This window comes from Oncorhynchus gorbuscha, linkage group LG04 (assembly GCF_021184085.1).
Source record: "Oncorhynchus gorbuscha isolate QuinsamMale2020 ecotype Even-year linkage group LG04, OgorEven_v1.0, whole genome shotgun sequence".
Lineage (NCBI taxonomy): Eukaryota > Metazoa > Chordata > Actinopteri > Salmoniformes > Salmonidae > Oncorhynchus > Oncorhynchus gorbuscha.
The window spans coordinates 47,344,362-47,416,450 of record NC_060176.1 but is presented as its reverse complement, the minus strand read 5'-3'; the positions used below and the strand labels follow the sequence as shown (position 1 = coordinate 47,416,450).

Below are 72,089 nucleotides of genomic sequence, written 5' to 3'. Positions count from 1 at the left end.
TGCAGTTGTCCAGAACAAGGACCATCATCCAGCTCTCACTGTAACACCTGGCGTACAGCCCCAGAATGACACTGAGCTCTCTGGTGAGCTAGAACGCGCTAGTGTGTCCCTGCCACCAGCCCTGCATACTAATACTGTGTCCCAGGTCACACGGGGGGAGCCCCAGTCCTCTCCTCTAAAGCAGATTTGTACTCCCACCAAGGAGGAGCAGGAGCAAGTAAGAGGCCACCAGGCTTTATCTATACGCACACCAAATATGTGTCCCAACTGGCACCTTATTCCCTATATCCCTTATTCCCTATATAGAGTGTCATTTGGGACACAACCCAACACCCCAGCCTCCTCTCTTCTGTCTGTGAAGTCCTCACAGCTCTACAGAGCACACAACTGCTATTCTCACCCCATGTTCCTGCCTGGCTCTCAAAAATTCTGTTTGGTTCCCTCTCACTCAACAGGAATGCTCCTTTGAAGTCCACAGCTCCAACCAACCTCTGGTTGTGCATTCAGGACCAGACAGGACAACTCTGTCCCCTCTGTTTGCCATTCCATCTCTTCTGGAGATGAACCCCACAGGTAAATACGCTATATGCTGCTCCCCTGTCTGTGCTTTGAAGCTCAGTGCAAGCTTAGCATAGTACAGATAGGCCTGGCATGGCAATTATATAATTGTGTAACCTAGTGATGGAGGGGGCTTGATGCGGTTGCATTTCGGTATATTATTTTTGACGATATATCGTTTTGGCTATCGCTGTGCATGTATATATTTATTTGCCCTAGTTGGCTGTAGCTGCACCAACACTTCCTTCATAGCTTGTTCTCCATCTTTTTAAATAAAGAGCTAATTTGTTTTTCAGCACTTTTATTTCCATGACTGATCTAAACTAGTTCTCACGTTCTCTTGTCCCTCTGCAGCAGACATATGGTAAGCAATATGTTTGGAATATGGAATCGCAATAAAATCCCAGTGTAAAATCACAATACTTTGTGATATTCGCAATTCGTATCTTAACGGCACCTTCGTATCATGGTGATAATATATTGTGAGGTCCCTAGCAATTCCCAGCCTTAGCGTAACTGACGATTTATGGATGAATACAGTCATGATAATAAAATAACTTTATACAGTACCAATCAAAAGTTTGGACATTTATTCATTCAAGGGTTTTTTTTTATCTTTACTATTTTCTACATTGTAGAATAATAGTGAAGACAAACTATGAAATAACACATGGAATCATGTAGTAACCCAAAAATGTTCAACAAATCAAAATGTATTTTAGTTTCTTCAAAGTAGCCACCCTTTGCCTTGATGACAGCTTTGTACACTTGGCATTCTCTCAACCAGCTTAATGAGGTAATCACCTGGAATGCATTTACATTAACAGGTGTGTCTTAGTTGATTTGTGGAATGTCTTTGCTTATTAATGTGTTTCAGCCAATCAGTTGTGTTGTGACATGGTAGTGGTGGTATATTATGACATGGTAGGGGTGATAGCCCTATTTGGTGAAATACCAAGTCCATATTATGCAAAAACAACTCAAATAAGCATTTCGATGTGTTATTTCATAGTTTTGATGTCTTCACTATTCTACAATATAGTAAAAATAAATAAACTCTTGAATAAGTAGGTGTTTCCAAACTGTTGACTGGTATTTATTTTTTATATATATATATATTTTTTTAAACCTTTTTTATTTAACTAGGCAAGTCAACTAAGAACAAATGGGCCAATCGACGCTGGGCCAATTGTGCGCCGCCCTATGGGACTCCCAATCACGGCCGGTTGTGATACAGACTGGTGCTGTGTATAGACATGCATACATAAATGCAACATGTAAAGTGTTGGATTCATGAGCTGAGATAAAAGATCCCAGAAATATTGTGCACAAATTTGTTTACATTCATCTTAATGAGCAATTCTCATTCGCCAAGATAATTAATCCACCTTATCAAGAAGCTGATTAAACAGCATGATCATTACATAGTCACCTTGTGCTGGGGACAAAAAAAAGGCCACTCTAAAATGTGCAGTTTTGTCACAACACAATGCCACAGATGTCCCAAGTTTTCAAGGAGTCGACTGCATGAATGTCCATCAGAGCTGTTGCCAGAGAATTTGTACATTTTTTTCACCATAAGCTGCCTCAGCTGTTGTTTTTAGAGAATTTTGCGGTATGTTCAACCAGCCTCACAACCACATGTAACCATGCCAGCCCAGGACCTCCACATCTGGCTTCTTCACCTGCGTGATCATCTGAGACCAGTCACCCTGATGAAACTGGGTTTGCACAACCAAATAAACCTTCTCAGGGAAGCTCATCTACGTTCTCGTCGTCCTGACTGCAGTTTGTCGTCGTAACCGACATCATCAGTGGGCAAATGCTCTCCTTCGTTGGTCACTAGCACGGTGGCGATGTGTGCTGTTCAGGGATGAATCTCGGTTTCAATTTTACCAGGCAGATGGCAGACCGTGTTGTGTGGCGGAGTGGTTTGCTGATGTCAACATTCTGAACAGTGCCCCACGGTGGGGTTATGGTATGGGCATACATAAGCTATGGACAATGAACACGATTGCATTTTATCAATGGCAATTTGAATGCATAGAGATACCGTGATGAGATCCGCAGCTTCCACTACATGTCACTCATTGAGCATGTTTGGGATGCTCTGGATTGACGTATACGACAACGTGTTCCTGTTCCCGCCAATATCCAGCAACTTCACACAGCCATTGTCGAGTGGGACAACATTCCACAAGCCACAATCAACAGCCTCATCAACTCAATGTGAAGGAGATGTCACGCTGCATGAGGCAAATGGTGAGGCAGATACTGACTGGTTTTCTGATCCACACCCATACTTTTTCTTTAGGCATATCTGTGACCAATCGATGCATATCAGTATTCCCAGTCATATGAAATCCATAGATTAGGGCCTAATGAATTTATTTCAATTGACCGATTTCCTTTATATGAACTGAAATTATTTGGAAATTATTGCATTTATTTTTTGTTTCGTCTATAGACCGTGCCTTCAAAGTATTCACACCCCTTGACTTTCATTGGCCTACACACAATACTCCATAATGTCAAAGTGGAATTATGTTTTCCAAAATTTGTATAAATTAATTACAAATGAGAAGCTGAAATGTCTTGAGTCAATAAGTACTCAACCCCTTTTTGTTATGGCAAGCCTAAATAAATTCAGGAACAACTCTCCATAATAAGTTGCATGGACTCTGTCTGCAATAATAGTGTTTTGAATGACTGCCCCACCCACAATTATCTGTATGGTCTCTCAGTTGAGCAGTGAATTTCAAACACAGATTCAACCACACGGATCAGGGAGGTTTTCCAATGCCTTGCAAAGAAGGGCGCCTATTGGTAGATGGGTATAAAATAAATCAAGCAGCAGACATTGAATGTGCCTTTGAGCATGGTGAAGGAAGGAAACCGCTCAGGGATTTCACCATGAGGCCAATGGTGACTTTTAACACAGTCGCACAATTTAATGGCTGTGATAGAGAAAAACTGAGGATGGCTCAACAACATTCTAATTACTCCACAATACTAACATAATTGACAGAGTGAAAAGGAAGCCTGTACAGAATACAAATATTCCAAAACACACATCCTGTTTGCAACAAGGCGCTAAAGTAAAACTGCAACAAAAAAAATGGCAAATAAATGACCTTTTGTCATGATTACAAAGTGTTGTGTTGGGCAAATCCAATACAACAGATTACTGAGTACACTGCCGTTTCTTACCTAGAAGACAGTGAATGTTCCTGAGTGGCAAAGTATGTTTTTACTGTAATATGCTTGGAAATCTATGGTAAGACTTGAAAATTGTGCAAAACTCTTAAACTTACCCAGAACGCTGTGATCACTGCCAAATGTGATTCTAACATGTATTGACTCTGGGGTGTGTATATGTATGTAAATGAGAATTTTCTGTATTTCATTTTCAATGAATAAATCACTATCATTATGGGGTAGATGGGTGAGAATTATTAATTCAAATCCATCTTGAAATCTGTCCAACAGCGTGTAATAAGTCTCTAGGGGTATAAATACTTTCTTAAGGCACTGTCAAATGTTTTGGGGCACTGACTCTAAGTGACTGCTTATGCCTGGAGCTGGCCCTGCTTGAGCGTGTTTCCACCCCGGGCAAACAGGATTATCTTTCATTTTCATTGTAAAACCATATGCCATGGACTAGAGTATGGTTGATGGTTCAAAACCAAAGTGGTAGGCTTTTAGCAAACACTAAGAAGCATTCCACATTTCTTCCCAAATAGGAAGCATTGTCCTATTTTGCTCAGTTGGTAGAACATGGAGCTTGTAATGCCAGGATAGTGGCTTCAATTCCCGGGACCATCCATACATGAAATGTATGCACTCAGTTTCTTTGGATAAAAGCGTCTGCTAAATGGCATATTACACGACTTGGAGCTACACAAGCAGAGCAGAAAGTAGTTCACTTTTAGCAAACACCAAGACCCAAAGCTAGCAACGTCTAGGGGGATGAGTACTCTCTCCACAGACGCCTAAGTTGGAGCCGAATCCACTAGTCTTTGTGTGCTTGGAAGTTGTTTGACAAATTCACCTTCAGTCGAGCTGAATTGAGGAAGTGAATCCGAGCCCAGGTGTTAAAGCCAGGAAGGCGGCGCTTCCGAGGGTGTGCTCTGCATTTCATTGGTGTGTTTTTAGTTCAGGTGAATGTCATACCGAACGACCAACTAAAATGGAACCACATTTTTCTGTAAGAGAAGCAGTTGTTTGAATAGAGCTGTTTTGAGTAGGGTCAAGTGATGATAAATCTTTATTTTTCCTTTAGATGAAGCTGATTCCTCTGGTGGTAACGTTACCTCAACTGTGAAGAGGAAGAAGCAGGTGCGTTTCGGGATCCTGCTGCCCCCCGAGCTCTTTGACAAGAAGCTGCCCCCCAGCACCCCTCTACGGAAGGGGGGCACCCCGGGCAGGGTCCCAACATCTGCCGGGGTGTCCCAGCTGAGGTCGCTGCTGAAGACCCCCCAGAGGACCCCTTTAAACCTGGCCCAGCCAGACTTCAGCAGCCCCTCTCTGACTGGAGCATCCCCACCCCTGACTAGTGGGCCCTGCTGTGGGGAACAAAGCGCTGACACTCAGGGAAAGGTACAAGTCACTCACTAACACAGTGATTGACCTTTTGTAAAAATTATGAAGTAAGGGTTGTATTCATTAGGCACCAAACAGAAGAAAATGTAATGAAACAGGAAGGGACTACCTGATCGTCCAATAAGGAACTCTTGTTTTACGTTGCCAAAACATTTAGCTACAGTGTTCCTCATGAGAATGGACAATGATTGAATTGTTATTCTTGGTAATTCAGCATGTGGGTTAGTTTTTCACCATGGAAATAATGTAGTAATTCTCTGTCCTCAGATCACTTTCCCTTCAATGGAAGATGATGTTGACAGTTCCTTGGACAATGCAGGTTGGTTGTTGAACAGTGATCATGGCTGAGAGGATGCTATATTTCCAGTCAAGCTCTGTGTAAAACATAACATTGTTACTTGCTGTACACATTTACAGAGCTGGAGACTCAACCTCTGGATTTGAACTCTGCTTTCCAAAAGGAGGACTCCATTTGTGAGGCACTGCCAGGTGAGAGCGTGTCACTTCAGTTGACTCTCACTTCAGACGGATTATATTTCATCCACCCCCACCGCCCACACCCTCTCTCTCTCCTTAAGTAACGGCACATCTCCTCATCAGCCTCAAGTCATTGATTTTACAGTGGTGCCAAATGAGAGTCTGAAACTGAGGTGTTTGCTGTAGATGCTGCCCCAGTGCCTGACCCCGCCCCAGTGCCTGACCCCGCCCCAGTGCCTGATCCTGCCCTGGACCGTGAACCAGAATCAGACGCCACTGCCCGCTCTCGCAGCAGAAAGAGAAAGGTCAGTTAACACACCACTCATTCACAGAACAGGATATCCTCATTTCTTCCACTTACACACCAATGAGAAGATTATCTCTGGACTAATGTTACCATAGTTTTAATATTATATTCATCTGATGATTTAGGGTTAATCTCAATGGAAGATCTTGCGATTATAACGAAATAGATCCTATCCTAATGCAACCTGTCTCTCACTACCTATTTCTCCCTCTACCTCTATTTCTCTCTCTCTCTCCATATCCCTCACTTTTCTCTGCTCTTTCAGCAACCAGAGGAGGAAAGTAAGCCTGTGAAGAAGAGGTCGACGCGTACGGCTGCCAAGTCTGCCTGTGGGAGGATGAAGGTCAGTCTGGGCTCTGCTCATCACTTTACTTTCTCTAGCGACTTATGATATTACACGCTGAGGCTGTGGATAGTAGTGAGCTAAGCCTCGGGGAGGTATTACATACACCAAGCTACTTGCCTCGTTCTAACTTCCTTTTATTTAGCCACAGTCAATCTGCCTTCCTCGCACTCAAGGGATTTAGGTGATTCAAATTGAGCAAGAACCAAACTATATTTAGAAGGTGGTGTTTTGAGTACTTGTGGGATTTACTTTAGTTCTGAACATGAAAGGAATGAGTGTTTTCAAGGGACCAAAGAAGGAAGTCTACTGTGATTGATGTAATTACTGTATCCCTCAGAGGTGACAGTAAAACAAAATCAAAACATAAATCAGGAGAGGTGCACGGTTGTAAGGCTGGGGCAAACCAGCTTGGGTATTCAGTTTGTTTGTGTTTCTCTAGAACTTAGCAAAGCGTGGCTTTGGGAAGAAGGAGGTAAATCACTCTCTGTACGGGAAGAGAGTCTATGCATCCAAGAACCCCAACCTCAGCCCAATCACGGAGAACCTGTCCTCCCTCAGCTGCTCCCCCACCCCTCAACACCCCCACACCTCCAGACACACAGGTGAGCATGCTGCTGTTAGGCTGTCTTTTGAAGAAACATTCCTTCCTTGAACTAATCATTGATTAAATATGATTTAGATTGGTGAGAGCAAGGCTTCCACTCTGCTGATTTCACTGCATACCTACTAGAGGTCGACCGATTATGATTTTAACGCCGATACCGATTATTGGAGGACCGGAAAAAAGCCTATACCGATTAATCGGCAAATTTTTATTTATATATGTATCTATATTTTTTGTAATAATGACAATTACAACAATACTGAATGAACACTTATTTGATTTATAAAATCAATTTAGTCTCAAATAATGAAACCTGTTCAATTTGGTTTAAATAATGCGAAAACTCTGTTGGAGAAGTAAAAGTGCAATATGTGCCATGTAAAAAAAGCTAACGTTTCAGTTCCTTGCTCAGAACATGAGAACATATGAAAGCTGATGGTTCCTTTTAACATGAGTCTTCAATATTCCCAGGTAAGAGGTTTTAGGTTGAGGTTATTATAGGACTATTTCTTTCTATACCATTTGTATTTCATATACCTTTTGACTATTGGATGTTCTTGTAGGCACTATAGTATTGCCAGCCTAATCTCGGGAGTTGATAGGCTTGAAGTCATAAACAGCGCAGTGCTTGACGCATTGCGAAGAGCTGCTGGCAAACGCAGGAAAGTGCCTGCTGCTGCCTACCACCGCTCAGCTGCGCTATCAAATCATAGACTTAATTATAATGTAATAAACACACAGACATACGAGCCGTAGTTTCTGGATTTGACCATATTAATGACCTATCATTTCGAAATCAAAATATTTATTTCAGTGAAATACGGAACCGTTTCGTATTTTATCAAACGGGTTGCATCCATAAGTCTAAATATTGCTGTTACATTGCACAACCTTCAATGTTATGTCATAATTATGTAAAATTCTGGCAAATCAATTACGGTCTTTGTTAGGAAGAAATGGTCTTCACAAAGTTCGCAACTAGCCAGGCGGCCCAAACGGTTTCATATACCCTGACTCTGCTTGCAATGAACGCAAGAGAAGTGACACAATTTCCCTAGTTAATATTGCCTGCTAACATGAATTTCTTTTAACTAAATATGCATGTTTAAAAATATATACTTGTGTATTGATTTTAAGAAAGGCATTGATATGGTTAGATACGTTTGGTGCAACAACAGCGCTTTCTTTCGCGAATGCTCTTGTTAAATCACCCGTATGGCGAAGTAGGCTGTGATTCAATGATAAATTAACAGGCATCGCATTGATTATATGCAAGGCAGGGCACGCTAGTTAAACTAGTAATATCATCAACCATGTGTAGTTAACTAGTGTTTATGTTTGTTTTTTGTAAGATAAGTTTAATGCTAGCTAGCAACTTGGCTCCTTTCTGCACTCGTGTAGCAGGTGGTCAGCCTGCCACGCAGTGTCCTCGTCGAGTGCAATATAATCGGCGTCCAAAAATGTTGATTACCGATTGTTATGAGAACTTGAAATCGGCCCCAATTAATCAGTCGACCTCTAATGCCTATACCCACACTCACTCATGAAGACACTGAAGATGCACCGCTCAAGGCACTCCTCTATCACTGACTGACACTTGATACAGTACTAAGTACAGTCAATAATAGAATGCTGCTACTGTGTATTGTGTAAACATTCTCACATGGGCCATTCAGTCTGACTCGGAGCATGTCCAAGTACAGCCATTCAACTGTCTGTTGTAATAGTATCTGTAGTCTAGACAGTGTTATAAACTGGGTGGTTCAAGCCCTAAATGCTGATTGACTGAAAGCCGTGGTATAGCACACCGTGTACCATGGCAATGACAAAACATTTATTTGTACTGCTCTAATTACGTTGGTAACCAGTTTATAATGGCAATAAGGCCCCTCGGGGGTTTGTGATATATGGCCAATATACTGTGGCTAAGGGCTGTATCCAGGCACTCCACTTTGCGTCGTGCCGAAGAACAGCTCTTAGCCGTGGTATATTGGCCATATACCACACCCCTGGGCCTTATTGCTTAAGTCATCCATGCTGTGTGTCCTCCCTCCACAGCCAAAGGAGACTCCAGCCTATTGGAAGATGTCATTAACAGCGACCCAATCACTGGAGTGGTCATGGCTGCAGTCCTGTGGCAAAGCCGCCTGTGCCCCGCGGCCGGTGGGGTCTCACCAGGAGACACCATCCCAGCTGCAGAGCCATCTGTTGGTCCTTCAGAAGCCCCTGTAGGCTTTACCACAGGCTGCTCTGGGACTGGGAGGGCAGCACGGGCCGGGAGACGCTGGTCAGGTCCAACAAATAGCTTCAGAACCAAAGAGCAGAAAGAACAGAGTGTTATTAGAGGTAGAGGGAAAGGCAGGAAGGTGAGTGTTCCTGTTGATGACTGTCTCAGTGAAGAGCAGGTAGAGAACACTAATCAAGACCCAACAGAAACAAGCCAGGCAGAGGTTTCAGAGTCCAGTCCAGCCAAGCACACTGTACCTGGTGACCGAGAGGGTGAACCTAATGCTCAGTGTACCTCAGACCCTGTAGATACAGATCAATGCACTTGCACACTACCAGATGCAGGTAGGAGTGGGGAAAGTCCAGTTAGGGCAGACACTACATGCTGCCCTCATACACATGAGGTTAGCGCCACAGTGGCTTCATTAGAGCAGGAGGCAGTGAGCCATGTAGAACAGAGACCAAACAAAGGCAAGCAGAGCGGAGAAGCCCGGGGCCCAGGCCACTCCAGGGGTAGAAGGAGCTCTATATACGCCAGCTCAGTCGTAGAGGAGAGGAAGGAGGCGCAGGCACCTCAGTCAAACGGTCCAGAGGCAGTGGAGAGCGGGCAAGATGTGGAGAATGACATCCACAGGTCAGAGATTGAGCAGGGTAGCATTACAGAACAGGCCTTCTTCCGAGACTCCCTCCTTCCCCCCTGGGCACAGGAAGAGTTCAGTATCGACGATGTGCTGCGGCCTCTTCCCAGCAGGGGGCGTCGGTCTGTCCGCCGCAGTCTGAGGAACCAGAGCCAGAGCAGCACCCTTGAGGCCAGAGGCTCCGGCCTGGCCTGGCTGCCCCAAACCTCCCCAGACTCCATCAGGGCTATCCGCAGGAAGACCAGGGGCCGCCGCAGCTCAATCCAGGCTCTACTGCCCCCTCCCCTGGAGTAAGTGGACCGCGTGGACCGTTGCTCACGCTGCCCCTAGCCTGTCGGTGTCTGAAATGGCACCCTATTCACTATGTAGTACATATTATATTGAATAGGGTAGCATTTGATACACACCTGCCTTTTTGATACTTTTAGAGAAGCTAAATGGGTGTGGTTCTGAGCTAATTGTTTGTTGGGAGTTTTATGAAGATTTTTGTTTTTTAGTCGTTAACAAGATGTGTAAATAGAATAAGGTCTTCCGTTAATGTGATAGCGCTGTCTGGCAGTTATTTTTTTTTTTCATTTTTAAAATGTTTACTTCCTGTATCCATGAAATAAAATGGGTATCTTCCAAACCATTCATCGTCTGAACATTGTACAGGCCTCTCTTGAAGTACACATGCCTAAAGTTGAAAATATACAGTATGTCATAGGAATTTGTTGGCAACTTAATTGGGGAGGACAGGCTCATGGTAATGGCTGGATGTAATTGGTGGAATGGTATCAAACGTGGTTTTCATGAGTTTGATGCCGTTCCATTTGCGCCGTTACAGACATTTATGAGCTGCCCTCCCCTCAGCAGCCTCCTGTGACGACTATGTTCTCGTAAAAACAATGGTTATTTCGTACAATAGATCAGACTATACCGATCTGTAGCTGGTTTCATGAGCCAAGCTTGTCAATACACAGAGAGGAGCACAGTTATCTACTGGTAATCAGAGTGCATCTATGTCACCATTGTAGTAAGTCATACTGTTCTACATTTCCCCTTCGAGCAGGATGTCTCCTTGGCTCTTTTGACCATTACAGTCTGAGCTATTTTATAGACATGAAGTGGATGTTTTCGCTAATGGAAAGGAAAATAATGTGCTCTGCATATGGATACACGCTCTGGTAAATGCAGAAATAAATAAAATGGCAGGGGACTAAAGTATGCAATAAAAACAATCTGCAAGGATCATGTACTTTGATATGCCATTTCATTCTGGGTGCTGGTAGTTGACCAGTAGAGGTCACTGTCCCCTCTGAACTAAGGCCCAAAGACCGTACAGCAGCACAAAATGACACAACCAAGACGTAGACCAATATATATTATCAAACCTTTGGTGAAATCTATCTTTTCACTATATGGTAAGAGAATACAATTTAGTGGGTTGGAACTGACTATACCTAACGCATCCAATACAAGACAGTGTAAACTAAAGGTAAAGAAGTGATTTGTCTTATTTCAAGATCCCTCTTGTTTTTCCTCTAGAAGATGGATGGTTGAGCTGATAAACATACTGGCCAGGTGGGGACATGTAGGACAACACGCATATCAGGCCTAATCAACCACTTGATATTCAATCCCGTCATTGGCTATTGTGCCCTTGTACTATTATGTGGAGTCTGTTCTTTTAAAGACTTCAAGAAATACTACAACATGCATTCTGTTCACTTTTCTTGTAAGTTTTGTCTTTCTTACGTGAACTCGTTAATAGAATCTGATTCATTTACCAATTTGTCTTTGTTCCGTCCTTGTAGTTGGACTAATATATATGCCTTCATTCCTCCTCGCTGTCTATAAAGGTGATTTGTGTTGTAATTGCAGTGTTTGTCTGAACGTGCCGCCTCCTACTACTTAATGGGTTCATTGGGCCAGTGTGTGTCGGGGTGTGAAGCCCCTGTCCCTGAGCCTGGCAGACAGGCATAGAGAAGACTGCTTAACACAAGAACAATGGAGTCCTTTGACCAAAACGACGCCCCCAAGACGTGGCCTCCTGTCACCGTGGCAACCCCCCCCCCCTCATGGGATAGCGAACGGGCTGACAGCTGGAGAGGGAGAGTTACAAAAATGTAGTCTTGAACCTCTCTCAATCATCACTCTGTGCAGGAGGTCTATATGTTACACTGCACTTTCCAGCTGTTGCAATGAAAATGCATGTGGCTCCACTTTATGACCTATCTCCAGTTTTGATATACTGTGTAGGCCTGACTGCCCTACCTATAAATAAAGTGCGTGTGACGCCAAGTGATGAATCACGCAAATGTTACTTCCTGTTCGTGGAATAATGACATTTATTTACCGATGTGGGGTCATTGATACTTTGAGTGATTTACAAGATCTTACAGTAAATCAGTTTTTACACGTTCTGCAAAAAGCTACTCCAACAAAAGACAACCGTTCCTTAATAACAAGGTCACACTTAATTTATATAACGTTACATACATTATACACATCCCTACTCTTCGAAAGTCAATGGGGATGACAGTTTTGTTCCGACATGCTCCTCAGGACCTTCAGTGTTGTAGGATGATCTGAGCTCTCTATTATTCATGCTCTGTGGTGTCACTCTCCCTCCGCTCTGCATGGGTTTCCTATAGAGCTAAGGACAGCAGGAGGATGAGAGCAACAAAGAGTGGAATGGACTACTGCAGCTCCTAAGGGCCCCAGCCTTGTGTTTTTCTCCTGGTCTGTCCAGCTGCTGTGTCTGTAGCGGTGTTAGCTGGTTGCTACCTCTTTTCCTTTGACAGGAGACTTGTCCCAGGGCTCTAATATGAGTAGATAAATACGAGTCTAATTCGAATAGAAGCTTAAGTTGGATAGAGCTGTTCTGGTCACTTGATTGACAAGTGACTTGAGGTATGATAATTAGCCAACCAACATACAACATGTTCTGAGTGAGGGACAAACATCAAACTGAAGAACAGTATCGCAAGTAGCAGTAACACTCCTACAGTTGAAGTCGGAAGTTTACTTACGCTTCAGCCAAATACATTTAAACTCAGTTTTTCACAATTCCTGACATTTAATCCTAGTAAAAATTCCCTGTTTTAGGTCAGTTAGGATCACCACTTTATTTTAAGAATGTGAAATGTCAGAATACTAGTAGAGAGTGATATATTTGAGCTTTTATTTCTTTCATCACATTCTCAGTGGGTCAGAAGTGTACATGCACTCAATTAGTATTTGGTAGCATTGCTTTAAATTGTTTAATTTGGGTCAAATGTTTCAGGTAGCTTTCCACATGCTTCCCACAATAAGTTGGTTGAATTATGGCCCATTCCTCCTGACAGAGCTGGTGTAACTGAGTCAGGTTTGTAGGCCTCCTTGCTCGCACATGCTTTCTCAGTTCTGCCCACACATTTTCAAAAGGATTGAGGTCAGGGCTTTGTGATGGCCACTCCAATACCTTGACTTGTTGTCATTAAGCCATTTTGCCACAACTTTGGAAGTATGCTTGGGGTCATTGTCCATTTGGAAGACCCATTTGCGACCAAGCTTTAACTTCCTGATTGATGTCTTGAGATGTTGCTTCAATTTATCCACATAATTTTCCTTTCTCATGATGCCATGTACTTTGTGAAGTGTACCAGTCCCTCCTGCAGCAAAGCACCCCCACAACATGATGCTGCCACCCCCATGCTTCATGGTTGGGATGGTGTTCTTCGGCTTGCAAACCTCCCCCGTTTTCCTCCAAACATAACGATGGTCATTACGGCCAAACTGTTCTATTTTTGTTTCATCAGACCAGAGGACATTTCTCCAAAAAGTATGTTCTTTGTCCCCCATGTGCAGTTGCAAACCGAAGTCTGGCTTGTTTATGGCGGTTTTGGAGCAGCGGCTTCTTCCTTGCTGAGCAGCCTTTCAGGTTATGTCTATATAGGGCTTGTTTTACTGTGGATATAAATATTTTTGCACCTGTTTCATCCAGCATCTTCACATGGTCCTTTGCTGTTGTTCTGGGATTGAGTTGCACTTTTCACACCAAAGTACGTTCATCCCTAGGAGACAACACATCTCCTTCCTGAGCGGTATTATGGCTGCGTGGTTCCATGGTGTTTATACTTGCGTAGTATTGTTTGTACAGATGAACGTGCTAGCTTCAGGCATTTGTAAATTCGTCCCAAGGATGAACCAAACTTGTGGAGGTCTCCAATTTTTTTTTTTGAGGTCTTGGCTGATTTCGCTTGATTTTCCTATGATGTCAAGCAAAAAGGCACTGAGTTTAAAAGTAGGTCTTTAAATACATCCACAGGTATACCTCCAATTCTAAACCATGACATTTTCTGGAATTTTCCAAGCTGTTTAAAGGCATAGTCAACTTAGTGTATGTAAACTTCTGACCCACTGGAATTGTGATACAGTGAATTATAAGTGAAATAATCTGTCTGTAAACAAAATTACTTGTCCTAACCGACTTGCCAAAACTATAATTTGTTAACAAGAAATTTGTGGAGTGGTTGAAAAATGAGTTTTAATGACTCCAACCTAAGTGTATGTCAACTTCTGACTTCAACTGTATAAGGAAAGATAGTTTCTTCCTGGGCATGTCTGGACTAGATGAGACACAATCTGACAAGGTGTGTCTTTGGGATATGCTGAGGTACATAGTACCCCTGTGTGTGTCTGTGTTTCTGAGGGAAGCTCATTCCAGTCACCCTGAGAGAGACAATCTGCCCAGTGGAGCCATTAAAGCAGGGATTTGCATCTAGATTCAGCTGTGGGACAATTTTTGTTTGAATGTATTGTCCGGGGGCTGGAACATAGTTGTGGTCAATTTGCATTTTACAAATTAAGGCCAAAAAGAAAATAACAGTAATTTCATATGATTTACTGAATTCCTGGTGATTTGACCGTATTTAAAAACATTTTTTAATATGATTTATTTATCCTATTAAAAACTTTTGGTGCCCCTAAATAGCTTGCGGTCTGATTTTGTCCCGCGGGCGCCTGTTGCCGACCCCTGCTTTAAAGGATGTAGTTTTAGATGTGGAGAAACAAAAAGTGAACATAGTCATGGTTCAGAACCATATGACACTGGACAAGGCTCCATATCGGAGACGACTAGCCCACCACAGGGCTAACTAGGCACTGTGTGATCTTAGTAGAAGTAATAGTAGAAGTAGGCATATTAGGTTAATTTTAGGCTTAAGGATTTGGTTTGGTAAGAGTCCGTTTTAGATCTTGTTTTTTTTATAGGTCATGTCCAGACATCATTAGATACATGGGCTACATATAGAGGGGCTATGTTTCGCTCGCACGGATGCTTTCTCCGGTTTTATAGCTTCAGCAGAAAGGAAGAGGCGAAGCAAGAGGGCTAACTCAAATATGTCCAGTGTAAACCCAATGCGTTTCTATTGGAAGAATATGCAGACCTACGCTTGTCGCCTGCCTTCCCGCCTTTGGGACAAAAGACTCCCATTGTTAGGCCGGAGACATGAGCATCTCGTCATTATATTCAGATCTCTGGTTTTAGCCTCTTGCGAATTGGAAAGGAAAGTTGGCGAGTGCAGTTAGGATGCTGGATTAATATTTCGCCAAAATTATAAATGTCTCAATAAAATCATTCAAAATACTTCACCAGGAAGCATAACTTAGCCACATTTTTTTTTGTTGCTGTAGATTGTTTTAAATCACAAGTGTGTTTGGGAATCTCGCCATTTGGGTAGTGTGGGTGACAATATGTCTAACTAATTGAGTTGCGGCTGTCAGTGAAAAGCGTCTAAAATGTTTGTGAATATATGTATTCTTGAGTATAATTTCAAATATTGCAACAAGAAGAAGAAAATAAGGTGATGATTTGATCAAATGTTGAACTTCACTAGCAATAGTTCATGTCAAGAAAGATAGAAAGGGAGTCAGACAGGTGGAGAAGAGAGGTGAATGTGATTGAAAGTACAGAAAGTACCGGAATTTATCAGAATATTTTCTACTGTTTTTAGTTGTCGGCTTTAGGCCTATATATTTTACTTAGTTGATGATGGACGTTATAAGCGTACTGCTGCATTGGCCTACAGGCTATCTCTGAGCTGAACTCTCTCATTTATTTAGCCGCCAATGGATCACAGTGTATCAATGTGTCCATATGACAGTGGCTAGAGCTCTTGCCATAGGTGATTTTTTATCATTTTACTTTAGATTGATATGTTTAACAACGTGACAATAATTTTGAGAAACGAAAACGTTATTATTGAAATGAAACTGTTCCATGAAAATGTGCATATATAAATATTCATAAATGGCATGCAGATCGGTAGAAATGGTAGGATAAATTGTAATCTTCCCCAAACCTGAAACTCATGAGCTGCCTTTGGTTTTTACTATTACACCCATTTAAAAAAAAAACTGCTGCCTATGGAAATCAAATGCCCTCCAACTGATTCCTTCTGGCGCTGGGTCTGCCTCATAGCCTCTCCCCACTGGTCTTCTATGGCCGTCTGGCAGTGGACAGAGGGCCTGTAGATTAGCTGTGACATGCCAATTTCATGTCTATTTGTACAATTATACTATCTATGACATGATTGTAGTAGCATTATGGAAGACGTTAATGCATTTCATGGGAAAGCTACGCTATAAACGTCACAGGAGGCTGGTGGCACCTTAAATGGGGAGAACAGCTAGTGCTAATGTCTGGAGCGGTTATATGGAATGGTATCAAATACATCAAACACGGTTTCCATGTGTTTGATACCATTCCGTTTGCTCTGTTCCAGCCATTATATGAGCCGTCCTCCCCTCAGCAGCCTCCACAGCAAACATACTGTACTTCTCCCACATCTTTCTCGTTTCCCCTGGTCGGCACAGGGGGGAGACAAACATACATATCTTTACACAAACCTGATCTTAAATCTTAATTATGTGCCATCTTGAATGGATGACTGGATCACTGAATAATGAGGATCAGACAATACTTACCAAGGACTTACATTAGGTGTTTAATGCAATTTATGTCATAAGGAAGTGCATAAGACTTAAAATGGAACCCAGTAGACTGACTTATCGAAATATGTATCAATGACATGTATCAATGACATATTAACAGGGACTATTCAAGGACAAAGGCATATCCACAGAACACTTAAGATATTAAAGAACTCTCCACTACCTATATGTTAATTCAAAGACAAACTCACATGAATCCTGACTCATAATGAAGCTACTAAAGCAGAAGCAGTAACACTAGTTGAGAAGGAGATTATTGAGAAAGTAAATGTTGCGGGAATGAGAAAATGGGGGTATACTATGGGAGTCTGCAGAGACAGCGGGGGGGCAGTGCAGACAATGAGTGTTGAGCTCCAGAGGTTAAGTCCCCAGCCCGCCAATAGGGCCCACAGGAATGTGAAAGGCTCTTGGAGGGGGCATTGTTGTCTGAGGGGCATCCTGCTCTGTAAATATTAGACCACACATTACAACTCAAGGTCTATGGACTGACTGGTCTATGGAAATACTCACACTTGTTTTTTTTAGGAACAAGGCTACGGTAAAAGACATACACCACATGGTATCTTCACAATCTTTCAACTTCTATGTGTGTAATGTTTGGTTTGTCTTCTGAAATAATCTATATGGATATGTAAATGAGCACAGAAACACTGATCATCCAGGATATTGAATCATTCTTACAGATAAAGACAACTTGGGTCATTGATATCCCTTGACTGAGTCCTCTCAGACAGAGGGGCTTGTGATACCACTGTGTATCAGTGACTATAGCCCCAGGGGAGGGTCCTAGCCCTAACCAAGCTTGTGTCTGGGATAGACAAAGGGGTTCCCACAACACACTGAATAGACTGGGGGCTACTGACCCACCTAGGAAGATGTCTATGGCAGAAATGGATCTAAGCCAGAGTTAAACCATCAATTGAGTTTTAACACCAATAATGTTCCTCTCTTAACACGTCAAATCAGAGGCACTACGTTATGACATGCATCCTGCTGTAAGACTTGTCTGAGAATCGTGCTTTTGGAGGAATGGAAAACTGGCATTGGTTTGGAATGGTGCCTTGGCCAATGGATTCTCTCCAACAGGGTTTAGCTATGGTATCAGAAGGACCCAAATTGCCCGTATAGTAATTAGCAAATGGTATCTCAAAGTATTGCCTCGTATTATGACAGAGTAAAATTCATGTTTTGAACCAACAGGTTCCTTCATGGACCTACGGATTTGTTACAGTGTGTCAGTAGCTCCATTGCAGAGGAGGTACATTTCTGTCATTGTTAATGAATACATAACTCCTCCACTCAGGATTAATTATATTAGAGTCAAATTAGTTGTTCATGTTAATGACCTTGTCAGCGACACAGCTGTAAATGTACTCACGCTGAAAGGATTGCAAAGTACAGTCAGCAAGACAATTGATTTGTCAAACAGAGTTGTCCACACAACCTCCTCCTTTGTCTTTCAATTGGGCACTGTCTGACAGAGAAGTGTACTTCAAGGCACTTTAAAGGTACTTTAAGGTACTAGTGGAGGAGTTAGTGTTTTCAGGGGATTTCAGAAAAAGGAAAGCGTGGAAAGAGTTCTCCACCACTTTGTGAGTGAGCGAGAGGTGTCTGGCTTGACTTTAAGTTCCATCCTCAATTCCTGGAGTGTGTCCCCAGTCAGGGAGGGCCCTGCTCTGAGTTTCCAACACGATACACTTCACCTTCCAGCTGCTCTCTGTCCCCTTTGGATTGAGGGAGGGGAGGGAATAGGGGCCATGTGGGTGGGGATGCAGTGGGGCATGTTCTTGGGCGGACAGGCCTGGAAATTTCCGTTGTATGTTTCAGCAGCCCATTCCAGGATGGGAGGGGTGTGAGCAGTGGGGTTGGGGTTTTGAAACTTGGCTAGGAGCCAGCCACAGCAGGAAGCTTTCTAGTTAACACAGACAAAAGCAGTCCTGGCCGCTGCCTAGCTATCTGTGCAGGACTCAAAACAGGATCTCTGCACAGTGATATGAGTCTGGCTGCACCACTGCAAATATTGACTGCAGTCACTCACTCACAGCTACACCGACTCTTCAACACTCTAGTATATATGTAATATCAGCAATGTTTGTCTTCATTGTGGAAATGTTCATTTCAAGTCCCATTATGTTCCATTTATGTTTTCATTTGTTATCTTTCTCTACTGCTCAAAATCCAGTTGTTTGTATTTTAAAGGCCCGGTGCAGTAAAAAATGTGATTTGAATGTGTTTTATATATCTATTTCCACACTATAAGATTGGAATAATACTGTGAAAATGATGATAATGCCTCTCCTTCTGTCTGCACTCTGCCTGGTGGTAATATTGCCTATCAGGACCCCTCAATGGGCCAGTGTGTAAACAGCAGCAAGGACAAAAACAAAAAAGTAATCTGCTCCCACTGTTGATCAGAACGGATAGAAAACCAATCATCTGCTTTACCAAAATCCAGGGTGATATACAGTGCATCATTCAGACCCCTTCCCCCTTTTCACATTTTGTTACGTTGCAGCCTCAATCTACACACAATAATATGTAGAACAATGACAAAGCGAAAACAGATTTTTTGATTTTCTTTGCAAAATTATTAAAAATAAAAACAGAAATACCATATTTCAGACCCTTTGCTATGAGACTTACATTTGAGCTCAGGTGCATCCTGTTTCCATGGATCTTCCTTGAGATATTTCTACAACTTTATTGGGGTCCACCCTGTGGTAAATTCTATTGATTGGACATGATTTGGAAAGGCACACACCTGTCTATTTAAGGTCTCACAGTTGACCGTGCATGTCAGAGCAAAAACCAAGCCATGGGGTCGAAGGAAATGTCTGTAGAGCTGAGAGACAGGATTGTGTCGAGGCACAGATCTGGGGAAGGGTACCAAAACATTTATGGAGCATTGAAGTTCCCCAAGAACACAGTGGCCTCTAGCATTCTTAAATGGAAGAAGATTGGAACCACTAAGACTCTTCCTAGAACTGGCCTCCCGGTCAAACTGAGCAATCGGGGGCGAGAAGTGCCTTGGGTCAGGGATGTGACCAAGAGACCCCGATTGTCACTCAGGCAGAGCTCCAGAGTTCCTCTGTGGAGATGGGAGAACCTTTCAGAAGGACAACCATCTCTGCAGCACTCCACTAATCAGGCCTTTATGGCAGAGTGGCCAGACGTAAGCCACTCATCATCAAAAGGTACATGACAGCCCACTTGGAGTTTGCCAAAAGGCACCTAAAGGACTCTGACCATGAGAAATAAGATTCTCTCGTCTGATGAAATCAAGAAGTCTTTTGCCTGAATGCTAAGAGTTACGTCTGGAGGAAACCTGGCACCATCCCTATGGTGAAGCATTGTGGTGGCAGCATCATGTTGTAGGGATGTTTTTCAGTGGCAGGGACTGGGAGACTAATCAGGATCAAGGGAAAGATGAACAGAGCAAAGTACAGAGAGATCCTTGATGAAAACCTGCTCCAGAGAGCTCAGGACCTCAGATTGGGGTGAAGATTCACCTTTCAACAAGACAACGCTGGAGTGGCTTCGGGACAAGTCTCTGAATGTCCTTGTGTGGCCCAGTCAGAGCCCGGACTTGAACCCGATCGAACATCTCTGGAGAGACCTGAAAATAGCTGTGCAGCGATGCTCCCCTCCAACCCGACAGCGCTTGAGAGGATCTGCAGAGAAGAACGGAGAAACTTCCCAAATACAGGTGTGCCTCGCTTGCAGCGTCATACCCAAGAAGACTTGAGGCTGTAATCGCTGCCAAAGGTGTTTCAATAAAGTACTGAGTAAAGGGTCTGAATACTTGTGTAAATGTGATATCTTTAAAAATAAATACATTTTCAGAAATTTCAAAGACCAGCTATTGCTTTCTAATTCTGGGGTAGTGTGTGGCGATTGATGAGTGGAAAAAATACAATTTAATACATTTTAGAATAAGGCTGTAACGTTACAAAATGTTGAAAAAGTCAAGGTGTCCGAATACTTTCCGAATGCACTATATTCAGTGAGTACTCCCATACCCAGGAGGGTGTACCCACTCTTTTTGTTAAACCAGACTCAATTGATATAATCTCTGTAATAGATAGTACATGACATTATTAATTGATGTTGATTGCGATGGTAGATCTGAGTCAAGGGGGGATGCCATGAGCATTCCCCATCTTCTATCTGTGCTTTCTATTTCTTGCTCAGTTTAAATTTATGATCACTATAGCACTGAAATATTTGAAAGATGCCATTTTTAAATATTTTGAGATGTATGCTTGTGATGATGGTTTCATGTATGCTAAGAATATTTTTTTGCACACATATTTGATATTTCTCTTTTGTCAAAATCTGCTACAGGTAACACAGCCTGCATGTCTACCTGCCTGCCTACCTACCTACCTACCTACCTACCTACCTACCTACCTACCTACCTATGTACCTACCTTGCCTACAGGTAGCTACTTCAATGTGCATATGGGATGTATATGTTTTGTCTCATATGTTTTTTCTAAACAGGGAAAACCTCTTCTGATCTAATTGCTCCCTTTATAACTTGATAATCCCACTCCGAGGACTGCAGGGGGCTAATAATTTTAAACAAAGCTTCAGATAATTACATTTTGCATCCATGAATAGGGAGTTCTAATAAGGAGGGCTGGTCTTTGCCTGGTTGATAGACAGGCAGATATTGTTGTTTTCTATTCAGCAAAGAGGAAACTAAAGAATTAAGGACATTTTCAAATCCATGTGGTTGACAGATTTAAATGCATTATAGGCTATATTGTCGATAGTGTAATTTCTAACAGCCCAATTCTAATATTTTCACCAGTTGTTAGCAAAATATATGATCTGATCAGTCAAAAGATCAATTATTGGCAAAAGATCAGAATTGGGCTGCCTGTGTAAATGTAGCCATAGGGTCATTCACAAATGTGACACTAAACTGATCCATGCATGATGTAAGGTCAGAACAATCTAGGATCTGTGGGACTTCCTTACCCTAAACCCTAACCTTACCCTAACCGTAACCATTTAAAATGTCAACTTCAATTGGGTAGGTACTCCCCAAGGATTCCGAATAGCATGGACCCATGATGTAGCCTTGCTCTGGAGAACCCAAGGCATTGACAAGGCATTTTGCCTTATCCCAAGGGTTTTCAGCTATAAGCACCGCTGACAGGTGGGACCATGTCGATGCTCTGTTTTCACTTTTAGAAACATAAATAATCATTGCTTGCCATAAGGTTGTCGGAACATGGAATTATCTTTCATAACAGCGAAATATAATCTTTCAAATAAAAAAAGATAGAATCAGAAAGAGCGCTGGGGCTCTTATCTTCCCCAGTCAGAAGATAACTTCATGAATAGACGCTAAAGGTAGTTAGCGCCAATGAATGGGCTAGATGTAGCCCAAAGAGACAACGAATGGGCTAGATGTAGCATAAAGAGACAACGAATGGGCTAGATGTAGCCCAAAGAGACAATGAATGGGCTAGATGTAGCATAAAGAGACAATGGATGGGCTAGATGTAGCCCAAAGAGACAATGAATGGGCTAGATGTAGCCCAAAGAGACAATGAATGGGCTAGATGTAGCATAAAGAGACAATGAATGGGCTAGATGTAGCATAAAGAGACAATGAATGGGCTAGATGTAGCCCAAAGAGACAATGAATGGGCTAGATGTAGCCCAAAGAGACAATGAATGGGCTAGATGTAGCATAAAGAGACAATGAATGGGCTAGATGTAGCCCAAAGAGACAATGAATGGGCTAGATGTAGCCCAAAGAGACAATGAATGGGCTAGATGTAGCCCAAAGAGACAATGAATGGGCTAGATGTAGCCCAAAGAGACAACGAATGGGCTAGATGTAGCCCAAAGAGACAATGAATGGGCTAGATGTAGCCCAAAGAGACAATGAATGGGCTAGATGTAGCCCAAAGAGACAATGAATGGGCTAGATGTAGCCCAAAGAGACAATGAATGGGCTAGATGTAGCATAAAGAGACAACGAATAGGCTAGATGTAGCCCAAAGAGACAATGAATGGGCTAGATGTAGCCCAAAGAGACAACGAATGGGCTAGATGTAGCATAACGAGACAACGAATAGGCTAGATGTAGCCCAAAGAGACAACGAATGGGCTAGATGTAGCCCAAAGAGACAATGAATGGGCTAGATGTAGCCCAAAGAGACAATGAATGGGCTAGATGTAGCATAAAGAGAAAATGAATGGGCTAGATGTAGCCCAAAGAGACAATGAATGGGCTAGATGTAGCCCAAAGAGACAATGAATGGGCTAGATGTAGCCCAAAGAGACAATGAATGGGCTAGATGTAGCCCAAAGAGACAACGAATGGGCTAGATGTAGCCCAAAGAGACAATGAATGGGCTAGATGTAGCCCAAAGAGACAATGAATGGGCTAGATGTAGCCCAAAGAGACAATGAATGGGCTAGATGTAGCCCAAAGAGACAATGAATGGGCTAGATGTAGCATAAAGAGACAACAAATAGGCTAGATGTAGCCCAAAGAGACAATGAATGGGCTAGATGTAGCCCAAAGAGACAACGAATGGGCTAGATGTAGCATAACGAGACAACGAATAGGCTAGATGTAGCCCAAAGAGACAACGAATGGGCTAGATGTAGCCCAAAGAGACAATGAATGGGCTAGATGTAGCCCAAAGAGACAATGAATGGGCTAGATGTAGCATAAAGAGAAAATGAATGGGCTAGATGTAGCCCAAAGAGACAATGAATGGGCTAGATGTAGCATAAAGAGACAATGAATGGGCTAGATGTAGCCCAAAGAGACAATGAATGGGCTAGATGTAGCCCAAAGAGACAATGAATGGGCTAGATGTAGCATAAAGAGACAATGAATGGACTAGATGTAGCCCAAAGAGACAATGAATGGGCTAGATGTAGCCCAAAGAGACAATGAATGGGCTAGATGTAGCCCAAAGAGACAATGAATGGGCTAGATGTAGCATAAAGAGACAACGAATAGGCTAGATGTAGCCCAAAGAGACAATGAATGGGCTATATGTAGCCCAAAGAGACAACGAATGGGCTAGATGTAGCCCAAAGAGACAATGAATGGGCTAGATGTAGCCCAAAGAGACAATGAATGGGCTAGATGTAGCATAAAGAGACAACGAATAGGCTAGATGTAGCATAAAGAGACAATGAATGGGCTAGATGTAGCCCAAAGAGACAATGAATGGGCTAGATGTAGCATAAAGAGACAACGAATAGGCTAGATGTAGCCCAAAGAGACAATGAATGGGCTAGATGTAGCCCAAAGAGACAACGAATGGGCTAGATGTAGCCCAAAGAGACAATGAATGGGCTAGATGTAGCCCAAAGAGACAATGAATGGGCTAGATGTAGCATAAAGAGACAACGAATAGGCTAGATGTAGCATAAAGAGACAATGAATGGGCTAGATGTAGCCCAAAGAGACAATGAATGGGCTAGATGTAGCCCAAAGAGACAATGCACTTGCGCACAGTGGCAATTTTATCATGTAAATCTAGGTGTAGCAAAAAAAACCATGTTTTAAATGCATGCCAGCAAAGCCACTACACAACACTAAACAATACATTAATTGCACTATAAAACGGTGACAAACTGTGCCCACAAATTGTTGCTCACACCGACAGTGTTTTTGTGCAAAATAATACACAGCATCTTCTGGATGTGTGGAACCAAAGTTCAAGATTCATCTTCTGCTACCATTTCTGTCAAGCAGTCTATGCATACAGTTTGACACATACGTTCGATAAATCCAACGTATGTACCACACAGAACGCACTGCCTCTGCAATGCAATGCTGCAAGGCAAACACAGTTTTCCATTTGAAATTAATGTACTTCTGGTGTACCAAAATGCAATGATTCTGTCAGTGTGATCGAGGAGGTGTTAGGGCCTACACAAAGCTGTCCCAACAGCAGAGCTTTCTTTTCAGCACCATGGAGTGAATCCTTACCACCGCTACACCTGGCTATCAGTGGAGCCTTGTCTGGCAGCGAAACAGCTAATTCAGCCTCATTTAGTGCCATTTAAAAAAACATAGCTGATATGGCTGACTTGCTTAAACAAATGGGGTTTCTACTGACAATTGAGATGTACAAACTATAACATAAGGGAACGACGAGAGCATAAGAGGCCATCTTTAATTTTGATTAAGACATTAATGAGCTAGGACAGACGTAATCAATATACCTATTTGTCCGGCACTTTTGAAATGTACAGCGACAGAATTCAGAACATGGATCGTTCTTACAGTAGTCTCCCTGTACACCAAGTCAGAACCGTAGGATAAATAAAAGGGGCATTTAAGCAGAAAATCAAAGCTCTTACAATGTTCAATGATACAATTTCTATAAAACAGGCTACAGGCTACATGTGTACCACCAAGTCAGAACAGTAGGCTAAGTTAAGAGGGGGGAAAGGGACCAAAATTATTAGGGTGAGGCACATGGGCTACTAACAGCTTACGTCACAACATAAACTTACTTAGTATTACTTTCTAAGAAAAAGTAAAAGTCTGAAAAGCTGCCATCAAGGCAAAGGTTGGCTACTTTGAAGAATCTCAAATATAAAATAGATTTGTTCAACACTTATTTGCTTATTACATGATTCCATATGTGTTATTTCATAATTGTGATGTCTTCACTATTATTCAACAATGTAGAATAACAGTTAAAAAAAAGAAAAACTCTAGAATGAGTAGGTGTGTCCAAACTTTTGACTGGTACTGTATATATACAGTATATACAGTGGCAGGTAGCCTAGTGGTTAGAGCATTGGGCCAATAACCAGAAGGTTGCTGGATCGAATCCCTGAGCTGACAAGGTAAAAATATGTTGTTCTGCCCCTGAGCAAGGCAGTTAACACACAGTTCCCTGAGAGCAAAAGATATGGATGTCGATTAAGGCAGCCCCCTGCACCTCTCTGATTCAGAGGGGTTGGGTTAAATGCGGAAGACACATTTCAGTTGAATACATTCAACATTTACATGATGTGTTTATATTTCTGTTCAGTATATACAGTTGAAGTCAGAGGTTTACATGCACTTAGGTTGGAGTCATTAAAACTCATTTTTCAACCACTCCACACATTTCTTGTTAACAAACTGTAGTTTTGGCAATTAGGTTAGGACATCTACTTTGTGCATGACACAAGTAATTTTTCCAACAATTATTTACAGACAGATTATTTCACTTATAATTCACTGTATCACAATTCCAGTGGGTCAGAAGTAGACATACACTAAGTTGACTGTGTCTTTAAACAGCTTGGGAAATTCCGGAAAATGATGTCATGGCTTTGGAATCTTCTGACATCATTTGAGTCAATTGGAGGTGTACCTATGGATGTATTTCAAGGCCTACCTTCAAACTCAGTGTCTCTTTGCTTGACATCATGGGAAAATCAAAAGAAATCAGCCAAGACCTCAGGAAAAAAATTGTAGACCTCCAAACGTCTGGTTCATCCTTGGGAGCAATTTACAAAACACCTGAATGTACCATGTGCATCTGTGCAAACAATAGTACGCAAGTATAAACCCCATGGGGCCACGCAGCAGTCATACCGCTCAGGAAGGAGACGTGTTCTGTCACCTAGAGATGAACGTACTTTGGTATGAAAAGTGCAAATCAATCCCAGAACAACAGTAAAGGACCTTGTGAAGATGCTGGAGGAAACAGGTACAAAAGTATCTATATCCACAGTAAAACGAGTCCTATATCGTCATAACCTGAAAGACCGCTCAGCAAGGAAGAAGCCACTGCTTCAAAACCGCCATAAAAAAAGACAGACTACGGTTTGCAACTGCACATCGAGACAAAGATCGTACTTTTTGGAGAAATGTCCTATGGTCTGATGAAACAAAAATAGAACTGTTTGGCCATAACGACCATCGTTATGTTTGGACGAAAAAGGGGGATGCTTCCAAGCAAAATAACACCATCCCAACTGTGAAGCACGGGGGTGGAAGCATCATGTTGTGGGGGTGCTTTGCTGCAGGAGGGACTGGTGCACTTCACAAAATAGATGGCATCATGAGGAGGAAAAATTATGTGAGATATATTTAAGCAACATCAAGACAACAGTCAGGAAGTTAAAGCTTGGTCAAAAATTGATCTTCCAAATGGACAATAACCCCAGGCATATTTCCAAAGTTGTGGCAAAATGGCTTAAGGACAACAAAGTCAAGGTATTGGAGTGGCCATCACAAAGCCCTGACATCAATCCCATTGAACATTTGTTGGTCAGAACTGAAAAAGTGTGTGCGAGCAAGGAGGCCTACAAACCTGACTCAGTTACACCAGCTCTGTCAGGAGGAATGGGCCAAAATTCACCCAACTTATTGTGGGAAGCTTGTGGAAGGCTACCCGAAACATTTGACCCAAGTTAAACAATTTAAAGGCAACGCTACCAAATACTAATTTAGTGTATGTAAACTTCTGACCCAATGGGAATGTGATGAAATAAATAAAAGCTGAAATATATCACTCTCTACTATTATTCTGACATTTCACTTTCTTAAAATAAAGTGGTGATCCTAACTGACCTAAGAATTGTTATGAGGATTAAACGTCAGAAATTGTGAAAAACTGAGTTTAAATGTATTTGGCTAAGGTGTATGTAAACTTCCGACTTCAACTGTATATATAAACTCAGCAAAAAAAGAAATGTCCCTTTTTCAGGACCCTGTCTTTCAAAGATAATTAGTAAAAAATCCAAATAACTTCACAGATCTTCACTGTAAAGGGTTTAAACACTGTTTCCCATTAAACAATTAATGAACAGGCACCTGTGGAACGGTCGTTAAGAAACTAACAGCTTACAGGCGGTAGGCAATTAAGGTCACAGTTATCTTAGGATACTAAAGAGGCCTGTCTACTGACTCAAAAACACTGAAAGAAAGATGCCCAGGGTCCCTGCTCATCTGCGTGAATGTGCCTTAGGCATGCTGCAAGGAGGCATGAGGACTGCAGATGTGGCCAGGGCAATAAATTGCAATGTCTGTACTGTGAGACGCCTAAGACAGCGCTACAGGGAGACAGGACGGACAGCTTGCAGTGGCAGACTGTGTGTAACAACACCTCCACAGGGTCAGTACACCCGAACATCACACCTGCGGGACAGGTAAAGAATGGCAACAACAACTGCCCGAGTTACACCAGGAACGCACAATCCCTCCATCAGCGCTCAGACTGTCCACAATAGGCTGAGAGAGGCTGGACTGAGGGCTTGTAGGCCTGTTGTAAGGCAGGTCCTCACCAGACGTCACTGGCAACAGCCTCGCCTATGGGAACAACCCTACCTTCGCTGAACAAGACAGGACGGGCAAAAAGTGCTCTTCACTGACGAGTCACGGTTTTGTCTCACCGGAGGTAATGGTCAGATTCACGTTTATCGTGGAAGGAATGAGCGTTACACCGAGGCCTGTACTCTGGAGCGGGATCAATTTGGAGGTGGAGGGTCCGTCATGGCCTGAGGCAATGTGTCACAGCATCATCGGACTGAGCTTGTTGTCATTGCACGCAATCTCAACGCTGTGCGTTACAGGGAAGACATCCTACTCCCTCATGTGGTTCCCTTCCTGCAGGCTCATCCTGACATGACCCTCCACCATGACAATGCCACCAGCCATACTGCTCGTTCTGTGCATGATTTCCTGCAAGACAGGAATGTCAGTGTTCTGCCAAGAGCCCGGATCTCAATCCCATTGAGCACGTTTGGGACCTGTTGGATCGGAGGTTGAGGGCTAGGGCCATTCCCCCCAGAAATGTCTGAGAACTTGCAGGTGCCTTGGTGGAAGAGTCGGGTAACATCTCACAGCAGGAACTGGCAAATCTGGTGCATTAAATAGTACCCGCAAAGTGCCCAGTGTCTGTGTTCTTTTGCCAATCTTAATCTTTTATTTTTATTGGCCAGTCTGAGATACAGCTTTTTCTTTGCAACTATGCCTAGATGGCCAGCATCCCGGAGTCGCCTCTTCACTATTGATGTTGAGACTGGTGTTTTGCAGGTACTATTTAATGAAGCTGCCAGTTGAGGACTTGTGAAGCATCGCTTTCCCAAACTAGACACTAATGTACTTGTCTTCTTGCTCAGTTGTGCACCGGGGCCTCCCACTCCTCTTTCTATTCTGGTTAGAGCCTATTTGCGCTGCTCTGTGAAGGGAGTAGTACACAGCGTTGTACGAGATTTCAGTTTCTTGGCAATTTCTCGCATGGAATATTTCTCAGAACCAGATTAGACTGACGAGTTTCAGAAGAATGTTCTTTGTTTTTCTGGCCATGTTACATTTACATTACATTTAAGTCATTTAGCAGACGCTCTTATCCAGAGCGACTTACAAATTGTTGAGCCTGTAATCGAACCCACAAATTACTGCATAGATTCCTAGGAACGCAAAGTGAGGCTGCCATCTCTGTCGGCGCTGGAAGTCTCTCAGAGACTGAGACTGTAACGTTCTTTGCTTCACGGAAACATGGCTCACTCGAGAGACTCTATCGGAGTCGGTGCAGCCAGCTGGTTTCTTCACGCATCGCGTCGACAGAAACAACCATCTTCCTGGTAAGAAGAGGGGCTGGTGTCACGATCGTCGTAAGAAGTGGACCAAAGCGCAGCGTGGTGTGAATACATAATTTAATAGATGACAAAAAAACACAAAGTAAACTGGACAAAAACAATAAACAAATAATGACTGTGAAGCTATCATAAGAACTGTGCTGACAGAAGCAACTAACATAGACAATCACCTACAAACAAACAGGGAAACCCAGGCTACCTAAGTATGATTCTCAATCAGAGACAACTAATGACACCTGCCTCTGATTGAGAACCATACTAGGCCGAAACATAGAAATCCCCAAAATCATAGAAAAACAAATATAGACTGCCCACCCCAACTCACGCCCTGACCACTAACATTGAGTGGCTGCTGCCACACACTGACTCAACTCCAGCCACTTTAATAATGGTAATTGATGTAAAAAATATATCACTAGCCACTTTAAACCATGCTACTTAATATAATGTTTACATACCCTACATTACTCATCTCATATGCATATAATGTACTTGATACCATCTATTGCATCTTCCCTATGCTGTTCTGTACCATCACTCATTCATATATATCTTAATGTACTTATTCTTTATCCCTTTACACTTGTGTGTATAAGGTAGTAGTTTTGGAATTGTTAGATTAGATTACTCGTTTGTTATTACAAAACTAGAAGCACAAGCATTTCGCTACACTCGCATTAACATCTGCTAACCATGTGTATGTGATAAATAAAATTTGATTTGATGCTCCAGATACTCAACTAGTCTAAAGAAGGACATTTTTATTGCTTTGTTTATCAGCTCAACAGTTTTCAGCTGTGCTAACATAATTGCAAAAGGGTTTTCTCAATTAGCCTTGTAAAATTATAAACTGGGATTAGATAACACAACGTGCCATTGGAACACAGGAGCGATGGTTGCTGATAATGTACTCCTATGTAAATATTCTATGTAGATGTTTCCAGCTACAATAGTAATTTACAACATTAACAATGTCTACACTGTAGACTGATCAATTTGATGTTATTTTAATGGACACAAAAAGTGTTTTTCTTTCAAAAACAAGGACATTTCTAAGTGACCCCAAACTTTTGAATGGTAGAGTATATGTTTTTTTGTGTTTTCTTTTGCAAAACAGGTGGGGCTCTACCCCACATGCTCTGAATAACCTGTCTCTACTGCTTTTAGGTACATACACTTAGCAAAAATAAAAACACAACATGCAACAATTTCTCAGATTTTACTGAGGTCCAGCTCATATAAGGAAATCGGTCAATTGAAAAAATAAATTAGGCCCAAATCTATGGATTTCGCATGATTGGGAATGCAGATATGCATCTATTGGTCACAGATACCTTCGCATAGAGTTTGATTAGGCTGTTGATTGTGGCCTGTAGAATGTTGTCCCACTCCTCGTCAACAGCTGTGTGAATTTGCTGGACATTGGCGGTAACTTAAACATGCAGTCGTACACGTCGATCCATGCTCAATGGGTGAAATGTCTGGTGACTATGCAGGCCATGGAAAAACTGGGATATTTTCAGCTTCAAGGAATTGTGTACAGATCCTTGCGACATGGGGCAGTGCATTATCATGCTGAAACATGAGGTGAAGGCAGAAAAGCTCCCTAGTGGCACAGCTGTCTAAGACAATGCATCTCAGTGCTAGAGGTGTCACTACAGACCCTGGTTCGATTCCAGGCTGCATCACATCCGGCCGTGATTGGGAGTCCCATAGGGCGGCGCACAATTGGTCCAGCATCGACCGGGTTAGGGTTTGGCCGGGGTGGGCCGTCATTGTAAATTAGAATTTGTTCTTAACTGACAAAAAATAATAAGAAAAATAATAATGAATGGAACAACAATGGACCTCAGGGTCTTGTCATGGTATCTCTGTGCATTCAAATCAAAAATCAAATGTTATTTGTCACATGCGCCGAATATGTAGACCTTATAGTGAAATGCTTACTTACAGTGGGGCAAAAAAAGTATTTAGCCAGCCACCAATTGTGCAAGTTCTCCCACTTACAAAGATGAGAGAGGCCTGTAATTTTCATCATAGGTACACTTCAACTATGACAGACAAAATGGAAAACAAATCCAGAAAATCACATTGCAGGATTTTTTATTAATTTATTTGCAAATTATGGTGGAAAATAAGTATTTGGTCAATAATACAAGTTTATCTCAATACTTTGTTTTATACCCTTTGTTGGCAATGACAGAGGTCAAACGCTTTCTGTAAGTCTTTTCAAGGTTTTCACACACTGTTGCTGGTATTTTGGCCCATGCCTCCATGCAGATCTCCTCTAGAGCAGTGATGTTTTGGGGCTGTTGCTGGGCAACACGGACTTTCAACTCCCTCCAAAGATTTTCTATGGGGTTGAGATCTGGAGACTGGCTAGGCCACTCCAGGACCTTGAAATGCTTCTTACGAAGCCACTCCTTCGTTGCCCGGGCAGTGTGTTTGGGATCATTGTCATGCTTGTTTCATCTTCAATGCCCTTGCTGATGGTAGGCTTTGTTACTTTGGTCCCAGCTCTCTGCAGGTCATTCACTAGGTCCCCCCGTGTGGTCCTGGGATTTTTGCTCACTGTTCTTGTGATCATTTTGACCCCACGGGGTGAGATCTTGCTTGGAGCCCCAGATCGAGGGAGATTATCAGTGGTCTTGTATGTCTTCCATTTCCTAATAATTGCTCCCACATTTGATTTCTTCAAACCAAGCTGCTTACCTATTGCAGATTCAGTCTTCCCAGCCTGGTGCAGGTCTACAATTTTGTTTCTGGTGTCCTTTGACAGCTCTTTGGTCTTGGCCATAGTGGAGTGTAACTGTTTGAGGTTGCGGACAGGTGTATTTTATACTGAAGTTCAAACAGGTGCCATTAATGCAGGTAACGAGTGGAGGACAGAGGAGCCTCTTAAAGAAGAAGTTACAGGTCTGCGAGAGCCAGAAATCTTGCTTGTTTGTAGGTGACCAAATACTTATTTTCCACCATAATTTGCAAATTAATTAATTAAAAATCCTACAATGTGATTTTCAGGATTTTTTTCCCTCATTTTGTCTGTCATAGTTGAAGTGTACCTATGATGAAAATTACAGGCCTCTCATCTTTTTAAGTGGGAGAACTTGCACAATTGGTGGCTGACTAAATACTTTTTTGCCCCACTGTATAAGCCCTTAATCAACAATGCAGCATCTGCCCGGTACAATTGAAACCGGGATTCACCAGTAAAGAGCATGCTTCTCCAGACTGCCAGTGGCCATCGAAGGTGAGCATTTGCCCACTGAAGTCAGTTACAATGCAGAACTGTAGTCTGGTTAAGATCCTCGTGAGGAAGATTAGCATGCAGATGAGCTTCCCTGAGACAATTTCTGACAGTTTGTGCATACATTCTTAGATTGAAAGTGTGGGTTTGCATATCAGCTGTCCGAGTGGCTCATCTCAGACCCCATTGCAGGTGAAGAAGCCGGATGTGGAGGTCCTAGGCTGGTGTGGATACACATGGTCTGCGGTTGTGAAGCCAGTTGGCCATATTGCCAAATTCTCTAAAATGACATTGGAGGTGGCTTATGGTAGATAAATTAACATTAAATGATCTGGCAACAGCTCTGGTGGACAATCTTTTAGTCAGCATTCCAAGTGCACACTCCCTCAAAACTTGAGACATCTGTGGCATTGTTGTGTGACAAAACTGCACATTTTAGTGGGCTTTTATTGTCCCCAACACAAGGTGCATCTGTGTAATGATCATGCTGTTTAATCAGCTTCTTAATATGCCTAAATGACTTACCTTACAGAATAATATGCAAATAAATAACATGATATTGTTTCAAGCAGGGTTGAAAGCAGCCCCCTTTCTGAAATGCAGACCATTCATAGGTGATATGATACCGAGGTGAAATTAGTTTTGTATTGGATATTCGGGTTTCTCTCGTCAACAGCTTTTGAACTACGCTTGCGATGACTATGAAGAAGGTATATTCTGAATCGGGTGGATGGAGAATAATCCACACCTAGAAAAACGTTTTTATAATATATTTTGGATTTCAATCTTCAGTACAAAGCATTTCATGAATCTGAATCTGATAGTGATGTATTCTGAATCAGGGTGGGGGGGGTCAAAAATCCACTGCTTTCTTTTTTTTTGGGGGGGGGTAGACTTAAAAAAAAAATCTTCTGGCTTTCAATCTTGAATAACTATTACACATAGCTTGCCAGGACAATGAACATTATATGTATATATGTCAGGGGAGGATGGACAAAAATCCACTGCTTTTTTGTTGTTGGTGAAAGTAAAACATTTTTTAGAAAATTTTCATTTTACTTTCAATATTCAATAGCTCTTACACAAAGTGTGCAATGACTATGAAAGTATATATTCTGAGTCAGTGGAGGATGGACAAAAAAATATATATAAAAAAGCTTGCCATTTGTGTAAGAGCTTTATGCAAGAAATATTAAAGATTGAAAGCCTGAAGAAAAACATGTATAATATTTATACTTTTGTCCATCCTCCCCTGACTCAGAATATATAATTTCATTGTGTAGGAGCTATCGATGATTGTAAATAGGGAAGAAAATGAAATTCCAACAAAAAAAAGCTGTGTATTTTTGTCCTCCCTACCCTGATTCAGAATATATCATTTACATAGTCATGGCAAGCTTTGTGTAAGAGCTATTGAAGGTTGAAATCCAAAATTATATTATTATGGTGTGGTTTACTGTTGCTTGGCATTGCGGGCAATTTACATAATCGTTTTTTTGTGGGAGGATAATAGCTGCCCACGTATCATAATCTGACTGGCGGAGAATAAGCGCTCAACATAAACAGATAGGCTTTGTCAAGTGATAGCCTACTAAGCATGGTCGGATATATAGTAACAAGCCCTCAACATTTAGGCCTATTTCGAGCACTGTATAAGTTGCTGGCTCATTCTCCTGCTCTAATAAATAACAGAGCTGCTGCAATAGATTGCAGAACCTACCTGGCTGTGTGGAGGGCTCTTGTTTGATCTTTAAATACCCTCTAACATTAAAACCACACTCAGTTGCTTTGATTTCTCTTACGAGCCAGCTGTAAGGCATAAATTCAGACGTTCCCCTAAACGGCAATATCCGTGTGCGCGCGCCCCAGTGGAGAAAGCAAGAACACCTATCCCTTCACCATCTGTCCCTTTCTTCCATTTCATGTGTTCAACCAATATCCACCCCTCACAGCTTCAACTCTGTTGTCCCCCCCCCCCTCTCCCCTTGCAGTGTATTTTCCTGTCCGGTCCACTAGGGTTTGCGTTTGAACGATGCAGACGGTCCCTTGCCCCGACTGTTCCCCCCTCCCCCACTAGCTGAGCTCCTGTTCCACTCAAAGATGGCGTCAGCTTTGGAGCCTCTGGTCTCTGGCTGCATTTTTGGGCTTGTTGTTGTCTCTGATTCGAATGAATTTTGGCACATTCTACTCGGCAACTCGACACGAAATCACGGTGAGTAGCGGCTAGTGGGGAGAGGATATTACAAGTTCTCCGAGCTTCCCTTTAAAACCCGAACTGGATCCGTCCTAGCTTTCTGGGAACCGCGAGAGGTAGAGGGAAAGGGGTACGGGAGATGAAGATCGCGAGGGGGGGGCCGTGGTTGGTTGGTTGGATGGAAGGAAGGAGGGGGCGAGTGAGTGAGTGAGTGAGCCGAGGCCTACTTCGCTCCAACGGCCTTGGCTTCACCGCAGGCACTCGGTGGGAGGGTGGGTGATGGAGGAAGGAAGTAGGGAGAGGTGAGAGTTATCTAGCGGTGTGTAGGGACGCGTCTTGCGGGGAAATATTTTCACCCAGAGCCGAGGCGGAGGCCGAGCGGCCATAGAACATGTCATGTTAATGGAACATTCTTCAAGCACTTTGAGATCTTCATGTTTGCACTTGCCGGATAGCGGTTATGGCCGTTTTGTAATTTACATTGTGCCTCGGCTTTGTAGGCCGTGATCTCACCGCGAATATCATCCATGACATTCTAAATGGGATTATTCCTTGTGATGGCTATGTGTTATTGTTTGAAGCCTCGGGCGTTGTATGAATCTGTCATTGTTGATTGTGTCAAAACACGGTTTTCCTTCACCGAGACTACACGTTGTTACTATTTTGAGCTATTTCGTCACTACTCCCAAGCAAATAACTTCAGTTCGCGGGAAGGTTTGTAACCACATAATTGCCTGACAATTCATATCAGTACTAGAGTGACGTAAAGAGCCAGAGCAGTAAATATTGAGAAAGTTAGGCACTTGGGGCTGTTTCATGGATCGCTAACGTTACTGTAACTAGCTGTGCTAACTGGAACGTTAACCACCAATCTGTTTTGACCGACACGGCTAACGTTAGCTAACTAACGATAGACACATGCTCAATGTTAGCCAGATAACGAACACAGCTACTAAGTCGCAGCATAGTTTTTAAACGATTTATCTTCATCAGTTACTGACTACCATACACATGTAATCAATGATCATGTTTATGTTGCGCATGGAGTAGAAAGCTAGCTAACGTTTGCATGCTTGCTGATATAAGGCACTTGAACACAACTAACGTTAGCCAACTAGCCATGAGAAGTGGCTTGCTGGTGTTCTGTGTGTTTGTTGCTATTTCAGTTGATTTGTTCTGCTATGCAAAGTGATAACCACGTTGCTTGGAGAAGTCATAATAACAAGTGTTCCTCACATGTGGCTAGTTTTCCCATAATCTGTGCAGTTGTGTTGTTATTACCTGCGTTCAATCTCTGTTTTCTAACCCAATTCATGATGTTGTGAAAAGTATATGAAGATACTGTACTAGTTATGTAGCATGTAAGTGTGGTGTGGCCTTCTCCACTATAGTGTTTGTGTTACTATCATCACAGTTATGAAAGTTACTGTAGTTTTGGGGATTAGACAAAAACATAGTGAACCAGACTTTGTAAAGTTACCTCCATTATCACAGTTGATTAGGTTTCCCTACTCACAGACACTAGTCTGGGACTGTCCGGAGCTACTGGTGAAGGAAGACAATGTTTAGATCTGGGTTTATGCCCTCTTTGCTCAGGGGTTTCTCTTCCCCACCTAAATGTGTTTTGTATCTCAAATCTTTAACCTTAATCTTTTAGCTTTTTATTTTGCACATGTCCTGTAATGTTGATCTAGACTTCAGGTAGCATGTATTTATCACATACAACACATGTGGGTTAACTGCTGCTGTTGTTTTGAGAAGTGTGTTTGTACATGTGCTCTGACAGGTTGCATTCAGTAAGCACTAAAGGAAGGAAATGTTTTGAAACGGCAGTATTACCTCAACTCCAATATAAATGTCATTTTAAGAAACTTTTTTTATTTATTATTACAATTTTTGTCTACCGATTGTGACCCAGTCTTGTTGCTGTCCCTCCTGCACATCATTTCTCTGACCCTGCCATATGTGTGTGCTCTTTTTTTTCCGCAGAGTGCATTTCCTGTTGAAGTGCAATTGGCATGAAGGTAATGAGCCCTCACTGCTCCATGGGGTGTGATATCTGTTCCCTTCCAGGCCTTAGAACAGGTGGATACCGCTAGGGAGAGAGGAAAGAGAACGACTAGAGAACGACTGGAGCCGCGTGGCTGAAAGACATTTAAGTCCTCCTGGACTTCCCAAACACTACAACTGATCTTCAACTCAAGATGATGGTCACAGTTTCAAACATCACATTGAGAGCCTGTTATTTACATTGATTGGAGACTGAATCAACAGGTTTCTATCTGTTTCTCCCTCTGTCCTTTTGAAACAGGCAGTAGTTTGAGATACCCAAGTGTTATTGTGAAAGCCGCCGTAGTGTGCGAGTCAGTCCTCCACAGCTCCAGAGTTAGTGTAGTATCTGGTGCTCCACGACACTGCTCTCCCTCAGGCTAACTGACCCTACCGGGAGAGGGTAGTGGGTGACCAGGTTTTATTTGGGGGGGGTGGGTGGGGTGGGCTATGCTATGGTGAGCTGCTCCCTGCCGTGCTGCTCGTGCTTAGGCTCTGAGGGACTCTGTGCAGCCCCGGGACAAAGGCTAGTCCTTGGGCAGAGGGGCGAGGAGGCGGCGGCTTAGGCCGCAGGACGCTTACCTTTTGCCCGCCACGGGTGTTAGCGTGTGTGTCGTCATCGTGACCTCCAGCCACAGCCATGGTGAAGCTGGCCAACCCGATGTACACCACCTGGATCCTGGAGGCCATCAAGAAGGTGAAGAAGCAGAAGCAGAGGCCGTCGGAGGAAAGGATATGCAACGCTGTGTCCATGTCCCACGGGCTGGACCGCAAGACTGTACTGGAACAGCTGGAGCTCAGCGTCAAGGATGGAACTATTCTCAAAGTGTCTAACAAGGGGCTCAACTCCTACAAGGACCCAGAGAATCCCGGCCGCTTGGCCTTTCCCAAGCCCTGCCTGGGCAGCGGTGAAGGGGAAGGAGACGGAGAGGATGGTCATCATGAGGATGGGGGTCATGGGGGAAGCCACCATCACTCTGGGAAGAAACCAGGACTGGACTGGAACAAGCTGATCAAGCGTTCCCTGGAGGGGCTTCATGAGACAGGGGGCTCCACCCTAAAGAGTGTTGAGCGCTTCCTCAAGTGCCAGGGTGACGTGGCAGCCTACCTGTCCGGCAGTGGCTCCATGGGGCCCGGCCTGTTCCACCAGCAGCTGAGGGTTGCGCTGAAGCGGGCGTGTGCCCACGGTAGAGTGGCCAAGAATGGGCTGCTGTTCCGCCTCATCAGCCGCAGCTCCCAGTCAGATGGGACGGGTACTGTGGTGCTGGACTCCCTGCCGCCCGTCCGCCTCCTGCCACACGAGAAGGACAAGGTAAGCCGCACACCGTCCCATACATCTACATTCTCTTCCTCAATGTAATGTCTCTTTGTAAACATGCGCAGTGTAAGTGTAAAAGGTTAACCGTTAAAAGAGCAATTGGTAATTTATTTGTCCTTTGTGGCAGTGGGAAGAAATAAACAATCAAGGCTGAAGGCAGAACACCCACCACACGATCAATCTCAGCAGGGCTCAACCTTTATTCTGAATAGTAGATTCCATGTCGTGGTAAGGCTGCCAGGGAAGACGCCTAAAATGTTACTTTATCACGTGTAATTAGTAGCCAGGTCAGGCAGCCAGGCAGTAGAGTTTGGCAACCCACAAAGCTGAGCCTGGAACTTAGTTTCATTTTTACCCAGTCAGTGCACTGTACTCTCACAAAATCCCTTGCTTCTTTTTAGGGAAATAACTTACATTTTTAGGGAAATAAGATTGCATGATCAATAGGTTTGCACGCCGTGGGTTGACTGATAATGTCGTTGCTGGAGTGAGTGGTCACTGGTGTCAAATCATTTTCGTAGATAGGAGCGTGAATATAGGCAAGGGACGAGACGAGATGTGTTGCATGTCTCTGTGTGATTAACATGACCCTAAAGCCACACACTGTTGCTAAATTGACTCCCAATTTTGAGACGCTTGACCCGGAAGACCGTTGGAGAGCTGTGAGAGAGAGACCTTAGACAGCAGTCTGTTTTAATCCCTATGTGAGCGTACAAGAGGTCGGTCCACATGTAGCTCCATGGGGGGGGGGGACAAGCGTATCATCGCTGTGGCAGTCAGTGGGTCGATTCGACCTGTGTGTATTCGGAGCCCTGGCTTGGGCACAGAGTACCAGGGCTTTCAGTGTCTCTTTCAGGGGGCCAGCGATGGGTCTGGGCGTAGTGGTGGCGTGTCGCATGCTCCACGAGGCAGCAGGAGTGAGGGAGCGCCGTGCAAGGCGGATGAGCTTAGTGCTCTCTGGTCGGCTGCCAGGGGCGAGGGCTGCTCTCCAACCTTCTGTCTCAGGCATGCAGCAAGAGGAGAAAGAGAGGGGAGGAGGAGGTCAGGGAAGATTCACATGGCGCCATAGCGAGCGTCCTGCTGGGGCGAGAGCGACTGGCGACCAGCTGCAGGGCTGCTCCCTGTCAGGAGCTGTCAGGAGATGAGAGGAAGAGTGTGTGTGTGGGAGAGAGAAAAAAAAACAGGAAGAGCAGAGGAAGAGGCCTGGCTGACGCATGCCCTGGGCCACCTTACCCAGTCACGAAGAGGGAGGGAGGGAGAGAGAAAAGAGACTGAGACAGTGGCAGAGGAGCAGACATGCAGGCCAGTACGGTGCCAGAAGACACACCCACAGGGTAACCTGACAGTCCGCAGCCGGATGGGCACTAACCTCTCCTACTACCCAGGGGCAGGACCGCACATAGCTAACATGCATAACACCCATTGCATGCGTTCATGCACACATATAAACGCATGGCATGCACTGTGAACAAACACAAGTGCGTGCAAGCTGACATACTGTACACACACATGCACCCCTACAGTAATGCATACAGTACACACACATATCAGCCATCAGTTGGAATTGTGGAAGGGTGGAAATGTAACTTTTTGGTCCAGCTGCTGCAGCGGGTGGTAGATGACCAAATGTTACCAGGCACTCACATTTGTTTTTCAGCAGGTGAATAAATTATGAGCTAAATCACAGAAAACTCACGCACATGTTTTGTAACATTAAAACAACAGTTAATGACTTTTTTTTTTTTTTTTGATTGATTGATTGAAAGTGATTTCAAAGGAAAACCCAGAACATGACAGACAGAAGTGGATATCAGTGTGTGTTATTGACCCATTTCAGTGGGCAAGAGCGCCACCTTTCTCTCTCTATTGTTTGAACCAAATATTGAACCTATGCTGCAGCTGTACCCCATCCTGCTTTCACCACTGTACCATTTGAGATTATCTCATCCAAAACTGACACATACACCATTTAAAAAAATGATTATTATAGATTTTTTTTTACATGGGGGCTTTGTTTAATAAGAAAATTATAAAATAACTGCGCCCAACTGCTCTGTGTGACCAACTGTCAGTGTGGCTGGGAGGAATAGACATTCTACCAGGGGATGTCAAAATCTACCAGCATGTGTCTGGTGTTAATGTCCCACCCAGGATGTAGTGTATAGTGATTTGAAAGGTCCTGCCCTTGCCCCTCCAGACAGACTTTGTTGTGACTGGGGGTGTTGTAAATCTCTGCTCTACTCTGCCGTGCAAGGTGGCTTGTCTCGTGTGGGCTTCGGGTTCATTCTGCAGGGTTGGGTCCCGATGGCACCCTATCCCCTACACAGTGCACTGCTTTTGATCAGAGCCCTAAGGGCCCCAGTCAAAAGTAGTACCCAATAAAGGGAATAGGGTGCCATTTGGGATGCACCCTGGGATTAGAGTGGTGTGAGCAGCCAGGAGTCATATGCCTGGCTGACTGACCGGCTGACTGATTGGCTGGCTTTCTGGCTCGAGGGCTGTGTAGGCTAACGCACTACAGACCCTCTGGCACAGATGGGCCTCTGCTGAAGACTGATCAGACTTTGACTTAGTTGAATGACTTTCATAGTGTGTTAACGGGCTCTTTCGTTGTAGTGTTCATGTGTTGCTTGGAGGCGTTGCATGGTGAACCATGGGTGTACTGCTACTACAACAGCTGCCAGTCTTGGGGAGAGTTATTTGAATGTTTCTCTTTGGCATTCACACAACCTCCACTCCAGACAGCTCTGTTCCTCTTATGCTGCTATTTGCAGTATTCAAGTAGCCGTCTCTCCATATCTCAGCTATAGAGCCTCTCTCTCCACTTCCTGTCCTCTAGCTAGCCCCACTGTGTTTGTGTGTGGCTGGTGGGGTGTGACGCGACACTCACACTTCTCTCACTCTCTCACTCAGGCGAAGTCTCATCAATGCCATATTGCCTGCATGATTGCTATGGGTTGTGATTTAGAAAGGGAAGGGGTGGGTGAGGGGAGAGGAGAGGAGGAAAGGAGGGGAAATAAAACATAACAAATGAATAAGCCTCGGCTTTGACCCAATTGCAGGGGAGATTTGTGTACTCGACACCCAAATGACTGTCGCCCAGCTCCATTCAAACAGGATCGCAGACCCACTCGCTCTCCCCCTATTAGGAGGTCACTGGTGGGCCAGATTGGGGGAGGCGAGGGGTGTGTGGAGTCATCCAAGGGTCACGGATATATACATGGGAAATCTCTGCTTTTCCTGAGGTGAGCCACCCATAGCTGGCTGTAGTTATGAGCCTAATGGGCCATTAGGAGGCTAGTGGACGGGGATATGATGGGGATGGGCCTGAGTCTGTTGTCGGGAAGAGCGGTGAGGTGAAGAGCGATTATGGCCCCGCGCTTGCCCTTTTCACAGCAGCTGGACCCAGGAGAAGCAGAGTTCTCCTCACTGACGTTGCCGTGTCACTGGAGGGACGACAACTGAAACGACACTGACCGGGGTGGTGGTGTTCCGCGACCTCGTGGGCTTTGTTCTGTCAGCTAGCATGGTGGCTGTCTACCTATGAATGAGCTGTACTGTAGAACCATGATCATAATAACAATAATACCCCACAACAGATTTCTTTACTGTGCTTTTACTTTCAATATATATATTATTTGGCCTAATTTGATCTTTATCCCATTCACTTTCAAAACGTAATTGCATACGCATGTACTGCTCGCCCTGTGTAGGTTAGGCTAATTACTGAAACCTCTCGCATAGATGTTAGCTGTCCTTCGCTTTTTTAGCGAACATTACAACATTACAATCTAGTGTTTTCTTTCTAGTGTTTTCTTTCTGCTCAAGGTTGAAGGAGGAGCGCTACACAGGACACGAATACAAAATACCAGTAAACATTGATTATGTGCCCTGGGTCAATGCAGTCTCCCCACCACTACGTCATTGTCTCTCTCTCTGTGTCTGTGTGTGTGTGTGTGTGTGTGTGGTGTGTGTGTGTGGCGCCGTCCAGGTCAGAGAGGTGGCCGGGCAGAGTACTTTATTCAACCTCTATTTAACAAGGCAAGTCAGTTAAGAACAAAGCAATTTCTCTTAGTAGTGGACACCATTGGGGTCAAGAGAGAGGACCATCTTTCAGGGCCGTGATGGCAATGTCTTTGAAGCCTTTTTGGGTAGTGGTTGACAATAGAGCAGATATATTAGCAGACTACTAAACCAATGGAACAAGTAGGTTTGAGGAAAACATTCACAGCCAATACAGGGCTGATATTTGGTAGTGAACGAAACCATCTTATAGGGAGGTGTATGGAGTCTAGGGAAGTTTAGGTTGATTTACTTTGGAGGCAGCCATTGTTTACCTTTTTAACCAACACATCACCCGGTGTCCTTAGAGAGGAGACATAACTTTTTTATTTTTACAATATTTTATTTTAGCAGGAAAAATATTACTCCCAGTAAAAAAAAAATATCCTCCATTGGAAAGGTTTGAATTTGAGTTGTCTAACAAACGCACGCATACATCTACACACACCTGCTTATACAGACAGCAACAGCACAGCCTCCATATAATTCCTTTCAGAATAATAATGTAGAGCTCTCTATACTTGCTCACAATATTGCTTGGTCGCCCTGTCCTGAGGTGTAATTTTTAAATTTTATTTATCTGTTATTTTACCAGGTAAGTTGACTGAGAACACGTTCTCATTTGCAGCAACGCCCTGGGGAATAGTAACAGGGGAGAGGGGGATGAATGAGCCAATTGTAAACTGGGGATTATTAGGTGACCGTGATGGATTGAAGGCCAGATTGGGAATTTAGCCAGGACACCGGGGTTAACTTCTTATGGTATAGGGGACGCTTGCGTCCCACTTGGCCAAAAGCCAGGGAAAATGCAGCGCGGCAAAATCAAATAAAATCATATAAAAATCAAACTTTTATTAAATCACACATGTAAGATACTAAATTAAAGCTACACTCGTTGTGAGTCCAGCCAACATGTCAGATTTTAAAAAGGCTTTTCGGCGAAAGCATAAGAAGCTATTATCTGATGATAGCACAACAGTAAACAAAGAGTAGCATATTTCAACCCTGCGGGCGCTACACAAAACGCAGAGGTAAAATATAAAACATGCCTTACCTTTGACGAGTTTCTTTTGTTGGCACTCTAATATGTCCCATAAACATCACAATTGGTCCTTTTGTTCGATTAATTATGTCCATATATGTCCAAAATGTAAATTTATTTGGCGTGTTTGATTCAGAAAAAACAGCTTCCAAATTGCGCAACGTCACTACAAAATATTTCAAAAGTTGCCTGTAAACTTTGCCAAAACATTTCAAACTACTTTTGTAATACAACTTAAATATTTTTAAACATTAATAATCGATCAAATTGAAGACGGGTCTATCTGTTTTCAATAGAGGACGAGAGGAAACTAACACTACTTGTCATGTCTTGGCCAATTCTCAACAGTGTTACCCATTTCCTAGATGGCCGTACTTCTTCATTGCACAAAGGAATAACCTCAACCAAATTCCAAAGACTGGTGACATTCAGTGGAAGCAGTAGGAACTGAAAACAAGTGCATAAGAAATATAATTTCTCAATGAGAATTCACTGAACAGACGGAGACCTCAAAAAAAAAAGAATCTGAACGGTTAGTCCTCTGGGTTTTGTTATACTCACAGACATGATTCAAACTGTTTTAGAAACTTCAGTGTTTTCTATCCAAATCTACTAATAATATGCATATCTTATATTCCTGGCATGAGTTGCAGGAAGTTGAAATTGGGCACCCTATTTATCCAAAAGTGAAAATGCTGCCCCCTATACCTTAAGAAGTTTTTAACACCCCTACTCTTACGATAAGTGCCATGGGATCTTTAATGACCTCAGAGAGTCAGGACACCCGTTTAACGTCCCAGCCGAAAGACTGCACCCTACACAGGACAGTGTCCCCAATCACTGCCCTGGGGCATTGGGATATTTATTTTTAGACCAGAGGAAAGAGTGCCTCCTACTGTCCTTCCAACACCACTTCCAGCAGCATCTGGTCTCCCATCCAGGAACTAACCAGGACCAACCCTGCATAGCTTCAGAAGCAAGCCAGCAGTGGTATATGCAGGGTGGTATGCTGCTGCTGGCAAAATTTGAATATGCTTCTACTCTGTGCTCAGTCCACGTCCGTTGACCTATTCTTCACTCGGGCAATGATATTTCCTTGTGGACGTATTTAGCCTATGCTTGGACTCTAAATAGGGGTGTATTATGAACAGGTTGTTAGTGATGGTGTGTCACTATTATAATCTAACAGAGCTCATATTTCACTGGCTAGGTGTTCCCACTTTCCACATTCACACCAGAGGTGCTAACATTAACACCCAGACACACATCATCTGGACAATAGTCTGGCGGAGAGCCATTATCAGACTGACTGAAGATAAAGTGGTTAGGGAGGGAGAGAGCGATGAGAATGTTTGTTTGTTGCTGGGAGTGACTGGACCTGTAATCCAGCAAATGGGGTCAATGTGTTCTCCATCTGGGAAGTATTTTGCTGCCACACACACCACACATGGCCAATTTGTACCTTTTTGATACAGGGGATTTACCCTTGTTACCTCGTTAATCTCACAACTGTACGGTGCCCCACTGCTTCCAACAGCTAGACTGGCAGGAAACATGTCTATTTCAACTGAAACCCCAACACGTGTAATAATATGGTCATGTAGTTCATCCAAATGGATTTTGTCCGTTTTACGGCTTTTCAGAATGTGGTCCACTAGTCCGTGCAGGAGTCAAACCCACTACTCGGGTGTTCCTAACAGCATTCTCCACTCAACCAACTGAGCCATCGAACCATGTTTTATTACTCCACCGTCAGTTGAAGTCGGAAGTTTACATAGACTCGTTTTTCAACCACTCCACAAATTCCTTGTTAACAAACTATCATTTTGGCAAGTCTGTTAGGACATCTACCTTGTGCATGACACAAGTAATTTTTCCAACAGTTTTTTACAGACACAGTGATTTATAAGTGAAATAATCCATCACAATTACAGTGAGTCAGATGTTTACATACACTAAGTTGACTGTGCCTTTTTAAACAGCTTAGTAAATTCCAGAAAATGATGTCATTGCTTTAGAAGCTTCTGATAGACTAATTGACATCATTTGAGTCAATTGGAGGTGTACCTGTGGATATATTTCAAGGCCGACCTTCCAACTCAGTGCCTCTTTGCTTGACATCATGGGAAAATCAAAAGAAATCAGCCAAGTCCTCGTTTTTGGACCTTCACAAGTCTGGTTCATCCTTGGGAGCAATTTTCAAATGCTTGAAGGTACCACATTAATCTGTACAAACAATAGTATCACAAAGCCCTGACCTCAATCCCATAGAACATTTGTGGGCAGATCTGAAAAAGTGTTTTCGCAAGGAGGCCTACAAACCTGACTTCGTTACACCAGCTCTGTCAGGAGGAATGGGCCAAAATTCACCCAACTTATTGTGGGAAGCTTGTGGAAGGCTACCCGAAATGTTTGACCCAAGTTAAACAATTTAAAGGCAATGCTACCAAATACTAATCGAGTGTATGTAAGCTCCTACTGGGAATGTGTTGAAAGAAACAAAAGCTGACATTTCACTTTCTTAAAATAAAGTGGCGATCCTGACTGACCTAAGACAGGGAATTTTTAACTAGGATGAAATGTCAGGAATTGTGACAAAGTGAGTTTAAATGTATTTGGCTAAGTTGTAAGAGCGTCTGCTAAATGACTTAAATGTAAATGTATGTAAACCTCCGACTTCAACTGTATGTTAAGTAGTCCTCCTTCATTCCATATTCCTGCTATGGCCAAGTGGGCGTGCGTGTCTGTGTGTGTGTGTATTTCTCGTGACGTGAGTGTGCGAGCGAGCAGTGTGTAACAATGATCAATGAGGTTGTGTTAAGAGGTTTGGGTCTGTATTGGGGAGGTGGCTGCCCGGCACCACCTGGTTGGACATTGAGATGGGTTTCACATGTTAATGAGAACCTTGACTTGAGAGGAGACAAGGACAACAGGACAGCTTTTCTCATTCCCCCCCCCCCATCCTTATCCTCCCATCCTCTCTTCATTGCTCTCTCTTTCATTATCTCCCTCCACCTCTTACACCCAGTACCACTGCAAATGGCCAAGGAGAAACCAGGCCATTCTCACAGTACATCTCTCAGCTAGTGTATTGTACACCCCACACATCTGCCCCCGTAGCATGGGCCAGTGTATCTTTCACATCTAATCTGTGGAAAATGCAGTCCTACAAACCTTTCTATCAGCTAGGCTTTGTTTATGCTCAAGTGTAGGCCCTTAGTGATACAGAGGGTAAGACGTGTCAGGATAGAGATGGAGACTCTCCCTGCCCGTCTCGGTATAAAGGACCTGAGCCCTCACTCTAACCTGAAGGACGTGTTTTGGTCTCTGTCTGCTAGTTGTTGTTCAAGTCGAGCGGGTAGATTACTCTGTTGGCATGGTGAGACGTTATAGGCGTGTCTGTGTTGTGACTAACTGGTGTTTCCTGTTGAAATCATCTCTCTTATCTAGTGTGCATAGTAGCATAGAGGTCACACACACACAGAGAGACAGAGGTTTAAAAATATGCCCAGCAGTAGTCCGATGTTAGTCTTAGGTTTCCCTCCTTTTTTACTTTACTAACGTGACAAATGTTGGCTTTTGAAATAAAGAAAGCAAACCTCATGAGGATTTTAAAGGAAATGTAGGCCTATTCCATTTCTCCCACACATATCTTGGAAAACGATTAGCTCTTTTGTATCTTTTGGATTATTTTAGTCAGTCAGACAGTAATTAGTCATGTCACAAATTAAACCCTGCACTGTAATGTTTGTATGAAACACGATGCCTGGACTCTGCCTGGGCTAGTTACTCGCGGAGAAAGCAAACGAGTGTGAGAGAGCACAGACACAGGTCAATCACTTCCCTCCCGCTGAACTGGCAGGAATGATTGGGAGGCTGCACAAAGGGCTGCTGCCATATTTTCTCTCTTCCTCTCGCTTTCTTTCTCTCTCTCTCTCTCTCTCTGTGTCTCTGTGTGTTTGTGGTGTGATGAGAGGTGTCCCTGTATGGAAAGCGGGAGCCTGAGTCTGAGATAAATGAACTCAATAAATCAAGCTCTTCAGCCCGTCTCTCCTTACTCCCTGCCTGGACTTGCTCCTTCCCTCTTCCCTCCCCGTGTTGAGCTATGGCCAGCCAGGAATATCTTTGTACCTGCCCCAGCCCCAAACCTGTACCCTAGCGCCAGCCCTATATTCTAACCCCAGTCCAGGCCGCCTACCTCCCAGCCCCCTTTAGTCATCAGCAGGGCTCGAATTTCTCGGCGGCCATCGATGCCGCTTTGTGACCGAAATGCCCCCTCCCCCCGATTAAAAAATCATGCCGTGTGGCCATTGTTCCCTTGGACTGGATATAATATTCATAATTCCCTTCTCCCGGCTGCCAATCGCCGTAGCCTACTCCGAAGCACCTCACACTCGCATGGCTCTCTCCGATATCTCAATTCTTATTAGCCAATACCCATCACGTGATTGGGTCCTTCTCACAGGCATTGCAGCTCCGAAGTAGGCTACAAGTGAAGCCAGACACATTGAGGATGGAACGGTGCACGTCCTTATTGAATTTCGAGGTGCATGTTGAAGATGATAGAACGGTCCACGTTAACTTTTCTTCAGCCAATAAGATGAGTAGGTCTAACAAACAGTAAAAACACTAGCCTATGTCAATCTACTATCCCCCACAGTACAAAAGTTGACCTATTCTATTGGTCAGCTTGTCCTTCTGTGTGAAATATAAATATTCCAAACATACACTGGGACAATTGTTGGATGCGATAGATCCCAAATAATACTACCACTGTACATAAAAAATAAAAACATAAATAACAGGCTGATGCAACAGATCAGAACGTTTAGCTTAAAATGTTGCTAAACTATTAGGCTATTTGCTCACATTTTATAAACGTAGCAATGCGCACATGGCAGTATAAGCGCAAATGTTCCCAAATGCAATTAGCGGGCAAACACAGTTCTCAAAAGTACACCGCAAATGCAAGAGGTTTGATATGGCTGAGATGAAAGTATCAAAACAAAATGTAGAATGAGGGAAGATCTAAAGAAGCGACCACAAGCATGGCCTTTTAATATGACTAGGATTGTGTCTTTGGCTGCTGGACAACGAAGGACAGTTGGGAACATGAGAGAATTGCTGGTTTCAACGGCATATGAGGAAGTGTTTATAAAATAATACTTTTAACATTCCTATGGCCGGAACATGGTAAGACATGCCCCATAAAATGACAAAACATTGAGGTTTTAAGTAATTACGTTTATGGTTTAATAGTTTCAAAATGTTGGCTGCCTCCACTCCGATTGCAGTGCAAAACAGGCATTGGCCTTTTTCTCCTATCGGAACGAACAGTGTCTCAAGTATGTCACAGAATTGAGCCTTTACATATTAATAGTTATCCTACATTCTTTTTGTAAAACACGACTGGTGTTTAGCCTACAAAGATATAAATGCAACATGCTTCAAATTCAAATATTTTACTGAGTTATAGTTCATATGAAGAAATCGGTCAATTGAAATAAATGTAATTAAGCCCCAATCTATGGATTTCACATAACTGGGATTTTACAAAACTGGGAATACAGATATGCCAAAACAAATGCCTCAAATTGAGATGGCTTGGGATGAGTTAGACCGCAGAGTGAAAGAAAAGCAGCCAACAAGTGCTCAGCATATGTGGGAACTCCTTCAAGACTGTTGGAAAAGAATTCCAGGTGAAGCTGGTTGAGAGAATGCCAAGCGTGTGCAAAGCTGTCAAGGCAAAGGGTGGCTACTTTGAAGAATCTCAAATATAAAATATATTTGGATTTGTTGAACTTTTTTTGGTTACTTCACGATGCCATTTCATAATTTTGATGTTTTTATGATTATTCTACAATGTAGAAAATAGTCCAAATAAAAACCCTTGAATGAGTAGGTGTTCTAAAACTTTTGACTGTGTGTGTCAAATCAAATTTTATTGGTCACATACACATGGTTAGCAGATGTTAATGTGAGAGTAGAGAATTGCTTGTGCTTCTAGTTCCGGCAGTGCAGTAATATCTAACAAGCACGCTAACAAATTCACAAAGACTACTTTATACACAAATGTAAGGGATGAATATGTACATGTAAATCTATGGATAAGCGTTGGCCGTGCGTCATAGGCAAGATGCTGTAGATGGTATTGAATGTGGTAGAGGTCGACCGATTTATGATTTTTTTTTCAACGCCAGGACCAAAAAAACGATACCGATTAATCAGATGATTTTAATTTTAATATTAAATTTGTAATAATGACAATTACAACAATACTGAATGAACAGTTATTTTAACTTAATATAATACATCAATAAAATCAATTTAGTCTCAAGTAAATAATTAAACATGTTCAATTTGGTTTATATAATGCAAAAACAAAGTGTTGGAGAAGAAAGTAAAAGTGCAATATGTGCTAACGTTTCAGTTCCTTGCTCAGAACATGAGAACATGTGAAAGCTAGTGTTTCCTTTTTAACATGAGTCTTCAATATTCCCAGGTAAGAAGTTTTAGATTGTAGTTATTATAGGAATTATATGACTATTTCCCTCTATACCATTTGTATTTCATTAACCTTTGACTATTGGATGTTCTTATAGGCACTTCAGTATTGCCAGTGTAACAGTATAGCTTCCGTCCCTCTCCTCGATCCTCCCTGGGCTCGAAACAGCAACACAACAGCAACAGCCGTCATCGAAGCAGCGATACCCATCCAGAGTAAGGGGAACAACTACCAGAAGGCTAAGTGCGAGTGACGTATGAAACGCTGTTAGCGCACGCTAACTGGCTAGCCATTTCACTTGGGTTACACCAGCCTCATCTCGGGAGTTGATAGGCTTGAAGTCATAAACAGCGCAATGCTTGACGCACAACGCACGAAAGTGCTGTTTGAATGAATGTTTACGCGCCTGCTTCTGCCAACCACCGCTCAGTCAGATACTTAGATACTTGTATGATTGTATGCTCAGTCAGATTATATGCAACAAAGGACACTCTAAACAATATCTAGTAATATCATTAACCATGTGTAGTTAACAAGTGATTATGATTGATTGTTTTTTATAAGATAAGTTTAATGCTAGCTAGCAACTTAACTTGGCTTACTGCATTCACGTAACAGGCAGTCTCCTTGTGGAGTGCAACGAGAGAGAGGCAGGCCGTTATTGCTTTGGACTAATTAACCAAGGTTGCAAGATTGAATCCCCCGAGCTGACGAGGTGAAAATCTGTCGTTCTGCCCCTGAACAAGGCAGTTAACCCACCGTTCCTAGGCCGTCATTGAAAATAAGAATGTGTTCTTAACTGACTTGCCTAGTTAAATAAAGGTATATAAAAATAAATAAAAATCTGCAAATTGGCTCCCAAAAATACCCATTTCCGATATGAAAACTTGAAATTGGCCCTAATTCATCGGTCGACCTCTAGAATGCAGTATATACATATGAGATGAGTAATGTAGGATATGTAGACATTATTAAAGTATACACGGCTGTGACTATAATCGAAGAGAATTCTCTTGGTAGAGAATGCAGTTTGCATTTGATTGTAAGGAATTCTAGGTCGGGTGAACAAAAGGACTTGAGTTCCTGTTTGTTGTCATGATTACACCATAAGGCATACAACCCCCGCCCTTCTTCTTACCAAAGAGTTGTTTGTTTCTGTCGGCGCAATGTGCTAAGAAACCGGGTGGCTGTACCGACTCTGACAACATATCCTGAGTGAGCCATGTTTCTGCGAAAGAGAATGTTACATTCTCTGTCTCTCTGGATGGCAACTCGTGCCATAATTTTGTCCACCTTGTTGTCTAGATAGTGGTGAATGACATGCTCGGAAGTGGTGTATGACATGCTCACCTTCTGCCTATCCTGCGGCGACCGCGTTGTTTTTGGATCGGCCTCTGGGATAAGATCCCATGTCCAGGGTGGAGGTCCGAACAGAGGATCGTGTGCGTATGTATGTTTATAAGTAATGACAAAGTATGTGGAGACCTGTTCATCGAACAGCTCATTCCAAAATAATGGGCATTAATAAGGAGTTGGTACCCCTTTTATGCTTTAATAGCCTCCACTCTTCTGGGAAGGCTTTCCACAAGATGTTGGAATATTGCTGTGGGGACTTCCATTCATCCACGAGCATTAGTGTGGTTGGGCAATTGGGCCTGGCTCGCGGTCGGCGTTCCAATTCACCCCAAAAGTGTTCGATGGGGTTGAGGTCAGGGTTCTGTGCAGGCCAGTCAAGTTCTTCCACACCGATCTCGACAAACCATTTCTGTATGGACCCCGCTTTGTGCACGGGGGCATTGTCATGCTGAAACAGGAAAGGGCCTTCCCCAAACTGTTGGAAGCACAGAATTGCCTAGACTGTCATAGTACTGTATTTTGTAGCATTAAGAGGCATAGCCCGTTATTCTTCCTCCACCAAACTTTACAGTTGACGCTATGCATGTAGCGTTCTCCTGGCGTCCACCTAACCCAGATTTGTCTGACAGACTGCTAGATGGTGAAGTGTGATTCATGACGGCAATCTTTACACCGCTCCAACTGACACTTGGCATTGCGCATGGTGATCTTAGGCTTGTGTGCGGCTGCTCGGCCATGGAAACCTGTTTCACAAAGCTCCCGATGAACAGTACTTGTGCTGACGTTGCTTCCAGAGGCAGTTTTGAACTTGGTAATGAGTGTTGCAACTGAGGACAGATGATTTGTACATGCCACGCGCTTCAGCACTCGGCGGTCCTGTACTTTGACCCTGTGTGGCCTACCACTTTGCAGCAGAGCCGTTGTTTCCACTTCACAACAACAGCCCTTACAGTTGACCGGGGCATCTCTAGCAGGGAAGACTTTTGACGAACTGAGGTGGTGTCCTATGACGGTGCCACGTTGAATGTCACTGAGCTCTTCAGTAAGCAACAGGTGTCCGCAACGGGTCTGCCTGAAATTGCCGACTCTACTAATTTGAAGCGGTGTCCACATACACATTATATACAAAAGTATATGTAATTAAGTGTCATTATTGCTAAAATATACCATGAGGCAAGGCTTAGCTCTCGCAGATACAATTTTTTTCAAGAATGGGTTATTTGACCATTTTCATGCGCCTCCCTCATGTCCGCATAGGTCTGTACATGACAGGCTGTAGCCAAAGGCTTTCACCTACACTTTGACATTTAGGCTCATTCTTTATGTACATTTACATACACTTGTGTTTTTCTTAACAGAATGAATAGCTACTGTTTCGGGGTTTTCAAATCAATTTAATTGGCTATTTTGGTTAGTGGCCTTGGTGCCCTAGCACCTCCCTTGAAGGTCAAACTGCCTAAAATCACAAAATTCCAGGCCTGGTCATCAGCCTCCCTCCACCACTGGCTACCCCCCTGGGCGCTGTGTAGCTGCCCTGCGAGAGGGAGAGTTTGTGTGTGGATGAGTTTGTGTGTGTCTGTCTATGCATGTTTGTGTGTGTCTCAAACAGGTTCATGGGTCACTATCTTCTCCTGCTCCATGCTAAAAGATTTATGGTGTCCCAGAAGTGAATGTCAAGACTGCGTGCTACAGAATAAGCATCGGAACAGAACAGGGCCTTTAGTGGTGCTCACGCCGCAGAGCTGCTCTGGAAATGATATGGGAATCCAGTTGAGTGGAACAAAGACCCCTGGGTAGTGTAGTAACTATCACCTCTGGGCTCTTATGTATCAAGCGTCTCAGTTGGTGTGCTGATCTAGCTAGGATCAGGTCCCCGTGTCCATACATTCTAATTTAAAAGGCAAAACTGTCTCCTAGATCGTCAGTTATAACCTGAGAATATAGGCAGTTTCTCATCATCATCATAGCCTTTAATGGTCATCTGTTAGGTCACAACGTCATCACCAGGGAATAGTCTGCTGCCTCTGCCGTTCGCTTAATCTGACTGACAAATTCTTTATTCATTTGCTGTCTGAGTGAACTGTAACTGCTGTCTCTGTGGCACATTGACAGTGATCTGAATGTGGACACACAGTGATTACTGCCCCTCCCCCTCCTGTCTGGTATAATGAAGCAGTTGAATGGAGCTGTTTTGTGACTCTTTCTGTGTCCTTGTCCTTCCACTCTCCAACCCCCCCCCCCGTCTGACTCCCGTTTATCTATATATCTCACTCTCTGTCTGTCTCTCACTCTCAGCCTGTGGCGGAGCCCATCCCTATCTGCAGCTTCTGCCTGGGGACCAAGGAGTCGAACCGCGACAAGAAGCCAGAGGAGCTCATCTCCTGTGCAGACTGTGGCAACAGCGGTGAGTAGCACTGTGGCAGCACGGTTTATATATGCTGGGACATCAATGAAGCGCTGCCTGCTACTTCCCCCTCCCTTACTGCACCTTGGATTTATGTCTCGGGTTTCATTTGAATACTAGGTCAGATGTAGTTTTTGATTCGTCGAACTAGGCTAAATGTATGTTTCGACAGGCTGTTCTGTTAGATGTCTGAATCTTTCAGTTTGTCGTCGTGGTTGAGCTGGATCTATACGGCTTTTGGGGTGGTGTTTTGATCTCGTGTGGTTGTCAGGCTTGTGAGTGTTTCGACGTTGTTGATCTGTGTCCCCTAGGCCACCCGTCCTGTCTGAAGTTCTCACCGGAGCTCACGGTGCGAGTCAAAGCTCTGTGGTGGCAGTGCATCGAATGCAAGACCTGCAGCAACTGTCAGGATCAAGGCAAAAACGCGGTGAGTGCTTGTGTGCCTGGTTGTGCTTCGGCTCAGAACTATTTTGGACGGCTGCTACAGATGGTTCTCTCTCTTCTGAACGTCCAACTACAGGACTGGTTGAAGGCAAATGGTGGAAATGTAAGTTCAGCGTAAACATGATGTGCAGGGAGTGACCAAATATGTACTGTGTGTGTGTAGGAGAACATGTTGTTCTGTGACTCCTGTGACCGGGGCTTCCACATGGAGTGCTGTGACCCCCCACTGATGCGGATGCCAAAAGGTAACCCCCCTCCCCCTCTCCCACCCCTGACCCGTCTAACGTACCCAATAAAACCCACTTAAACATACACAGTCCCTGGAAAGACCTGCGCCTCTCTGCAGTAAATGGATCCACTGTGCATCTGAACGACTATGGCCACGAGGTAATTGGTAACGAATGACAAAGCTCAGAAGGACCACAAACCCATTTTCCGGCAGTGTAATGAAACATATCCTTTTTTGCTGTTCTAATGCTGCTAGTACTGTGTGGTCGGTGCATGTCCTAGAATAGTAGTAGTACCGAAGAGGTTTAATGCCAGCAAAGCTAATACACAATACTCTGATCTGCTCTCCCACCAGGCATGTGGATCTGTCAGATGTGTCAGCCCAGGAAAAAGGGCAGAAAGCTCTTACATGAAAAGGCAGCACAAATCAAACGCCGCTACAACGCACCACTGGGACGACCCAAGAACAGGTTAGTAACGCGACGGAGAGGGCGGCTGCCCGGCAGCACCGTCCGGGAGCCAGCAGCTCGGGCACGGCGTGTCGCTGGACCCGTGAAACACAGCAGGCAACTTCAGATCGGCCCCGCTACAGTTTCACTGGCCGGAGTAGACCATTTACCATGACCACAAACTGTTTAATTACAGGGCCTAATAACTAAAAATAAAAGGTCTGCTGTGTTTCATGCTGGAAATGAAGCTTTGTTGGAGCATAAGAATCTAAATATAAAACTCACCGATCAACGTTTTAATGTCGGGAGTCGAGGACCGAGCCTTACTCATTTGTTGACACTTCGATCATTGGAAACATGAATGACGATCTGTACAATCGATCATTAGTTTAGTTTTTACGTTTTGGCTGTGTTCAGTGGCTCTTGACGCTTCCAAATGACCAGTCCTTAGTTGAGGTCTACCAAAAAAGCTGATACCTATTAATCGGCCGATTTGATAATTATTATTTTTTGTTGTTGTAATAATGACAATTTCAACAATACTGAATGAACACTTATTTTAACTTAGTATAATACATCAATAAAATCAATTTAGCCTCAAATAAATAATGAAACATGTTCAATTTGGTTTAAATAATGCAAAAACAAAGTGTTGGAGAAGAAAGTAAAAGTGCAGTATGTGCAATGTAAGAAAGCTAACGTTTAAGTTCCTTGCTCAGAACATGAGAACATATGAAAGCTGATGGTTCCATTTAACATGAGTCTTCAATATTCCAAGGTAAGAGGTTTTAGGTTGTAGTTATTATAGGAATTATGACTATTTCTCTCTATACCTTTTGTATTTCATATACCTTTGACTATTGGATGTTCTTATAGGCACTTTAGTATTGCCAGTGTAACAGTATAGCTTCCGTCCCTCTCCTCGCGCCCCTACCTGGGCTCGAACCAGGAACACATCGACAACAGCCACCCTCGAAGCAGCGTTACCCATGCAGAGCAAGTGGAACAACCACTCCCATGTCTCAGCAAGTGACGTTAGAAACGGTATTAGCGCGCACCCCACTAACTAGCTAGCTATTTCACATCGGTTACACCAGCCTCATCTCGGGAGCTTGAAGTCATAAACAGCTCAATGCTTGAAGCATTGCAAAGAGCTGCTGGCAAAACGCACTAAAGTGCTGTTTGAATTCATGCTTACGAGCCTGCTGGTGCCTACTATCTCTGTCAGACTGCTCTATCAAATCATAGACTTAGTTATAACATAATAACACACAGAAATACATGCCTTGGGTCATTAATATGGTCAAATCGGAAAACTATAATTAAAAAAACGAGACGCTTATTCTTTCAGTAAAATACGGAACCGTTCCGTATTTTATCTAACGGATGGCATCCATAGGTCTAAATATTCCTGTTACATTGCACAACCTTCAATGTTATGTCATAATTACGTAAAGTTCTGGCAAATTAGGCGGCCCAAACTGTTGCATATACCCTGACTCTGCGTGCAATGAACGTAAGAGAAGTGACACAATTTCACCTGGTTAATATTACCTGCTAACCTAGATTTCTTTTAGCTAAATATGCAGGTTTAAAAATATATTTCTGTGTATTGATTTTAAGAAAGGCATTGATGTTTATGGTTAGGTACACATTGGAGCAACGACAGTCCTTTTTTGCGAATACGCACCGCATCGATTATGTGCAACGCAGGACACACTAGATAAACTAGTAATATCATCAACCATGTGTAGTTAACTAGTGATTATGATTGATAAATGTAATGCTAGCTAGCAGCTTACCGTGGCTTACTGCATTTGCGTAACAGGCAGGCTCCACGTGGAGTGCAATGAGAGGCAGGTGGTTAGGGTGTTGGACTAGTTCAAATCAAATGTATTTATATATAGCCCTTCGTACATCAGCTGATATTTCAAAGTGCTGTACAGAAACCCAGCCTAAATCCCCAAACCGCAAGCAATGCAGGTGTAGAAGCACTAGTTAACTGTAAGGTTGCAAGATTAAATCCCCGAGCTGATAAGGTAAAAATCTGTTGCTCTGCCCCTGAACAAGGCAGTTAACCCACCGTTAACTAAATATGAAATAAAGGTATTTTTGGGGGGCCAAATCGGTGTCCAAAAATACCGATTTCCGATTGTTATGAAAACTTGAAATCGGCCCCAATTAATCGGCCATTCCGATTAATCGATCGACCTCTAGTCCTTAGTCGTCTGTGTAGTGTGTTGCTTTTTCCTGCTGGGTCCCTGACCAATCCTGTCTCCCGTTGCAGACCAGGCCGGCCCTTCAAGAAGCTGGGTGGGCGTGGCCGGCGGAAGGCGGACCGTCGCTCGCAGTGCTCCTCCCCGCGCTCGTCGTCCAGCTCGTCCTGCGAGGGTTACCCTGGCGACGATCGGCTGCTGTTCTCCCTGCGGGAGGACTCGTCGGAGCAAGGCGGCCTGCGCTTCAACAGGAAGACCAAGGGCCTGATTGATGCCCTCACCAAGTTCTTCACGCCCTCGCCAGACGGACGCAAGGCCCGGCACGAGGTGGACTACTCCCAGCAGTACCGCATCCGTAAGAAGGCCATACGTAAGGGAGAGGGTGACGACAGGACAGGTGAGGAGGGGAGGCTGGAATAATGTGTTGAATACTGAGGGTGAAGGAGAGGCTGTAGTGGCTTTATGTGTGTCAGTCAAACGTTCCACTTCATACGGTGTTCCTCAGTCAGACTCAACACCTGCAGAACTTGCTTACTGACGTAGTTCTGTCCTTGAGCTGTTCTTGTCTATTAATGTTCTGTATTATGTCGTGTTTGGTGCGGACCCCAGGAAGAGTAGCTGCTGCTTTCGCAACAGCTAATGGGGATCCTAATAAAATCCCATATACCATTTACAAGTTCCAGCACTTTGTGTCTGTCAGAACCTTAAGACATGACTGTTCTGTTCCCTTTCTGTAAGTGTCCCGCCGGCTGTTTCTTCCCTCCACAGACAATCAGGACAGTAGTGACTGGCGCGAGGATGAGGACAAGCTGCCAGGACATGAGAACCTGACCGAGAAAGACGTGGAACTCTTCAGACGCATCCAGGAGCTGGCACTACAGGTAACCACACACAGAGAAGGAAAGAAAGTCTCGCTGTCCGTCTCACTCTCGCTGTCCGTCTCACTCTCGCTGTCCGTCTCACTCTCGCTGTCCGTCTCACTCTCGCTGTCCGTCTCACTCTCGCTGTCCGTCTCACTCTCGCTGTCTGTCTCACTCTCGCTGTCTGTCTCACTCTCGCTGTCTGTCTCACTCTCGCTGTCCGTCTCACTCTCGCTGTCCGTCTCACTCTCGCTGTCCGTCTCACTCTCGCTGTCCGTCTCACTCTCGCTGTCCGTCTCACTCTCGCTGTCCGTCTCACTCTCGCTGTCCGTCTCACTCTCGCTGTCCGTCTCACTCTCGCTGTCCGTCTCACTCTCGCTGTCCGTCTCACTCTCGCTGTCCGTCTCACTCTCGCTGTCCGTCTCACTCTCGCTGTCCGTCTCACTCTCGCTGTCCGTGTCTCTGTCCTGTCTGTGTCTCTGTCCTGTCTGTCCTGTCTGTGTCTCTGTCCTGTCTGTCTGTCTCGCTCTGTGTGTCTCTCTCTGTGTGTGTGAGAGATCAGCTTCCCTCCATATCTTTCTATCAGTGTCTATTCCGTTGTGATTCCTCACTGGTACAGACGCTGCAGAGCTTCAGAGCGTTGCTGTACATCACAGGAGAAACTCTCATTGCCAACGTTGTTTTATTCTCCTCCTCCTCCCGTCAGACTTTTCTCTAGTCTTGCTCGGTAGGAGAGTAGGAAAGGCAGGTGAAAGGTAGAGGTGCACACTCAGCGATTAAAATGTCCACTTTGGATTTTATAATTGATGGCTTCCCTTTTTTGTGTTGTGGTTTGTTTGCAAATGGTGTAGAATAGACGCATTCTGGTACTGCTCGCTTTTGTCTTAGAGTGGATCCTCTCTCCCCTGTCATGGCAGTCAGTGAAAAAGACCTGACACTGTAGGCATGGGTGAGGGGCCTCTCTGTGTGTGTGGAAGCGTGTGGTTACCAGTGTGTCAACAGCACCCAGTGGTAGATGCCTAGAGTTTCCACTCAAGACAGAACAGAGAGCTAATAATAATCCTATGAGCACAGGAGACCAGTTTGTTTCTGCTTTACTGTGCCTGTGTGAGTATGTCTCTTCCTGTCACTTAAGTGTGTGTGCTTGTGTTTGAGTGCTGGTGCGTGTCAGGCAAACACAACCACATGCTGTGCTGGGTTAGGCAGGGGGCAGTCAGAAAGCCCAGTAATCCCTGGTGTGTAATCTCTGTCTGCTCCATGCTCTTCTTAATCCCCTGTTGGAAAACCTGGCCTTCGCTTGATGCTGTAGCTCCAAAACTGAACCCTCCTCTCTTTCTCTCGCTCCGTGTGTGTGTCTATCTCCCTTTCTTTTTTGTCTTCTTTGGTCTATATTTTTTTGCCTTTGCAGAAAGTCGGGGTGACCGGCCCTCCAGATCCCCAAATGCGTTGCCCGTCTGTCATCGAGTTCGGCAAGTTTGAGATCCAGACTTGGTACTCTTCTCCGTACCCACAAGAGTACAGCAGGTAACGAACGACACGACCCACGCTGCTTTCCTCCACACACGCTCCACTCTGAGTCAGTCCACTGTTAGTTTGCGCTCGTGTAACGGGATGTCTCACCCTTTCCCCCTCAATCTTCTCCCTCCTCTGCCTGGCCCAGGTTGCCTAAGCTCTACCTGTGTGAGTTCTGCCTGCGTTACGTCAAGAGTCGCAGCATCCTCTTCCAGCACATGAGGAAGTGCGCCTGGTTCCACCCTCCAGCCGACGAGATCTACAGGAAGGACGACGTCTCCGTGTTCGAGGTGAGACTGAAAGAGGGATACAAGATGGGGGGGGGGGCGCGAGGTCACCTCCCCCGCCACAAAACCACCCTGCTCCTTCTATGTCCTCTGCCAAGGGTGGCAGTGTCTCACAGGCATTTGTCAAAGACTCTTGTTCCCCCACTGAGGTGTCAACTGTTCCCAAAACCACCTTGTTATAATATTGACCCACAACACAGAGCACCGCCTTATGTGAAGCTACCGTACCTAGATTGTTATCTAGTACAACTACTGCTAGTCTTTTTGTTTTGTTGTACCTGGAACCGGGACTGCTTGTGTTAAAACTATCACTCCGGAACCAACTATCGTGGTGTCAGCTAACCGTCTGAGTTCCTGACCAGCGACATCCAATGTGCAGACGGTTGAGAACCGCTGTTCCAGTACATACTGCAGGCCTCTAATTGAGGGCCCGTCAGTCCATGGCCATCCGTCTGTCTTGTAGGATAGCGTCTGCAGTTTCGCTGCCTCTCCAGCCCGCCTCGTCCCCTCCTGTCCTCACTCAGCAGCAGAGTAGAATAGCTGGGAGGTCTGGCTGCCTGCCAGGGAGCCCCTCGCTCGCCCAGCCTGGGACACCAGGGATGCCATGGCTTCACATCGTTGGCATCATTGTCTGAGGCTATAAAAGCAATCGACTCCCCTCCCGTATCCCATGAGTGTCTCAGAGTTACTGACGTTGCGGTTCGGAAACGGGCTGAATGGTGCAGTGAAGACTGCCCTTTTGACCTTGGGTCATTGTAGTCAATTGTGAATAATTGTCTTTGTCAGATTGGTGGTTGATGTCTGTGCTCATGATGTGAAAATCAAATTTCCTTCTAGGAAATATAGGTTTTCATTTCATTCATGTTGTGTGTGTGTGTGTGTGTGTGTGTGTGTGTGTGTGTGTGTGTGTGTGTGTGTGGTCTCAGGTGGATGGGAACATGAGCACAATCTACTGTCAGAACCTGTGTCTGTTGGCCAAGCTGTTCCTGGACCACAAGACGCTGTACTACGACGTGGAGCCCTTCCTCTTTTACGTTCTCACACAGAACGACAGCAAGGGCTGCCACCTGGTGGGCTATTTCTCCAAGGTACGTCTACCCACCAAATACATTTAGAGATAGATAGATTTATATACACACATAAGCAAGTCAAATTTCTTGGGGGGCAATGAGCAAATTTGAGGTCTTGTGAGCGGAAACGTTTTTTAGCGTAACTTCCCGGCGCGTTTACAGTGAACACTGAGGCTGTACCCTTACAGTTTTAGACAGTAGCCAATAGGCTATTTGATCATAATGTAGGACTATCAGACTGGCCTACCAATAAAACCAAGGAGCAAATCCCATAACATTTTCACAGGGAAATACTGTAGCTTTTGATTTCTCCATGTAGCCTATATATGCGGTGGTCAATGCGGGCCTACATTACGTGAGACTTTAAAAGAAGTTTGTATATTATGAAGGGCTTGACATTGATGAATGATTTTGTTTCCTTGGTCTGTAACACCATGGGCCAAATAGATGACTGTAAATGGCATTTTATTGAATGACGCAAAAAAAACATTCAACAAAATGTAACCGTCACCATACACAGAATTAGGCGTAAGCTACCCTTTGCCTATTGGCTTATTTGCCTATTGGCTTATTTGCATATTCAAGCCAGTCTCAAAATACAACACTGCGCCTTTAATTAAGACACAAGCTTTTTTTTTTTTAGTTGGCCTGACCGGCTTTTCATAGACGGCTTGAAATGTGGCCGACACGTTTTGTGCTCTTGTAGGAAGCAGTAACTCCCCATTACTGACCTATACTTATCTATAACTGGGCTTTATAACGCGCAGACTTGCAAAGAATAGCAACAATTGTGCGCTGCGCTGATCTGAAAAGCGTATTCACTTGTGGGGGCTTGAAAGACCTCTCGTGGACTAGCCCCCGTCAATAGAATTCTACTCCGTGCGCTCTGGCTCTGCCTAAAACAAAATCCAACTTAATTTTGCTGCATTGAAAAGGGGCCCAGATGCAATGTTTATTCGATCACAGGGAAAAAAAAACATTGATTTATGTAGCGCAAACTAATGGGGCGAACTCCACCTCTTGCGTCAGTCCTGGAGGAAGTTGTACATTAGGAAACACAACAGGGTGAACCCACAAGTTTCTTTAGGTACAGATCTAGGACCAGCTTACTATCCCAAAAATCCTAACCTTAACCGTTCCGAGTGGAAAAGGCCAAACTGTCTGTAGATCACTGGTGCATCTTCGTTTAACTCTGGTGAATCCCTCGGTGTGCAGAGCAACGACCACGGCTGCTTTGACACTTTCTCTGTCTCCCCCGTGTCTGTATGGATGTAGGGGCTCTTATTCACATAGGCTGCCTGGCAAAACACAGCAATTATCTTAGTACACACACACACACACACACACACACACACACACACACACACACACACACACACACACACACACACACACACACACACACACACACTATTGTGCTGCTCCCAGGACATCACCGCCACGCTGCACCACCTCATACTGGAGCAGAGAGGGGAGTGGTGAGACACGCACACACAGTCAAAATCATGACGCCATCACAAATGCAACGACAATGTGTCTTTAGGTCGGTGTCTACACCAGGGCTCTCCAACCCTGTTCCTGGAGAGCTACCCTCCTGTAGGTTTTTTTGCTCCAACCCAATGTAACTGACCTGATTTTTCACTTTATCAACCAGCTAATTATTAGAATCAGCTGTGCTAGATTGGTGATAACCAATTGGACGGTAGCTCTCCGGGGAACCCTGGTCTAGACGCACCTTCCTTCTACTCCGGTGAATCCCTCTGTATGCATAGAAACCACCGCTGCTTTGATGCTGTCTCACCCCCCTGTCTGTCTGTCTACGGCTGCAGGTGCTCCTGGAATCGGCCAAAACACAGCAATTATCTTACCACGCTCACAAGAATCCTGCTGTATGTACTAGCACAGGCTTGCTCTGAGTGTGTTTCCATGCCTACTCTCTCTACCTCTCTCTCTCTCCTCTCCAGGAGAAACACTGTCAACAGAAGTACAACGTGTCCTGCATCATGATTCTTCCCCAGTACCAGCGCAAGGGCTACGGCCGCTTCCTCATCGACTTCAGTAAGGAGCTCCACTCAGGCTCTCAGCCAGGCTCTTACCTCCGCTCCCCAGACCTCTTTAATGCCGAAGCAGGGGTTCTAAACTGCTGTAGAGTTCTTGGTCAATGCCATCGGAATAGCAGTCAATCCCATTCAATTGAACTAACAACATGTTGGAATCTGACTCAAAGTGCCTGTAATGAATAACGTCCGGTCCAATTCCTTGTTGAGCTGAATAATCAAAACCGCATTGACCCCTTCCTACTCTGCTTAGCTGGTTAAATTGGATGGTTTAGAAGGTGTTGGTTATTCTGAGGAAAAGCTGGACCACTATCATGTAGTAACAGGGCAAGTAGTGGTAGAAAAGGTAGCATGAATTTATTTCACACGGTCTGACTGAATCGTATACACCAATAGTCAGACAGAAATGCCGTCAAATGTAAATGCGCCTCGTGCGCATTTAAAATGAACCTTGTTCTCCGCCCGCTCCCGTCTCTCTCTCCCCTCCCCTCCAGGCTACCTGCTGTCCAAGCGGGAGGGCCAGCCCGGCTCCCCAGAGAAGCCCCTGTCAGACTTGGGACGGCTGTCCTACACGGCCTATTGGCGCAGCGTGGTGCTGGAGTGTCTCCATGAGGTCCGCGACCGCCAGCTCACCATCCGACGCCTCAGCAAGATCACGGGCATCTGCCCCCAGGACATCACCGCCACGCTGCACCACCTCAACATGCTGGAGCAGAGAGGGGAGCGGTGAGACATGCGCTCGCACCGTCAGAGGCGTAACCACGATGCCGTCACAAATTCAACGACATGCTGGCTACCAAGGCCATTTGAAAGCTGACAAGACTATTCTACAGCATGGAACACGTGTCTGTTTGGGAGTTATTTGTTCAGAGTGGTTCTTCCCTCCCTGTGGGGTTTTACCCATCTGTCTGAACAACACCTTGACCTCCCCTGTCTCTGTCCCCCTGTCCTGTAGGCTAGTCCTGGTGCGCAAGGAGAAGCTGGTGTCCACCCACATGGTTCGCCTCATCGCCAGGCCCCGGCTGCTAGAGGTGGACCCTGACTCTCTCCGCTGGACCCCCATCATCATCACCAACACTGTGGTGTCGGAGGGAGAGGAGGAGGAGGAGGAGGGAGAGGAGGACACCTGCAAGGAGGTGAGGATAATGACGCTTCAGGTTCTAAAATAAATTACAATATTGTGTGTATTAGGGTGGTACATTATGGAGTTAATTTGATATTTTGAAACAGATCAAGCCTAGCCACAAGGTGTCTCCATTCTCCTGGCTCATCCGAGGAGGCGAGGAAGAAGAGGAGAGAAAGTGCTTCCCGGGGTTCCCCGCTAGCCAAAGCTCTCCGGCCTCCTCCCCAGTCCGCTGCCCTTTGCCCATCCCCGACCACCGCCCCCCTTCCCCCGCCAACGGAGAGCGCCGGGGCAGGGGCCGCCCGCCCAAGAACTGGCCCTGGGGCAAGGTGAAGGATGGGCCGCGGGCCGAGAGGCGGCCGGGCCCGGGACGACCCCCAAAGAGCCGGGTGGAAGTGCAGGATGATGATGATGATGATGAGGAGGAGGAGGACAGAACTGAGGGCACTAATGCCAGCCCCACATTCGGCAGCAGCCCACCCTCCCTCTTCTCCTCAGACAGGCAGCAGGCAGATTCTACAGGCACCATCAGGCCCCTAGAGATGCTTGGCAGGCAATCTGTTGTCCCACCCCCACGCAGCAGAGGGCGGCCTCCCAGGAAGAAGAGGGGCTCCAAGCGCAGGCTGAGTGAGGGGCCCGGGGAGGCCTTGCCCCAGTTGCCCCTGTCACCCAGGCTCAGCGACCTGTCGCCGGTCAGACGAAGCTGCTTCAGTGAAAGCAGCGAGGAAGAGGATGGCGACGATGACGTGGAGACTGGGGATCACTCCCCACCCATCCTCACAAAACCCACCCTGGGGCTCAAATGCAAGGTGAATGGAAAGACTGGATCTGCTGAACTGCTTGATATAGGTCACTCCAAATGTTAAGAACGTTGTGACCTCGAAAGAAACATTAGTGACATGTGTTGACCTCTTCCAAAATAAGAAATGCACACTTTCTGCTTGCAACGTTTTACTGTTTTCAATAGCTTTTCCATGTCTCCCCAGAAACCGTTGAGGAAGAGGCGCATGCGTCAGCGCAGCCACAGCCACGCCCATAGCAGCGTGGTGACCGAGACCATCTCCGAGACCACAGAGGTGCTAGATGAGCCCTTCGTGGACTCTGACTCTGAGAGGCCAATGCCCCGGCTGGAGGAGGAGACCCCCCTGAGGCGCTACCCCCCGGGCCGCTCCGCCCTCCGACACACGGACCCTACGGCCAAACGGGGCCGACGAGCCAGTCTCACAGAGTCTGAGGAGGACGGTGAGTCCACAGGGCTAACAGAGCAGTTATTTACAGTTGGGCAAAAAAGTATTTAGTCAGCCACCAATTGTGCAAGTTCTCCCACTTAAAAAGATGAGAGGCCTGTAATTTTCATCATAGGTACACTTCAACTATGACAGACAAAATGAGGGGGGAAAAATCCAGAAAATCACATTGTAGGATTTTTAATGAATTTATTTGCAAATTATGGTGGAAAATAAGTATTTGGTCACCTACAAACAAGCAAGATTTCTGGCTCTCACAGACCTGTAACTTCTTCTTTAAGAGGCTCCTCTGTCCTCCACTCGTTACCTGTATTAATGGCACCTGTTTGAACTTGTTATCAGTATAAAGGACACCTGTCCACAACCTCAGTCACACTCCACTATGGCCAAGACCAAAGAGCTGTCAAAGGACACCAGCAACAAAATTGTAGACCTGCACCAGGCTGGGAAGACTGAATCTGCAATAGGTAAGCAGCTTGGTTTGAAGAAATCAACTGTGGGAGCAATTATTAGGAAATGGAAGACATACAAGACCACTGATAATCTCCATCGATCTGGGGCTCCACGCAAGATCTCACCCCGTGGGGTCAAAATGATCACAAGAACAGTGAGCAAAAATCCCAGGACCACACGGGGGGACCTAGTGAATGACCTGCAGAGAGCTGGGACCAAAGTAACAAAGCCTACCATCAGCAAGGGCATTGAAGATGAAACGTGGCTGGGTCTTTCAGCATGACAATGATCCCAAACACACCGCCCGGGCAACGAAGGAGTGGCTTCCTAAGAAGCATTTCAAGGTCCTGGAGTGGCCTAGCCAGTCTCCAGATCTCAACCCCATAGAAAATATTTGGAGGGAGTTGAAAGTCCGTGTTGCCCAGTAACAGCCCCAAAACATCACTGCTCTAAACCTTGTGAAGACTTACAGAAAACGTTTGACCTCTCTCATTGCCAACAAAGGGTATATAACAAAGTATTGAGAAACTTTTGTTATTGACCAAATACTTTTTTTCCACCATAATTTGCAAATAAATAAATTAAAAATCCTACAATGTGATTTTCTGGATTTTTTTTTCTCATTTTGTCTGTCATAGTTGAAGTGTACCTACAGTGCCTTGCGAAAGTATTCGGCCCCCTTGAACTTTGCGACCTTTTGCCACATTTCAGGCTTCAAACATAAAGATATAAAACTGTATTTTTTTGTGAAGAATCAACAACAAGTGGGACACAATCATGAAGTGGAACGACATTTATTGGATATTTCAAACTTTTTCTTTAACAAATCAAAAACTGAAAAATTGGGCGTGCAAAATTATTCAGCCCCTTTACTTTCAGTGCAGCAAACTCTCTCCAGAAGTTCAGTGAGGATCTCTGAATGATCCAATGTTGACCTAAATGACTAATGATGATAAATACAATCCACCTGTGTGTAATCAAGTCTCCGTATTAATGCATCTGAAATGTGATAGTCTCAGAGGTCCGCTAAAAGCGCAGAGAGCATCATGAAGAACAAGGAACACACCAGGCAGGTCCGAGATACTGTTGTGAAGAAGTTTAAAGCCGGATTTGGATTCAAAAAGATTTCCCAAGCTTTAAACATCCCAAGGAGCACTGTGCAAGCGATAATATTGAAATGGAAGGAGTATCAGACCACTGCAAATCTACCAAGACCTGGCCGTCCCTCTAAACTTTCAGCTCCTACAAGGAGAAGACTGATCAGAGATGCAGCCAAGAGGCCCATGATCACTCTGGATGAACTGCAGAGATCTACAGCTGAGGTGGGAGACTCTGTCCATAGGACAACAATCAGTCGTATATTGCACAAATCTGGCCTTTATGGAAGAGTGGCAAGAAGAAAGCCATTTCTTAAAGATATCCATAAAAAGTGTTGTTTAAAGTTTGCCACAAGCCACCTGGGAGACACACCAAACATGTGGAAGAAGGTGCTCTGGTCAGATGAAACCAAAATTGAACTTTTTGGCAACAATGCAAAACGTTATGTTTGGCGTAAAAGCAACACAGCTCATCACCCTGATTACCTCATCCCCACTGTCAAACATGGTGGTGGCAGCATCATGGTTTGGGCCTGCTTTTCTTCAGCAGGGACAGGGAAGATGATTAAAATTGATGGGAAGATGGATGGAGCCAAATACAGGACCATTCTGGAAGAGAACCTGATGGAGTCTGCAAAAGACCTGAGACTGGGACGGAGATTTGTCTTCCAACAAGACAATGATCCAAAACATAAAGCAAAATCTACAATGGAATGGTTCAAAAATAAACATATCCAGGTGTTAGAATGGCTCAGTCAAAGTCCAGACCTGAATCCAATCAAGAATCTGTGGAAAGAACTGAAAACTGCTTTTCACAAATGCTCTCCATCCAACCTCACTGAGCTCGAGCTGTTTTGCAAGGAGAAATGGGGAAAAAAATTCAGTCTCTCGATGTGCAAAACTGATAGACATACCCCAAGCGACTTACAGCTGTAATCGCAGCAAAAGGTGGAGCTACAAAGTATTAACTTAAGGGGGCTGAATAATTTTGCACGCCCAATTTTTCAGTTTTTGATTTGTTAAAAAAGTTTGAAATATCCAATAAATGTCGTTCCACTTCATGATTGTGTCCCACTTGTTGTTGATTCTTCACAAAAAAATACAGTTGTATATCTTTGTTTGAAGCCTGAAATGTGGCAAAGGTCGCAAAGTTCAAGGGGGCCGAATACTTTCGCAAGGCACTGTATGATGAACATTACAGGCCTCATCTTTAAGTGGGAGAACTTGCACAATTGGTGGCTGACTAAATACTTTTTTGCCCCACTGTATGTAGCAATGTATAGGTGTACAGTAGCTAGGCATTGATATACAGTACTTGCTTGAGTAGATCTGTACGTGTAACAATGGATATCTCTCTCCCTCTGTTCTCGTATAGAACCCACTCCTGTTCTGAAGTCAGTTGCCTCCCTACGGAACCCAGAGCCCACGGCCTCCGCAGACACCCCAGAGTCCCCCGTCAAGAAGAAGAAAGGCTGGCCCAAGGGCAAGCCCCGCAAGCCCCTGCACTTGAGAAAATGGCCGGGCATACCACCTGGCAGCGGGGCCAACCAGAACGCAGGGGACACCAGTCTGACCACCTCGGGCGACCCTCCGCCCCCCAAGGTCAAGATGAAGCCAGGCCCCAAGCCCCGGAGCTGGTACCTACAGCGGGCCCAGGAGGAGGCCAAGAGGCAGGAGGCAGAGCGACCGAGGCTGGGTCTGGGAGGGGGGCAGCAGCTAGACAAGCCTCCCAAGCAGCTAGAGGACCGAGCCTGCAAGAGGTCCTCCAGAGCTGCAGCTACCGACAATGACAAACGCAAAGACTCTGATGAAGAGGACGACTACCCCCCCAAGCCTGAGCAGAAGATCCCCAAGAGGCGGGGGCGACCGCCCAAAAACCCATCCCTGCTACAACAACCCGTCCCTAAGCCGCTCCTTGTCTCGGAGCCAGAGGAGGAGGAGGAGGAGACAGAGAGGGGCTGGGTAGAGGACAAACAGAGCCATCCACCGACCCGCTCCCTGCTCTCCCCGTCTTCTACCGGAGGCCCCAGTGCCCCCCAGCCCAGCAGGCCAGACAAGAACAGAGACATGGCTGACAGGGAGGATGAGGAAGACGAGGAGAGGGAGGATGAGGAGTGTGCGAGCCTGGGCAGCAGCAGCAGGAGGACCGTGGCAATGCCAGGCTCGGGGAGCAGACGCAGCGAAGACCATGATGCAGATGACGAAGGAGACGGACACCTGGAGGACAAGAGCAACAGCAAGAAGAGGAAGAGCCAGGACTCTGAGGAGGAGGAAGAGCCTGCCACCCCCGCCTGCTCTCCACTCGTCAAAGAGGAACCCCAGGGTGGGGAAGGTTTTTTAGACATGCAGGGAAGCGTGCAGGCCAGAGATGCCTATGTCAGCAAGCAAGAGGAGGAGGACGAAGAGGAGAACGACGAAGAGGCGGAGGAGGAGCTGCAGGAGGTGAAGTGCCGGCCGCTGGACGCAGCACAGGACGAGAGGAGGCGGCGGCGAGAGGCGGAGGAGTCAGCAGCGGCAGCTGCGGCGGTGGAGACTGTGACAGCCATCTCAGTCCCCTCCGAGCCCCTAGAGCAGCAGCCGCTGCACCCCGAGGACAAGGCTGTCACGGTGCTGATTGAGCCCCACCAGCACCCACACCCCCACCAGCACCCCGACTCCTTCAAGGAGGAGCTGACCCACCACCATGGGTCCCACCACGGCCAGCACCACCACAACAACGAGCTGGACCTGGAAACGGTGCAGGCGGTCCAGTCTCTGACCCAGGGAGAGGCCCAGGACGAGGAGCCAGAGAGCCATGGGGTCTCCCACGGAGCCTACCAGGATTGTGAAGAGACGCTGGCCGCCTGCCGCACCCTGCAGAGCTACAGCCACGCCGGGGAGACAGAGGAGGAGGCTACCCAACTGGCTTTGGTGGAGGAGTGTGGAACCTCCCAACACAGCAGCCCCCTACCCCATACCAACCCCCCCATGACCCCCTTACCCAGCCAATCAGTCCGCTCCGTCAACAGCCCAGCAGGCGTGACTCCAGGAGGGGTGATGGAGTCTGGGCTGGGGCAGCAGAGAGAGGGCACGCCAGGCCCTACCGGGGGAACAGGGGGAGGGGTGTACACCCAGATCACCCCTGAGCACCCCAGCTCTCTGTCAGCCCCGTCCCTGCAGAACATGGAGACCAGTCCCATGATGGACGTGCCGTCGGTGTCGGACCACTCCCAGCAGGTGGTGGACAGTGGATTCAGTGACCTGGGTAGCATCGAGAGCACCACAGAGAACTATGACAATCCCAGCAGCTACGATTCCACCATGGGCAGCGGGGGAGGGAACAACAGCGGTAACCATGCGGTCGCCTCGACCTCGTCGGCGGCGGGCTCCTCCTCTAACTCGGCCACGCCCTCCTCACAGGGCAACAGCTGCTCCTTTGTCCCGGCGCCCGGCCTCACGTCTCCCACCGGCGCCGTGACATCACAGCTCGCCATGGGCAGCTGCAGCCTCATCCAACAGACCGGGCCAGGGCCCAATAATGGTCCGGGAGCCAACATGGGTGGCAACAACAGTGTGTCTCAGCCTCCCCTGCCACCCCGTCCGCCGTCTGTTAACACCCACCAAGGCATCAAGTCCCCTCAGAGCTTTGTGAACGAGAGGCCGCCCAGCGCCAGCCAGCAGTCCCAGAAAAAAGTGCAGCAGCCCCCTCAGCAGCAGCAGGCTCCCAACCCCCAGCCCTCGGCCCCTCCAAACCCTCACACGCCCCAGCAGCAGCAGCCCCTATCCCAGTGCAGTATGGGGAATGGCTTTGGCTCCACGCCAATGATCATGGAGATCCCTGAGAGTGCCTCCCAGGGTGGGGGCCGCAGCCTCTACGAGCGGATGGGCCAGGACTTTAGTGCAGGGGGTTACCCCCAGCCCTCGGCCACGTTCAGCCTGGCTAAGCTGCAGCAGCTCACCAACACCATCATGGACCCCCACGCCATGCCCTACTCGCACTCGGCCTCTGTCACGTCATACGCCACCAGTGTTTCTCTGTCTAACCCCGGTCTGGCCCAGCTCTCCCCCTCACCACACCCTCCCTTAACCCAGGGCCAGGCCACCATGAGCCCCCCTCCACAAATGAGCTCTGGCTCCATGAACCTGGGCTCCCTGCAGCTGCAGTGCAACATGCCCACAGGCAACATTGGCCTGCCTCCCCCGCCCCACACCCAGAGGCTGCAGGGCCAGATGGCCACAGTCAAGGGCCACATCGCCATCCGCTCCAAGGCCCAGCTGGCCCCCGCTCCCTCCCCGCACCAGCAGCAGCTGTACGGCCGCAGCTCTGGGTCCGTGGCCATGCAAGGCTCGCCCCGTACCCTGGCCGTGCAGCGCAGTATGATGCCCAACCTCATGCCCACGCCGGCCGGTTACAACACCATGAACATGAACCAGCTGAACGCCATGTCGGCCGGCTACCGCATGCCACAGCCTATGATGAACAGCGGTTACCATGGGAACCCCCCTTACATGAACCAGCCCGCCCAGTACCCCATGCAAATGCAGATGGGCATGATGGGGGGGCAGGGGTACCCGCAGCAGCCTATGCAGCCCAATCACCACGGCAACATGATGTACACGGGCCCCACCCACCACAGTTACGCCGGCGTCCCCAAACAGTCGCCTTACATGAGCAGATGAGTAGAGAACCCCACAGCAACGCCGCAGCTCTGAAGAGATGGGGGGACACTCTCCGACCTGGCACTCTGATGTAGGGAGGGACTCTGCTGTCGCCTCTCTTTACTGTATTACTTGGTGTTGAATCCACCCTCTCCAAAGCCAGAGCGAGCATAAGGGGAGAGCAAGGGGAGACTAATTTCAATGTTTTGTATGTGTAATTTTGTTCTATTCAGTTGGATTCATCCCCCACCCCCAAGCTGGCTGTGTAGGGAGTATGCTGGCACGATACATAACGTGTAACTGGACCTCTGGTACTGTCTGGCAGACTGCACTAGTCTAGTCAGACCTACACGACACGCTCCTCTCTGGCACAGTTTCTACGCTAACGGAAGGCTCCCCTCCACTGTTTACTGGGAGGAGAGTGGAGGAGGAGGAGGAGGAGGAGGAGGAGGAGGAGGAGGAAGAAGATTGGCTGAAACATGGACTTTGGAGGACCTTACATTGTCAAAACTGAGAGGTTAACTAAATATATTAAACCATGCACACAATATTGTAATTGACATAGGAAGCCTTAACTTGGAAAAAAAGAGACTGATTATAATTGTAGATGGACTTTTCTTTCAATATATTTGAATACTTTCATTGTTTTTATTTTGACAACCGTTGAAAACAACTTGCGTGCAGTCCAACCTCTCTATGCTTTGGTCTTGAAGTAAGGCATACTGAAATGGTGGTACACACACACACACACACACACACTCACACTCACACTCACACTCACACTCACACTCACACTCACACTCACACTCACACTCACACTCACACCTACACACACACACCTCTCCATTGCCACTTGGTGAGCCGGGGCACTTCAGTCTCAGAGTTGAGATTCATGGGT

At 45.2% G+C, this 72,089-nt stretch overlaps 2 protein-coding genes across 7 annotated transcripts in view; both read left to right on the top strand.

Annotated features, from left to right (window-relative positions):
• The window catches only part of LOC124034171 (cell division cycle-associated protein 2-like), a 12,702-nt gene extending 2,311 nt beyond the window's left edge, over nt 1-10,391 (top strand). For all 6 annotated transcript variants that reach the window (XM_046346979.1, XM_046346980.1, XM_046346978.1 and 3 more), the window contains exons 6-14: nt 1-217; nt 456-573; nt 4,841-5,157; nt 5,428-5,479; nt 5,578-5,649; nt 5,824-5,942; nt 6,210-6,287; nt 6,730-6,892; nt 8,953-10,391. The exon at nt 1-217 is cut by the window's left edge and continues 2 nt beyond it. In XM_046346979.1, the coding sequence (XP_046202935.1) occupies nt 1-217; nt 456-573; nt 4,841-5,157; nt 5,428-5,479; nt 5,578-5,649; nt 5,824-5,942; nt 6,210-6,287; nt 6,730-6,892; nt 8,953-10,052 (2,236 nt within the window). In that variant the 3' untranslated portion in view covers nt 10,053-10,391. The remainder of the gene's footprint in view (nt 218-455; nt 574-4,840; nt 5,158-5,427; nt 5,480-5,577; nt 5,650-5,823; nt 5,943-6,209; nt 6,288-6,729; nt 6,893-8,952) is intronic.
• Nucleotides 10,392-34,626: 24,235 nt separating this feature from the next.
• LOC124034170 (histone acetyltransferase KAT6A-like) lies at nt 34,627-71,632 on the top strand. The gene is made up of 17 exons (XM_046346974.1): nt 34,627-34,792; nt 36,764-38,135; nt 53,402-53,510; nt 53,822-53,937; nt 54,118-54,199; nt 54,538-54,652; nt 56,919-57,244; nt 57,616-57,728; nt 59,116-59,231; nt 59,368-59,509; nt 60,433-60,594; nt 62,541-62,634; nt 63,128-63,359; nt 63,589-63,769; nt 63,864-64,565; nt 64,743-64,998; nt 67,929-71,632. Exons 2-17 carry the CDS (start codon nt 37,464-37,466, stop codon nt 71,210-71,212), a joined length of 6,702 nt encoding a protein of 2,233 aa, XP_046202930.1. The 5' UTR covers nt 34,627-34,792; nt 36,764-37,463; the 3' UTR covers nt 71,213-71,632.
• Nucleotides 71,633-72,089: the final 457 nt, after the last annotated feature.

Coding starts and splice junctions, on each gene's coding strand:
- LOC124034170 (XM_046346974.1), top strand. CDS start 37,464: ATGGTGAAGCTGGCCAACCCGATGTACACCACCTGGATCCTGGAGGCC. Junction 53,938..54,117: donor AGGATCAAGGCAAAAACGCG/GTGAGTGCTTGT, acceptor GTGTGTGTGTAG/GAGAACATGTTGTTCTGTGA. Junction 57,245..57,615: donor AGAGGGTGACGACAGGACAG/GTGAGGAGGGGA, acceptor TTCCCTCCACAG/ACAATCAGGACAGTAGTGAC.